Source organism: Malania oleifera, chromosome 1 (genome assembly GCF_029873635.1).
Source record: "Malania oleifera isolate guangnan ecotype guangnan chromosome 1, ASM2987363v1, whole genome shotgun sequence".
Classification (NCBI taxonomy): domain Eukaryota; kingdom Viridiplantae; phylum Streptophyta; class Magnoliopsida; order Santalales; family Ximeniaceae; genus Malania; species Malania oleifera.
In genome coordinates, this window is record NC_080417.1 from 5,616,963 (window position 1) to 5,680,561 (window position 63,599).

Here is a 63,599-nt window from a genome sequence, read left to right on the forward strand (position 1 = left end):
AGATCGTGTGGTTGCACTAACACCTTGCTAGCAACAGTACTGTGCTCCCAATCAAAAACAATCCATTAGGGTTCTCATTTCCACATTTCCATATTCACATTTCAAAGGCTTCTTTTTCTTGAGGTAATTTTGAAAAGGCGTGAGCATATATTCAAGTTTATATATATTGCTTGAAGGTCTCTACTTTTTATTCTTGTTGTTTTTCAAAGATTAAACTTCTCTTACTCTTCTTGAAAATCTTTTTGGAGAAAAATATTTTGGAGGTTTTATTTAGAAAGGCTTGAGCTTATATTCAAGTTTATATGTATAGCTTGATATCCTTTTTATTATCATATTCTTAAAAGATCAAATTTCTCCCATACCTTTTATTTGAAAATATTTTGGAGAAATTTATTTTGAAAGTGTCTTGAAGGCTTAAGCATATATTTAAACTCATACATATATTGTTAGAAAGCCTTATTGAATTGTTTTTATAAAGGTCAATCATTTTAAATGAAAACCCTAACTTCTCCTATTCATTTATTTGGAAATATTTTTATTGGAGAAAATCTATGAGTTAGTTCAAGAATGTTTTAAGCATATATATTAGTTGATATATATATATATATATATATATATATATATATATATATATATTGTGCTTCAAAAGCTTCTTGACAATGGCTTGAGCTAATATTCACTTTCATATATTTTTCTTGGAAGCCTTATTTAAATTAAATTTAAAAGGTCATTTTCGTAAAGAAAATCATTTTCTATACTCTCATTGGTTTACTTGAAAAATACTTTGAGAGGAATACCATACTCTACTAAGCTTCATTTTAATATCATATGAGAGGGTATTTTAGTTCTTCATTGAGTACATCTTTACTTAGTTTGAGAAACACTTATTTGTATGCAAACTTTTATTATTGTTGTTGTATTCCCAGCGTGTGGTTGGAAGAGGATTGCACTAGCCTTTAACATGCACCGGATTGGTTCAAACCTAGTTAGGAGAACTAGGAGTATCCTATAAGGTATAGTTATTGGTTATGGCTCAGCCCTGAAATTTGAGCTGGGGTTTATCTCGCCCTTTAAGGAGAGGTTGTAATGGTGTTGCTCCACCCGGTAAGTGAGCAAAGGTAGTGGAATCCTCTAAACTGGTTTAGCTTAAAGTGGGGACGTAGGCAAGATTGGTCAAACCTCAATAACAAATCTTGTGTGTATCTCTCTCTCTCTCTCTCTCTCATTTAAATTCCGCACTTTAATTTCTACAACCATAACTATTAGACGGAGATCCGAACCGGACGATCTGAGTGCCTGACGGGTTCGACTTCGAGCTCTACAAGCGGAATGACATGAATCAGATCCTCAGACCAAAGGCCTCCTACATCTCCTTCAAGGACTCCACTAGCCGCTGCTTCGGCTTCCTCGTTTCCAAGAAGAAGTACGTCTTCACCATCGACAACGATTGGTCCAATCGCTCGCATTTGCTTTTATCCGAGTTGAATCGATCATGCTTATAATGCCCCGACCCGCCACGTGAGGTGCAGGGTGCTACTTTAGTAACCTTTGTGTTCCTGATACCATATTCATTATATAAATGTAGTGGAAATAAATGATACATTCTCCAAAATACATTACCAAAGTTATAAACTACCTTTATACACAGAGGTCTCCAAATATCCATATTACAAACCATAATACACATCTAGGGACATCAAACATAATGGAAACACATTAGAGTTCTTGCAGACACTCACAAAAATTGAAACTAGCTATCACCCCACCCCGGAACTCACTAAGCTTAATCTCGAGATGGTTTTGAAAAGATGATTTGTATATTGGAGTGATACACTTCTCAGTAAGGCAAATTAAGTTAATATTAGTGTGTGGCCAACATGAGTTTTAGTGTATCCAGAAAACATTCCATTCTCCATTTAACCGAAAATAGTAGTTATACATTATACTCACACTGCATAGTTGAAAATACCCTTTTCATTTACACCGTATAAACCAATTCAATAAATAATAATACTATTTACATAAATTAATATATATATATATATATATATATGCGTAAAAGACACTCCCTGGGACTAACACACCATTTACTTCCCCCATGGTATGGGTTGTGCGACCCGAAGGCTGGACTTATGCCCTGAGGGATCAACCCAAACACAGTCAAAGTAACCATCTGCAAGTGCATCTGTAGGCATCCACAACCCAGTTGCAGGTCTGATTGCCTTACCACTTCCTAGTCCGGATCCTAGGGAAGGTACTTCATCCTTACGTAAGCCAATCAGCTAAAACCACCCTACTCCTCTCAGTACAGTGTGGGTGCACATGGCCAAATAGTAATTCCCTAGCAACGGTACCATGCTCACAATACAAATGGTCCTTAGGGTTCTTAAATCATATCATGCAATTTAAGTAATAAAAAATGTAATATAAACTCATTTCGTATAAAATCTGTCATTTAATAAAACTCAGCCCCCAACTATCAAATAAAATCCGGCTTACAATCGTTAAATAAAACTTGACTTATAGCCATTAAATAAAACCCAACCCTTAGCAGTCAAGTAAAACTCAACCCTCAGTCGTCATATCAAATCCCAGTATTTTGCAAAGGCAAATCCAAATTTTCACAAAAAAATTCAGTATTTTCACAACCAGTCTAAATCCCCATTCTAGGATATATTTTCACAAGCATACTCAGATTCGGTTATACAATAAACCATAAAAATTATTCACTTGCCACACGATTTCAGCATTTGAATATAATCCAATAAACAACCAAGGAGTACCTCGTAGTATATTAGTTTGTAAAGTAAAACCAAGCTTTTCACCGTTCAATTATTCAAAATACCGTATCATATATCTTATATTTGTAAAGTCCATTTTGAACGGTCAATTTTTGAAATAAATTTGAAACTATAAGTATACATACATATAACACCTTTTAATCGATTCAAATTCGATAAAAACCTGAATTAACTTAATCTCCTTACCTGTTTTGAAAAATAAACTGCTAACGCTCCGAAAATCCAAAACCCTAGCTTTTCGATCCGCTACCGAAAACAAACTGGCAAGCCAAAAGAGAAAGGAGAGATGACCGAAGAGCAAACATGGGCTCCGTGTGAGCCTACGAGAGAGAGAGAATCACGAGAGAGTGAGAGTAAAGAGAGAGAGTCCAAATAGCAACTTTAGAGAGAGAGAGAGAGAGAGAGAAAGATTTTTGAGTGATAAAAAAATAAGTATTGCTTAGCCCTTAAGTAAGCAGACCCGAAGGAAAACCGTCAACTGGAAGAATACTTGCGACATTTTGTTCACTCCAATTAGAAGAATTGGGTTACTTTACTAGACACGGCACAATTCTGTTTTAATTCTATGAAATCTTCTGCGACTAATAAAAGCCCTTTTGAGATTGTGACAGGTCAACAACCGACTCTCCCACACACTTTAAATGGTCCATACAAAGGAAATTGCCCAAAAGCATACCAATTCACGAAAAATTGGTTGCAAAACATCGAAGTCACCCGAGCTCAGTTAGAAAAAGCATCAAAGCGCATGAAGAAATGGGCTGACAAAGGGAGATGACCACAACAATTTGAAGCTGGAGATCTGATTCTTGTAAAAGTGCCACCGGAGACATTTCGCTTTCTTCGTGCACTAACGAAACCGTCAACGGTTTGGCAATTGACCCTCCCCTGTTGACTGAAACCGGCGACGATTTTTCCCAAGCTCTATAAAACCGTCGACGGTTTGGGTCCTACCAAACCAATTTCCTTCTTTTTTTCTTTCTTTTTCTTTATTTCTTTCTTCCTTATTTATTTTCTTTTATTTTCTAAGTTCGGGTTCCTACAATGCTGAATATGATTTCCCCCCATTTTCTGATTTTCTTCAACCTAAACTAATAAGGTCAGAAAATAATGATGATGGAAAACAATTTCCCCCTTCAAAGCCCTTTAAGTTGTTCAACCAGCCCTGTCAAGGTTGTCCATTTCTCCAATACACTAGCAAATGATACAAAAGCTATTTTAAAGGATTCAACATCATTCCAAACAACTGCAAAGTGGTCCTGAAGCATCTAGATTAACTAACTAATGATTCTGTGCAATTTCTGATTTTCTTCAACCTGAAGCACCTAGATTAAAAAACATATATTTAATTATTCATACTCGCTCACATGTTTTTTTTTTTTATCTGTTTTTGTAAATGTTAACTCTTTAAAAAAATTTAAAATAAATAAATTATATTTTTTAAACGGTGACTCGTGACCCACCTGTTTATTAAACGGGCGGGTTAGGGTTGGCATATATGTGACCTATTTAATATTGACCCATTTATGACCCGACTCATTTATGACCCAACCCGTTGGGGACCCGTCCTCCCGTTTTGCCACCCCTAACGTGATACAACACGTCCTTAGCCAAACAAAGACAAATGATTGCTCCCAATTCATTCCAAGTCATTGCATCCATGCTATCTGGTTAAATTTTGTATAAAAATTTCACCAAACCTTGTTGCACTAAGAGATCGTTCAATTCAGAGGCCATACAACACGCTCTGATACCAATTGTTGTGAAATAACGCCTCTTACAACATTGCACAGGCGGAATAACAATATTGTTGTAAAAAATCAAACAAGCACTTGCAATAATCTAAATTGTGATAAATAGAATATATCCACAATCACAAAAATATAAAGAAAAAAAATAATAAGAAGAATGACACCAAGAATAATGTGGTTCAGCAAAGTTGTAAGAACTCGAACTGTGATATAGGGAATTAATTAATTAAGAGAGGGTAAATTGGTAATTAAGCAAGCTTCGTCGACGAAGTCTTTGTAGTTCTAGGCGATGAAGTGCAGAGTCTCGTCAACAAGGAGTGGCCGGGTCAAAGGGTTATAAATAGATATTTTCATTACTTCTCAACTAAGAAAACTCAAATTCTCTCTCCATCTCTCTAGAAACTCAACCTACTCTCCATCTCTCTAGATTTTTTTGCCATATGTAGTGGGAATCGTAGATTCGACATTACCACGAGGATCAAGGAAGGATTCTCTACAAGTTCCATGGATTGGATTTTCGTTTCGGGCATTCTCGGGTTTTGGCCCAAAATAGAGGTAAGACTCGGTTTTCAGTTCTAATTCGGTAGTCTTGTAGGTAACAAAGTTGTGAGCGAGTTTTGTACTATGGGTTTTAGGTTTTGGAACTCGGTTCGCGGTTTAGGGGCCTTGGAGTTCGGGATTTGTCATTCGAAAAAAGGTAAGGGGATTCAGCATATGTCGGTTATTTTTGAAATCGGACTAGGTAGAACTATGGTTCACGATCCTGTGTGTATTTTAGTTACACATTAGGGGAAATCTAACGAGTAAAATTGTGGGTTCTTCATGTAACAGTTTTTGAAAAAAAAAAAAAAAAAGGTACTAGGCTACAATCCCTGATTTTGTTGGAAAACCTTTGGTATACTGTGTTATGTATTGTGTTAGGGATGGTCATGCCTTGACTTTATTAAACTGTATACATTTGAAAAATCATGATTTATAGATTACCAAATTGGTGTGGTTTGTTTGGTTATATGAGCATGCATGGTTGTGTTTTGATGAAATGCAATAGGAATTGGATTCCAAGTTGTTCTAGGTACTGAAAGAGTGTCCGGCTCTATATCTGAGGGCGTGTGTTTATCGCCTACCATGTTTTGCGAGAGTGTCCAGCTCTATATCCGAGGGCGTGAGCCTTACCAGCTGATCACCGAAGGGTTTGGATCCACCAGTTTGTACCGATATGATGCCATGGGAGCCTGGGGTTTGCCATGTGTCGAGGACGTCGTGTATTGTGGGCCGGCTACGAGCCGACGCCGGGTATTGCAGGCCGGTTATGGGCCAACCCCGGGTATCGCGGGCTGGCTTCGAGCTGAAGGGTGTGATGACACCGGGTTACTTGATCATGTGTATATGCATGTATGCACTGTTTTGAAACTGTTTTGTGAAAGTACTTGAACTGTATTTAACTGTGTATGTTTTGATATCATGATAACACTCAAATGTCACACACCGATATAACTTATATCTGCCTTACTGAGAGGTGTCTCACTCTTGCTATACGTACATATTTTTCAAGTCCTTTGGGTAACCGGAGCTAGCTACCTGGTGTAGGAGTGTAGTGTTGGTGTACTGTGGGAAGTACCTGGGTTAAGTCCTAAGCTTATGATGGGTGGTCTTTTGGGGGTTTGGACTGCCACCCGGATTTTTGTTGTATTTTGTGCAGTTGGAATCCTTTGTATAGACTCTGGTATGGTACTGTACATGTATAGAAAGACTTATCTTCCGCCGTCCTTCCGTGGTATATGTGAATGTGTATAGGGTGTCTGGGAACCCCACGGGGACGGACACTCATTCATTGTACTGTGTCATTGGTGATTTGTGATACAGGGACAAGATTAAGTTACTTATTCAACCTCGGGTCCCATTACTGGGTTCGGTGCGTGACAAAAGCTTACATCCACGAGAGCAATCGCTAAGAGATTTCACTATGAAAATCAAAGATACACACTCAATGATCTTCTCTCCTTCTCTCACACTATCTCATTATCTTACATATCAAAATATGCCCAGAAGAATATATATAACAAGCCCTTGGAGGCTTCCCTCCGAATCCCCAACCGTCACAGTGTTTACATTCAAAATTCAAATATTTTCACGCAACCCAGAAGCACTCGTCTACTAGTCTATCCATTCGTCGATGAGTCTTTGCTGCTGCCCTACACCAAGAACACATCTCTATGTTTTTCTCCCTTTATTTATAAACCCCCGAAATATAAGAGTCACACCATAAACAACAAGCCCAAAATAATACTGGCATCAGATCGGGACGAGTATATTTTCCTTCGCATAAACAAAGTTACTATATCATTAAAAGTGGCCTTTTTCAAATTTAAAAAAAAAAATATCACTCGAATTATCAGAAGTGAGAAGAATCAGAACTTCAAAACTGGAAGCAATTGGTAAATTTAAACTTGCTTTTTAACTTTGAAAGTGACTTAACAGCCTCAAGATCTTTTGTTTGACCATATAAATTGACCCCCATAAAATACAACACAGGCTCCGCGCCCAAATGAGTGATGTTGAGTGATCAAAAAAGCAAGGCAATGAGACCCTGGGAAAGCAAAGAAAAGCTTGAAAATCATTTTACATAAATATTTTTTTGTGGGTTTTTATTAACACAATCATTTGAAGCAAAAATGGGCCATATTTGCCATACATCTCTCACCCCCTCTGCCAATGGGGCACAGCACGTCGAAATCTTTAAACCATGTTGCCGGCCCCTCATTGCCTCCCAAAACAACATATCACCCTTCACGTTACATTTGGCCTGAAGAATGCAACGTGAAAATAATCTGAGTGATAACATTCAATTTCATCTTGTCCGATTCAGTATGGTTTCAATCTTGTAGTTAAGTTTTGGAATGTTGGACTAGGAGCAAATCCTTCTGTGTGAGAGAGAATTACAGTGTATGCTGTTGTTTACCGATGAAGTTAAATGAAACATTTTACCCAGTGACGATTCAAGCTAGTTTAAAGAATAAGAGAGCACTTTTCCTCATGGCAAAGAAGCACAGCTTCCTTTTGGCTGCCTATATGTGGCTGTTGATGCTATTCATACACAGCTTTATGCATTCTCAGTCAGAAGATGAGCTGCACAAATGATTAAACGAATGTATCATTACGGTCAAGACAAGGAGATAAACCACCAATTTTGAAATAGGCATGGGCTGCTTCTGCCTGTCTTACGAAACTGTCTTCCATTTTTCTGATATGTGTTTGTCCTGTCTTTCCACATCTGTACAACACTTTCAGGGAGTGCAGCTGAGCAAATGCCAGCCCTTCTCTACCAAAAATTGTAACGCTCTTCGCTTTTCCCTTGGCAAGTATTTGCTCATTCCTTAGCAGCATCATCAATCTTTATCCAGAAGAATACAAATTGTTGCCATAGGAAGTGTGTACCTGTACCAGTGGCTGAATTCATAATTTCTACATCAGAATTATGAGGCTGCAAACCCTACATCCATTGATCATGTGGTGAGACAGAACTTGCCAAGCCAAAACGTACAAGCATACCTAACGTCAATCCGAAAGCCAAATTTGGTTTTATGCTGAACTATTTTCTGAAGCTATAGGGTTGTAGTATTGTGCAGCTTATGTACTCCCTTCTAAATTAGCACCAAAGAACTTGAGACTAAAAAACGATGCTGTATGATGCATCCAGACTGGAAAATTCGGTGACAATGATAAGCACGTTGGAGGGTAGAATTCTGATGTTTGTTAAGGCACTCCCTTCCTTACACTAGCCTCCAAGCTGGTAAAAAAAAAAGAGGGAAAGGGGTGGGGGGGAGGAGAAAGAGGAGTATCTTTAAATCCATGATGCGGGTTGGGTCCTACATCACTGAAGGGAAGACAAATTTGAGCATTCACTTGAGTTGGCACAAACAGCAGCCTGGGGTGCAGTTATTTCTGATAAAAAGAAGAATAATTTTTTATTGCTGAATGTAGAGATTCCTCTTTGACATAAAAAATCAGCCAGGAGGCAAAAAATAAAATGTAAAAACACTAATGTTCCTTCTGTAAAATAAAATCTCCTGACTTGGCATGATTAATCAATCTTTTCATTTTCTTTCTTCTTCAATCTCTTTGGTAGCTGGTATAACGTTAAAGAGGAATAAGTAAGCAGCAGGAAAAACAACAAAAAGAGAGGGAAATTGATTCAATAAAAATATTCATCTATGGAGTCACTTGCGACAAGACTAGTGAAATTGACAATGGACTATCAATCTGATCAAGCAGTCAGAATCATTCAGATGCAATTCAACTACAGAAAAATCAGCAAAACAATTACTATTTGATTCCAAAAATGTTATCTTGGGGTTTCATGACCCCATACACAGTGCAAGCTAACAGTGAAATTGTGAAAGAGAAGCTTCCCACCTATCAAGAAGCAATCCCCAACATTCAAACAAATCCACTCACATTCACTTTTACATACTTTTTCACAGCCCAAATGCAACACAGATGCATTAAATCAAGCAAAAACAGCTCCTCAATCCTCATTGCTCATCCCTCATGACTTTCAGCCTTTTGAAGACATAGGAAGCACCCCAAGCCCCTCATCAAAAGGCAGGGCTGCAAGTGATGTATACATTTAATATTTCCTTAAAAAAAAGGAGGAAATAATTAAATAGAACAAAGGAAAAAGTGGGTTGGCAAATGCAGCATTCATGAAAAGCAAACACTCCTGAGAATAAGTAAAGACATACAGTTCTTAATGGCATTATGGACACTCCTTGGCCCTCACTTCCTTAATGCCTTCTGGACTTTAATCAGCTTCTCACTTCTCTTTGTAGGCTAAAGTCATCCTTTTTATTCATTTGCTTTCCCTTTTCTCCATCTGCTTGGGTGTGTCTGGCAGAGACTTTTCTTGGATATTGGAAAATGGAACCCCCAATCAAGTCCATATCATATGATGAAATAGTGGGTAACACTCACTCCTATCTAATAACAAGAATCAATTTCCTTTTCTTTTTTTTTTTCCTTTTTGGGGAGCAAAGAAAATCCTATAATCCAATCAAGAAACACTAATATTTGCAAAGAAGATCAAACTCCATTGCTAAAAAAATCAAATACCATCAACTATTTTTGAATGATTTTATGTAACCGACATTATCGTGGTTATTGAATGTGAGTTTTCTTTTAGCGCCCACAGTTGTGATGATGGAAGAGTTATCGTTATCACCAGCAGAGCTTGAATGTGTTGCCAACAACTTCGGTGAAATCACTGATTTGGGTGACTTAATTTTTGCCATCTCTATTTGCCGCATTAACTTATAACAAGAAAATATATGTTCCTGCAGAAGTACAGCACAGAATAGAGATCAGGACTAAACAATAACAAAACTGTGATACATTATTTTTGCTATTAATGTGGAAATCAATAGTAAAAAGGATAAGTTATTTAAAATACACACAATTTCTATCGACTCCCATGATGGGATCAAGCTTATCTTCAGCTCCACGGCTGTTCTAGATAATTGGGTATCAAATGTTGCTAAGACTGCGGCTGCAGCAATTACTAATGCTCGATTATCCATCAAATTGATATCTGGTTGACAGAAGTTAAGTTAATAAACTGAATAAATTCAGTAATTAATTTGAACTTAGCAGTCACTGTATTGATTTACCTTTAATTACAGTCATCATAAAATCCACAGCGGTAGGGACTAGATCTTTCAGATTAGATTCATCAACAAATTTTTTGATAAAGTAATGGATGTAAACAAAGGGAGTGATTGAAGCCATTCTCCATTCCAAGGCATTCAAGACTTGCAATTCCATTCTCTGAATCGCACTGCTTCCAAAACCGGATTCCGCTGGATATGCAGATAGTGCGGGTGCTGTACGCTCTTCCATCTTTGCCGCTAAAGACAAACACGCCACTGATAATAATCGAACAGCCCAAAATTTCCCATTCTGTTGACAGCAAACAACATCCACAAATCACCATCTAATCTAATAAGCAAACGGGCAAAAACCCATTTCTGCAGAAAAGGAGGATTGAGAGAGTGAAGGAGGGATAGAGATGCTTACAGCAATGGGTTTTCTTGAAAGGTACCGATCGAAGTAAATCACAGATACATAAGCTGTACGGAAATGGAACCCAAAGTGTGTTCGGGTCTGAATCGAAACACAAAAACTCTGAAGAACTCGCCCAAGCAAACTATACCATACACAGAAAGAAAGAAAGAGGGAAAGATTAACAAACCTTGAGAATCCATTCGATCTCATCCAATCTAGCGCATTTCAGCCATTCTTTGCCCAGGGACGATGAAGCGTCATCGGGGTATGATGGGCTTCTCGACCCAAGACAAGTGGGTTCTTCCCGAATCAACTTCTCGACATATTCGTCTTCCCCCTGCTCGGAAACAGAGCAGGGGTTCAAGCTATATGGATCATTATCGACGGCGGCGACCTGTTCGCTCAACGAAGATGAGTCTTCGTGGCAGAGAAGGCTGGAGAGGGAGAACTTGGCGTCGGAGAACCCCATTGGCGTTTCTCTGCATCTACGCAGGAAGAAAACCACAATAACGGAGTACGGAATTTAAAGATTCAAAGTTCTGAATCCACAGTGATAAGAATAAGAATCCGAATTGATTTGGTTTGCGGAAATCTATGAAGACGAGGAATCGGGTGGTGGTGGGTGGCTTTGGCTTCTCTCCGGGGACGGAAGATAGAGAATATGGGCTGCGGCTTTGGTGCCGCCAAATTTTGGGGATGAGATATAGGGAGCCGTTCTTCAGCGGTTATACAGCCCACTATACTATTACTACATTCCCTCCCCCAAAAAATTTCCAAAACTAGTCACGTGCCATGCTTGTGCTTGGTTTTCATTTTTTTTTTCTTTTTACTTCCTTTTTCTTGTAAGTTTTTGTTTCTGATATAAACTATTAAATTATATTAGCTATTTAATAATGTGAATTAAAAATTTATAATGTCTATTTTTGAAAACTATTATTCTCATATTTTCATTCCCTTATTTTTACAATATATTTAAATTTTGACCAAAGTCAAATTGCGGGTTTGTTACATTTGTAATTTTGAAAAATAATTTAAATTCTAAATTTTAAATTTTAAACCAGATCAAATTTCAGATTTGTCACATAAATAATTTTTAAAAATAATTTAAAATTTAAAAATATCTTTATATATAACTACTCATTATCTCGATATTTTTTTTCTTTAATATTAGAAAGTAAATTTTTCAAACTCGATCTAATTTTTTAAATACCTAAAATACCCTTTTACCTGTCCATAACTATGGTTCTCTTAAAATAATTTAGAGGTAAAATTTTTCAACATAGTAAATTTATGCGACACATTTTCGTGAAAATTTTCTCTCCTAAGTTTGTTCTTAATTAATTAAAGGTGCAAACAGCTGTGGGATGGTAAGTTTTGTCCCATACATCAGAGCCAGACGGACTGTCCCAATAGCAGCAGGGGGTCTGATGACCCTCTGTATTTGTATGGCACCCTGCCCAAATGCCAATTCCACAAGTTCTTATCATGTGTCCTACTCTGAACCACTATATGTAAAGTGCTTTATATGTGCCGAATATGATGAAAGCAATTTTTTTAGTTAACAATATTAGAGATGAACATTATTCAATTCGATATTTAAAAAAATATGGTTTTGTGAGTGTAAATTAATTCAAATCTTAGATTTGAATATGAGTGAATCTGAACAAATCCAAATTTATACAAATCTAAATTTAAATCATCTTCCATATAAGAAGACTCCTCAAATCAAGCTTCCAATCACAAGTCGCTAACATTATGTTTGTAATAAATATCAAATATTAATGTGAAGCTTAATTTTAGTTCTCTTGACCAGAATAAAGTTTGTGTACGTATATATATGCTAATACAATAAAGTGAAAAAGTATGGAAGATTTCTCCATTGACAATAACAAGAATCTTTGTTCATATTTCTCAAAACTTCATCATGTTATCAGTAGAGCCAACCTCCACCGAGCCTTCGATCCCTTCCTCTGACAATACCCATAACCCGATTGTAACCCCAGCATCTCCAACAGACATTCCCCTTATTGCTCTCAATATCACTGCTCAGGTCAACAAAAAACTCACTCCTTCCACCTTTCCTCAATGGCGTGCCCAGTTTGAAGCACTGCTCATTGGATATAATATCCTTGATTATGTTACGGCTGATAAGCGTTGCCCTAAACCCAATGATCCCTCCACTTCCGCTCATCAAAGAACACACAGGATGAGACAAGATAAGTTTATCCTCGGTGCCATTTTGGACTCCACTATTACACCCTTCATCTCCATTGCCAAAACCTCCCAAGAAGCATGGCAAAAATTACACATAATGTACGCAAGCAAGTCTCAGACTAGGGCAATGCAACTTAAGGAGGAACTTACTCTTATCAAAAAGGGAAATCAATCAATTCAAGAGTACCTCCACACAGTCAAGTCTCTCCCAGATGCAATCTCCCTCATCGATCATCCAATCTCTGACGATGATCTGACACTTTACATCCTCAACGGTCTGGGTGCTGATTTTCGCGAGATCGCGGCTCCTATTCGTGCCTGGGAACGCCCTCTCACCTTTGAGGAGTTACATGACCTTCTTGTAGGTCATGATGTGAACCTCCATCACCTCAAAGCCACATCCCAGCAGTTGGTGGTCTCTGCAAACTACTCTACACAGCAATCTGGCTCTGGTTCCTCTTTTGGAGGCCATTCTTCCACGGGCTTCTCAAAACCAAATGGTTCTGACCGCAGCAATAAAGCCCTACAAAACCACAACTCTCAGGCCCAATACCAAAAAACCAGCGGCCCACAATACAATAAGAAGCCTAGGTCTAATGGCAAGCGACGTTACACACCCAAATGCCAACTATGTTAACAATTAGGCCATACTGCTAAATATTGTGCTCGTGTCCAATTTCTTGCAGCAACGGCCAACTGTGCCTCCACTGTACCAGCCCCAAACACAAAGTGGCTTATAGACTTCGCAGCCTCCCACAATATCACTGGTGATTTGGCTAATTTATCTGTCCATACTGAATACGATGGCATTTACGAGGTTGTCATCGGTGATGGTTCAGGTTTGCATGTCTCTCACATTGGTTCATTGGTTCTTCACTCACCCACATGCTCTTTTCATTTAAATGATACCCTTTGTGTTCCCAATATTCGAAAAAATCTTATCTTTGTTCATCATTTTACCACTCACAATCATGTTTTTGTTGAGTTTTATCCCTCTTTTTTTCTTGTCAAGGATCAGACCACAGGGGTGGTTCTACTCAAAGGTGTGTGTGAAAATGGTGTTTACACTCTTCCGGAGTCAATGGTGAAGTCTTTTCCACCTATGGTTGCAAACGTCCATGAACGGACCTCCGTTGAAGGGTACTAGCACAAACGTCTTGGGCATCCATCTCATAAAATTGTCCTACACCTTGTCAACTTTTTTTCTCTTCCAATAAAAAGGGAAAAAAAAATTTCTCTCATCTTTGTACTTCTTGTTCCATTAATAAAGCTCACGAGCTCCCATTTTGGCAAAATTGTCTTCAAAGTCATGCCCCTCTTGACTTAATCTATACTGATGTTTGGGGACACTCCAATACTATTGGCATTGATGAATCCCGTTATTATCTCATTTTAGTTGATTATTTCACGAAATATATTTGGTTTTATCCTATGGAAACAAATCTAGTGTCAGCACAATATTTCCCCAATTTAAACATCTTGTTGAAACCAGATTTCAATCCAAAATCAAAACCATATATTCAGATAACGGTGGTGAGTTTACGACTTTAAAAAAATATTTTTCCATTCATGGATAAGCCACTTTACAACCACTGCTCGTACACTGCAACAAAATGGCGTTTTTAAGCGTCGTCACCGTCACTTAGTGGAAACGGACCTTACTCTATTACATGATGCTTCTCTACCCTTGACATATTGGCCCTATGCCTTTTCCACTGCGACATACCTTATTAACCGTCAACCAACCCCTCACCTTCAAAACATATCTCCATTTGAAGCATTATTTAAACAACCACCAAACTATTTGAAGCTAAAAAAATTTGGCTTTTTATGCTTTCCACTCACTCGGCCATATAACAAAAACAAAATGCAGCCCAAAGTAGTTCCCTGTCTCTTCGTGGGCTATTCCTTGACCCAAAATGCCTACAAATGTCTTGATCCATCTACCAACAAAATGTATCACTCCAGGCATGTTCTGTTTGATGAAACCCAAAATGGTCTCTCTGAAAAACCAGCATTATCGTTGTCCTCAGCCAGTGCTTCACCGCTTCCCAGCGTGCCTCCATTCATTTAGCAGCCTTCACCAATGACTTCGGCAAAAGCGAACACCTTCGCATCAATCCCAGGTACTGTCTCTCTCTCACTTCTTCTCTTTATTCCCGGCATCTTAACTTTGTTTTCTCATGCCCTAACTCCCTTGCATCGCATGACATTGCGACATCATCCTCACATTCGCATGAACCCATTGATTTAAACCTTGGTCACATACCAAATACCTGTGACTCGTCTGCACAATAGCCTACGCGAACCTACTGCATGACCACTCGGTGGATGAATAACATCCATAAACTCAAACAACTAAATTCCACAACCCAACATCCCATTCCCAGCACCATTGAACCAACTTGTGTGGGACACGCTCTTCTTGAACCACACTAGAGAACAGCCATGTCAGAAGAACTCACTGCCCTTATGCGCCATGGCACATGTCTTGGGAATTTAAAGTTGGAGAAACCATATAAAATGTTTTAGTAAAAACATCAATACGTGTCAATCAATTTAAAGTTGGAGAAATTACGCAAGGATCGACATTTCTACATCGTCGTGCACGTTGTCCCGAGAAGGTAAGTTTGTTCATCAACTTATGAGAATTTGCTATTTTTAATTTTTTATGTCTACGTGTGTGATGGTATTCTCTAAATTGAACAAAAGTCTTTTTTTGAATTGTTGAAATTGATTTTTTTTTTTTTCAAGAATGACTATAAATATTGAGTTTGAATGAATATCTATAAATAACATTGTCTTTCTTATTCTCATCCTCTTAATGTCCAATGTGATTTACATTTTGATTGAATTAGTATGAATAATTTAGAATTACCTTCTAGATTGCTATTAGCACTAACGAGTTTTTTTTCTTAGTGGATTATTTAAAAAGAATGTAATTATTTAAGTAAAAAATGAAGTCGACAATACTTAATTCCAAGTATCCTTTTAATATTTATTTATGTTGTTTTTAATTTTTTGGGGCATGGGCATCTTAATTAATAAGCAATTAAAAGTTCAATTGAAGATAAACTAAACTAGTTCAATTCATCATTGGAGATGTATTTCTTTATTTCCAATTAATTGATAAAATTAAAAGCTGAATATTATTGAGAGTGCTTGCTTAATTGGATTATGGATATGATTAATTAACAATTTCAAGTCCCTGGAAAAATTATTAATCAAGTTACCCTATTAATTAATGGATTACATATAACATCATGCATAAATGCATGCATGGTCCTCATCCAAATACACATGGAAGATCCCATGCATACATACATATAGGGGTGTCGTTGGTTCGGCCAAATTCGATTAATTAGCCAAAATTTTCGATTAACAATAATCTCTAACCGAAGCGATCAAACAAGGTGTTGTAATTGAATTGTACCCGACCGAACCAACTTTTCGAGTAGTTCGATTAACCGAATCTGACAGAAATAATTTAAAATTAATTATAAAAATAAAATATGATTACAAATTTTAAAATTATCTATAAAATTAATGTTTACCTTTTCTTTTAATTGTAAGAGTTGAATTAGGAGAATGACCTTGATTTAATAAATAAATTAAGAATATTAAATAATTATATAATATATAATATATCAGTTATATTTAATATTACTAATTTATATTTATTTTTTAATTAATTAGTAATTCGGTTAACTAAATTAAAATTTCCTATACTTTAACCAAAAATCAAATATCTGAAATTATCTAAATTTGTAACCAAATCGAACCGAACCGAATCTCTATCTTAATCGAATCAAACCACACGAATTTTATTGATTAATTCGGTTAAACCTGAATTATGCCCACCTGTGTGTGTGCGCGCGCGGGGGGTTGATGAAACAAAGGATAATTAAACGTAATAATATAAATTTGATAGTGGGGTCTAGCTAGGCAGCATTGATGATGTTATGCCAACACACGTGAACATAATTGCATGCAGGGGAGGAGCGTGGTCACGTGCGGCGGGCAGACCCATTGGCCAATATTGGATCATGAGGAGAGAGAGAGAGAGGGGGGGGGGGGAGAGAGAGTCCTCGTCTCATCAAATGAAAAGGGGGTCCCCAAGGATATATATATATATATATATATATATATATATATATATATTATATAATAAAAGTAAGATAAGTGAGAGGCATTTTGGGGGTGGCGGGGTTTAGGGTTTTGCAGTGGTGTATGTTACAGTATGTATGTATATGATATGATCTAATTTTGGGGACGAGAGCTGCGGCAGAGGAAGTAAGGAACCTTTGACCCATATATATAACTGGCCGGCCGGAAACCCAAGACGGTCAGCAGCTTTGACCGGTCGTGCTGACATACACCACTTGCACTGCCGCCTCCCAGGATTCTAATAATTTAATATTAGAAGCTGGGTTATATAGAAGCTAAGTCGTATTGTACGAATAGTAACGTTCGGCTGAATAAACGGTCGATTCGATCAAATTCGATTAATTAATTGAATTAATCAAAATTTTTGATTAATGAGAACTGTTAACTGAACCAACCTAATAGAGAGGTCTCACTGAGCCGAACCTGACCGAATTACCTTTTCAGGTAATTCGGTTAACCAAATTTAATCGAATTAATTTGAAATTAATTAATAAAAATATAATATAATTGTAGATTTTTTTTACCAAATTCTAATTAACATATTAACAAATTAACATATACAAATTAACATATTAACAAATTAACATATATATACTAATTAACATATTAACAAATTAACATATATACTAACTAACATATTAACAAATTAACATATACTAATTTATATTTAAATTTTAATTAATTATTAAATTGGTTATTTCGGTTACCCGAATTAACATTCCTTTTAACTGAACCGATTAACCAATTAACTGAACTTTGTAAAATCATTACCGAACCGACCGATCTTGTGTTCTTAACCGAATCGAATCGACCAATTTCGGTCGATCAATTCGATTAATTCAGGTTTCTTCGAATTATGCTCACCCCTACTAGACGTCATGAAAAGGTTCATGTTTTAGTGTCATTAGGTCCCTGATATTACTAAAATCACCCAATTTAATAGAAAATGAAGTTCTAATCTCTCAAATCCGAAAAAAAAAAAGCCCTAATCTCTCAAAGTTTCCATGTCTGGCCGACGCTCTCATCCCCTGCCTCGCCGAGTTGCCGCGTGCGTCATTGGGTCGCCACCACTGTCCCAAGTTGCTGCTGCCCTCATAGAGTCATAGGTCCTCACTATCTCCCTCACTGTTGCGGCCTCCCTCGCAGTTATCTCTTGCCTTGCCGAGTTACCATGTGTATCGTTGGGTCACTGCCGCCACCCTCGCGATCACCGCCCCCCTCGCCAAGTCTCTGCCCCCTTGCCTACTCATAAAAGTTATGGCCAAGTACCCCCACTAGGGGTGAGCAAAATTCGGTGAAAACCGAATTAATCGAATTAACCGGCCGAAATTGGTCGGTTCGGTTCGGGTAAAAATCCCGGTTCGGTCGGTTCGGTTATAATTCCACAAAATTTCGGTTAATCGGTTTCAGTTCGGTTAAGGGTAAAAAAATTTTGGTTAACCGAATTAACCGAATTACTAATTAATTAGATTTTAAATATAATTTATGAATATAAATTTTGCTTATGCAAGTGCATGAAGGAGTTTAATTAACATATTTCGATTCTTTGTTTTACGGTAAAATATTATTTTCATTAATAAAATTAATAAATAAGGTATTTAATTAAGTTAGATTTGGTTTTAAAAAAAATTTATAATTGTATTATATTTCTAACAATTAATTTTAAATGATTTCGGTTAAAATCGGTTAACCGAATTACCCGAATGGGCAATTCGGTCGGGGTCGGTTCGGTTTCCATCGTCAATTCGGTCGGTTCGGTTAATGGTTTTATTTAACCGAATTTTTCGGTTAATTCGGTTAATTACCCGAATTTAACCGAACCGACCGTTTGCTCACCCCTAACCCCCACCCCCCTGTCCCCTCCTACCTACTCACAACATTAAAGTTTTACTGGCGATTAGGGGTGTACAAAATTTACCGAAAAACCGAGAACCGGACCGAAACCAAACCGTTTGAAGCTTCGGTTCGGTTTTTCGGTTTCGGTAATCGGTTTCGGTTTTGAACATATAAAAAATAGATTTTCGGTTTCAGTTTCGGTTTCACTAAAAAACCGAACCGTAAAAAACCGAAAACTAACTATAATTTTAAAATAATTATATCCTGGGAACTTTGATTACAAGTGCATGTGGAAAAAATAATTATACCTACATTATTTTTTTAATTTAAATTATTGGCTTATACTTTCTCAAGGAGTGAGGAAGGATTTTATAAAAGAGGAATGAGAACCAAAACTTTCCATTTTGGCCATGTGGGATGAGTGCTATTGGGAAGAAGGACCGAACCAATAGCAGCCTGCAACGGTGCTACTACCAGTCTACCACAGCAGGCAAGGCATCATCTTCTCCATCTCACGCTCACACAGCAGGCAACGCACAGCAACTGCAACGCCCACATCTCCAGTAACGCCCAGTCGCCCACACTCATGTTCACACAGACACACACAGCAACGCCCACGCTCACGCTCACACAGACACACACAGCAACTGCAACGCCCACATCTCCAGTTCTCCACGCCCACGCTCACACTGTCAGTGTACACGGTTCGGTTATTGCCAAAATCGTCAACCGAACCGAACCTCTTGATTTTTAAAACTACTGAACCGCAACCGAACCATATACCGTCGGTTTAAAACCAAACCAAACCGTTTATTTTACGGTTTAGTTAAGTTATTTCGTTTTTACCAAATTTTAGACTAACAAAATAAAAACATAATTATATGAAGCCAGCCACAGCCAACTAGGCCACGGCTTTAGGGCTTTGACTGCAAAGCCCAGCACAAAAGAGATTCAGCAGATCCAACTTCAATAAATAGGGTGAGGAAAATTTTTTCTTCCCATTTCCAACCAATGGGGGATTGCCAAAGCAGTAGAGCACCAAGATAATGTCGGCGTCAGTCCGTGACCGTGAGCGACTGGCGTGGGTGACGGGCGTGAGCGTGGGCGTGACCGTGAGCAACTGGCGTTGCTGTGTGTGTCTGTGTGAGCATGAGCGTGGGCGTGACCATGAGCGACTGTCGTGGGCGACGGGCGTGAGCGTGGGCGTTGCTGTGTGCCTGTGTGTGACAGTGTGAGCGTGGCGTGGAGAACTGGAGATGTGGGCGTTGCAGTTGCTGTGTGTGTCTGTGTGAGCGTGAGCGTGGGCGTTGCTGTGTGTGTCTGTGTGAACGTGAGTGTGGGCGACTGGGCGTTACTGGAGATGTGGGCGTTGCAGTTGCTGTGCGTTGCCTGCTGTGTGTGTCTGTGTGAGCGTGAGATGGAGAAGATGATGCCTTGCCTGCTGTGGTAGACTGGTAGTAGCACTGTTGTAGGCTGCTATTGGTTCGGTCATTCTTCCCAATAGCATTCATCCCACATGGCCAAAATGGGAAGTTTTGGTTCTCATTCCTCTTTTATAAAATCCTTCCCCACTCCTTGAGAAAGTATAAGCCAATAATTTAAATTAAAAAAATAATGTAGGTATAATCATTTTTTCCACATGCACTTGTAATCAAAGTTCCCAGGATATAATTATTTTAAAATTATAGTCGGTTTTTGGTTTTTACGGTTCGGTTTTTTAGTGAAACCGAAACTGAAATCGAAAATCTATTTTTTATATGTTCAAAACCGAAACCGAAAAACCGAACCGAAGCTTCAAACGATTCGGTTTCGGTCCGATTCTCGATTTTTCGGTAAATTTTGTACACCCCTAACTGTCACACACAGGCACACAACAACGCCCACGCTCACGCCTGTCGCCCACGCCAGTTGCTCATGGTCACGCCCACGCTCACGCTCACACAGACACACACAGCAACGCCAGTCGCTCACAATCACGCCCATGCTCATGCCCGTCGCCCACGCTAATTGCTCACGGTCACGGACTCACGCCGACATTATCTTGGTGCTCTACTGCTTTGGCTGTCCCACATTAGTTGGAAATGGGAAGAAAAAATTTTCCTCACCCTATTTATTGAAGTTGGATCTGCTGAATCTCTTCCGTGCTGGACTTTACAATCAAAGCCCTAAAGCCGTGGCCCAGTTGGCTGTGGCTAGCTTCATATAATTATTTTTTTATTTTGTTAGTCTAAAATTTGGTAAAACTGAAATAACCGAACCGAACCGTAAAATAAACGGTTTGGTTTGGTTTTAAACCGAGGGTATACGGTTCGGTTGCGGTTCAGTAGTTTTAAAAATCGAGAGGTTCGGTTCAGTTGACGATTTTGGCAATAACCAAACCGAACCGAACCATGTACACCCCTGCTAGCAAATGCACTAATGCATACATTGGTTCAAGGATTGAGATATAATCCATAAAGAAAAGACTCATGTACCCCAAACTCATAACACCTACAACAGATGAAATAAACATGATGCTTCCTCATCACAGTGCTTTTAGAAGTGGATGTGCAAGTTAGGCCATATAGTATGTAGACTCTAAATTGGCAGTCATGATCTTTGAGTATTCTTCAATAATGTACTCGATAGTTGGTTTCTTGAAATTTATCACATCATTAAGACTCTAAAAATGATTCTTTCCAAATTTTTGATACAAATATCAGCAACTGGGAATGCATAGTTACTTATCACCTAGGGTAGACAAGAACAAAAATACATTAGAATTCATGTCTAACAATTAAAAAAATTAAGGTCATCTCATGGTGAAGATTTTCGTATCATCATTAATGATGTAAATAAATGATGATAAGTTGTTTGAAAGGGTTTAGGTTTTAGAAGCAACATGACAATAGTTAAAGATTAATCAAACTACTTGCACATAAGTTCGCTATAAAGTGTCATATCAGAAGTTTCATGCTCAACTTTAGAGTAGTAATGCAGAGTACGTGTAAAGTTGAGTTGTATTGAGTAGTGACACAAAACAACGGTGTACAAATTCCTTACGCTTTCCCCAAAGTTTCCTGTCCCAGACTTTGCCTCTACAGACAACGAAACACAATATATACTATAGATTAATCACAATATACTTAACTTCTCTCATGATAATATAATATTAAAAGTTTTATATGCAACGCCCCAAAAAATAATACGCACAAAAGTGAAAAAATTAAAAATTAAAAAATTAAAAAAAATAATTAATTAATTAAAATAATTAAATTATTATTAATTAAATAATATAATGTAATAATATATTAATATAATATTTTATATATATATATATATATATATATATATATATATATATATATATATAAGTTAACATCAAGCTTAAGGAATTTCAATCAATTTACAGAGAACACACACCCCCCCTTCTTCACGAATGCTCTCTCTCTCTCTCTCCCTCTCCTCAATTTTTTTGGCGAAACCTGCACCAATTAAAGAATGAAATATATATTTAGGTTCCAATTTCAGTCACCAACGTTTTAACCAGAGTGGATTCGTCGTTTGGACATCGTAGGCACCACTCTAGGGTTAAGGTAAGGGGAATAGATTATGTCAGGTTTATTTTAAAAATATTCCCGATTAAATTTGAGTACGTGAATTTATTTAGATTTATGTTAATTAAAATATGCCCGATTTAAATTGAGTATGTGAAATTAATTATATCTATGTTCAGATTTTATTTTAAAAATATGCTTGAATTAAATTAAACTGCGGGGATTTGGTTATATCAGATTTTTGAGAATATTTGGAAAATAAATTAATCTGTAGGAATTTGAGTATATCGGGTTTTCTTGGAATATAATGGAATTAAATTAACTAGGTGAAATTAATCATACCCTAGTTTTCAGCAAAATATATATTTTCCCCGAATAGTTTATTATAGTATGATTTATCAGTCAAATCTGGTAGTAATTATATTATGATTTATCAGTCAAATCGTGTGACATGAGAATAATTATTATTGTATGATTAAACATGATGGCTTTTATATAGTAATGAAATGACAGTTCAGACGACTTTATGACGAGTTCAAGCAGCTTATGCTGAGTTATGAAATGATAGTTTTTTTCAAAGTTATGATATGACAATTTTATACAGAGATACATAGTTATATATAGACAGAGATGTACAATTTTATATAGAAATATACAGTTTTATACAGAATTATAGTATGACGGTTTTATACCGAATTGTGAAAATGAGATCATGTTACTGTATTATTTATATAAATTGCATTATATGATTTAAGAACCCTAATGGACCAAAGATTTACAGATTGCTCGGTACCGTAGCTACAGTGATATAGTAGTGCAACCACGCTATTGTGTGATCCGAAGAGGGGGTGAATTGGGTTTTAAAAACTTTTTGACTAAATTTAAACATATTGCCGATTCACCACAAATCATATCTCATTCACAATGCAAACGTGTATATAAAATAATTGAACTGTGAGTGCAAGCATACACATGTGCAGCATATCTCATTTAAAATAAAGGTATGTATGCAAATAATATAATAGTAAATAAATAGGCATACACATACTGAATTTAAAGTACAGAAATTTAAAGGAGATAGGGAGAGAGCGACACAAGATATTTGTTATCGAGGTTCGGCCAAATCGGCCTATGTGGGGCCTTGGGCATACCCCCCAACGATTACACTATCCCTACTCACTTAAATGGGCGAAACAGAAGCCGTTTACATCCTTTCCTCACGGAGCGAGGAAAACCTCAATTCAATTTTCAGGCTGAATCGAATTGTTCTCACTTACGAGACTGAGATTCCTCAGTTCAATTTTTGGGTTGAATCAAACTGATCTCACTTACAGGGCTGAGACTCCCCAGTTCAATTCCGGGTTGAACCCAACCGATACATTAAAATCATTTTTGTAGAAAATAATGCTTATGAAAATACAAACTAAGATGTACACATTTAAACTCAAACAAATGCACTATCTAATGATATGAGTTATGCTTAGTAGAGTAAGAGTGCTTAAAATATTTAAACCCTAATTAAAAAATTTCTCCAAAAATATATTTCAATAATAATATAGGAGAACCTAGGGTTTTGCTCTTCCAATAATTTTTGCACAAATAATATATATATATATATATATATATGAATATATATATATATATATATATATATATATAAATGAGAAATATGTTCTACAACAAAGATTTTTGTAAATAAAAGTGTTTGGAGAATCTGAGATTTTAAGCTCAAGAGTATATGTGCAATAAATACAATTAAAAGCCCAAACAAAATACTCTCTTTAAAAAAAATATATATTTCAAAAAATATAACAAAGAGAGTTGGAGAGTATGAAAAATTTAACCCCAAAATGATTTTTGAAATAAAACAGTATGTGGGGAACTTTGATTAAGTGAAAATTTTGAGAGAAAATATTTGTTAATCAAAGTTCCTAATTTGGAGTAGTGAGGGGGTATTTATAGATTTTTTAAAAATTATGACCGTTGGGGACACGCTCAATATTTTGGAAAACTTTAATTAAAAATTAATGATGTTTTAGTCCTTAAAAAAAATTTCCCAACTCGAGAGGTTCGGTCGACCATATAGAGAGTTCGGTTGACCATATTGACAAGTTCGATCGACCAAGGAACTTTTGAACTACAAGTTTGGTCGACCGTCTTAAGGTGATTTTGAACCCTTCGAGGTTCAGTCGACCAACTCAAGTTCGGTTGACCAATTTCATAAGTTCGGTCAACCAGGTCATTTTATAACTAGGAGTTCGGTCGACCGGAGCATTAGGAATTTCCCACGTGGTAGTTCGGTCGACCAGAGCGTTGAAGTTCATTTCACATTTAGTTGACCAAATGGTCAACTGTTGACCCTAGGGAGGTTCAGTCGACCGAAGGTCTATGTGTGTTCAGGTTCGGTCGACCGAACACAGTAAAGTTGTGCAATTAAGTCCTATTTTTGAAAATAAATTTCCCCTGATAGCATATATGAAAATGGGGACTTTCCTAAGTACAAGTGCAGAGATCTAGGGTCTCTCTAAGGTCTAGGCATTTTAATTTACTATAAAAAATCTGGCGTTGGTCGACCTTTGGTTGACCGAAGTCAACCCTAAGGTCTGTCTATGGTTTCTGTCTGAGCATAAAGACATATCATGCAGGGTGTATGCAGTTATTACAGACCAACATATAAAAACTTAAATGCATTATACAAATAAAATCAAAATGTCTTATTCTTAATCTTCTTTACTCTTTAACCTTCATGGAAAACGCTAGGAGAGTGTGAGCTTTATGTTCTAGTTGGCATCCATTTTTCGGTATCTTATGTTCATGCTGAAATGAAAACTTGTTCACACACTAAATACACACATAAGATACTGGTGGTTATTCAGCATCAAAACAGGGATCGAACTCAAAAAGCCAACATAATCGGAACAAATTTGTGTTTTGGGGTTCCTAGACACTACTCCAAAGTTGAGGTAAGAGTGAAAAATGTGTTAACTGCTTAGAATTTAACTGATTAAATGGAGTATATGGGCCTATGGATGTTTAAATGATTATAATGCAGGAGTTGAGTTAATTGAATTAGGGAAAAATGTGATTTCAAGGTTTTGAGTTCCGAATGTCGCGGGCGTGGATTTAGGGATTTTAGCAAGCCTCTCAGTAAACAGGTAAGGGGAATAAATTATAATAGTTATTTTTGGAAATTACCCGTTAAATAAATATGTGAAAAAGAGATTATGATATTTTGCTTGATATTATTATGATACGAATATCAAATAAAATTGTGTGACATATGATTTATACTAGAAATGTGTTTGAAACTGGGTTATGTGATTTGCACTAAGAATAAAGAGACTATGATATATATGTTGAAATGTTTTATGCATAAATGAAGATAATGGAAACCAATTATGTTTTATATACTGAATGGTGATGATATGAGATTTGAAATATGAGCAATGATGAAAAGTGGAATACATAATTGTTTTATTGAGAACGATGAATTGTGATATACTAATGTGTATTTTATTGGAAAATGATGGAATAGGATATTTATATGTATGTATAGAAATATTTTCTATGATAAATGAGGACATAAGAAATATCGATATGCTTTATTAAGAAATGTTGAAATACGTGAAATGAGATATATATTATTATGAGATGGAATGTGTATTGATATGGTGGGAATGAAACAAAAAATGGTGAGAATATTTCTAATATGATGAAATGTACTAACACACTGAAATGTGAATATTGAAATGTGAATACTGAAATGTGAATACTAAAATGCAAATACTGAAATGTGGAAATGAGAACCCTAATGGACTAGAGTTGGATAGAGAGCACGATACTGTTGCCAGCAAGGTGTTAGTGCAACCACACGGCCTCATGGAGAGTGTGACGTGACATTCGATTGAGCTAGTAAGAAGGGTAATTTTTTCACCTGGAGTCCGGACCAGGAGTGGGCAGGCCAATTGTACTACAGACAGACAATTTCCTTATTTTGATCTAAACGGGTAGGTCAACCGTGATTAGGTCCAGCCTTCGGGCCGCACAACCCGGTCATGGGGGGAAGCATGATGACGTGAATATCCTTAGGATAGCCATGAGTTACAGACATAATGTGTATTTGTTACTAGTGGACACTCATAAGTTAGTTTGTGAAATAAAATGATAAATGAAAGAGTGTGAGTTTAATTGCATAAATAGTTAGGGCAAAGTAAAACTCTCCACCTAAGGGCTTACTAAGTAAGGTAAGTGCCCTGATAAGTATCAATTGTAGTTGCACCTGAGTTAATCGGGCAAAGTTACAAACGATATCAGAGAAGAGGGGCGCTACATGTATGGATGTGTAATCTCCCCTATCCTTAGGAACTTTCGCTGATAAATATTAGTTGTATATGTATAAGTATAAGAAATGGTAACATGGCTTATGAAATTATATTTATTATTTATATGATTATGAGTACATATCGGTATATTTTCACAGATGATGTAATCACTTAAATGAGTATATTATGATATAACTAATGTAATGCCCCAACCTGGGTCTGTTAGGGAGTACTGCGTCTCTCCTCCTCCACCTGGACCAGACAATAGGGGGCAGGCCTTATTAGACTAATGATTGGCCCCACAAACCAACACGTGTCATTTTCAGTGTGTTTTGTCCTCACTCACACACTTCCTGAGAAAACTTCCCAGGTGGTCACCCATCCGAAGATTGCTCTAAGCCAAGCACGCTTAACTATGGAGTTCTTATGGGAAAGCTTCCGAAAAGAAAGGTGCACCTTGTGGATATGGGTAGTAACATCTAATCTTTTAAGTCTTTCATCTATGGGGTATCACATTCTTCCCCACTTATAGAATGCAACATCCTCGTTGCGAACCCACATTTCCAAACTCAGGCGATGTGAATCTCATCACACTTCCGGCTGGGTGTTGGCTCGAATACCATTTGTAATGCCCCAACCTGGGTCTGCCAGGGAGCACTGCATCTCTCCTCCTCCACCTGGACCAGACAATAGGGGGCGGGCCTTATCAGAGTAACGACTAGCCCCACAAACCAACACATGTCCTTTTCAGTGTGTTTTGTCCTCACTCACACACTTCCTGAGAAAACTTCCCGGGTAGTCACCCATCCCAAGATTGCTCTAAGCCAAGCAAGCTTAACTATGGAGTTCTTATGGGAAAGCTCCCGAAAAGAAATGTGCACCTTATTGATATGGGTAGTAACATCTAATCTTTTAAGTCTTTCATCCATGGCATATCACAACTAACTCATACTGCCACACACTGTGAAAATTTTATTCCGTCTTACTGAGAGGTGTCTCATCCAAATATCTAAACTTTTTAGGGAATCATGACAGACTAGTAGATAGAGCTCCAAGACAGAAGGGGAGTTGGTACCCTAATAGACAAGGTAAGTGTTTGAGTTGGAAAATGAGTTTTATGAAATCTACTGGGATATTTTGTGGGGTTGTAGAGATGTATATGTGTATGATAGATATATAGTACTCTGGTATCTGTATTCAGAATGGTATGTAAATATTGACTTCAGCAGTTAGGTATGGTTGTATGAAGTAGACTGAATACCCGGTACCTCACTTCGGGTTGAGTTATGTTAATGTGGTATCAGAGTTTGTGATGTGGCAGATGATGGTTTATTATTGTTTATTGTGAAAAAAAAATGATATGAAAAAAAAAATCAGGGTGTCATAGTAGGCGCGACTCTAGGGTTAAGATAAGAGGAATAAATTATATCAGGTTTATTTTAAAATATTCTCGATTAAATTTGAGTACGTGAATTTAATTAGATTAATGCTAATTAAAATATGTCCGATTTAAATTAAGTATGTGAAATTAATTATATCTATGTTTAGATTTTACTTTAAATATATGCCTGAGTTAAATTAAACAGCAGGGATTTAGTTATATCAGATTTTTGAGAATATTTTGAAATTAAATCAAACTGCAAAGATTTGATTATATAAGATTTTTTGGAATATAATGGAATTAAATTAAATAGGTGAAATTGATCATACCCGCGTTTTAATTTAAATTTACTGAATATATGTTTGTGAAAATTTCTCGGGTACTTATGAAATTATAATTATTATATAAATTGTGTGGTATGAGAATGATTTATTTGTTTTTATTATATAATTAAACCTATTAGAATTTTTTATGGTATTATATGACAAGAGTTGTGGTATTATACTAATTTTTGAAATTTTTGGGAATAATGTGGATCTTGTGGATTTGACGGTTTAATTCGATCACGTGGACGGTTGGAAAATTCTAGAAAGATTATTGTAAATTATATGTTGAGAATTATGATCATGCTATCGGTTTTATTATGAAATTGCAATATATGGTTTAAACACCCTAAAGGACCAGTGTATGGAAAGCTTGGTACCGTAGCTAGTGAATGAGTTAGTGCAACCACACAATTTTGATAGTGTTCGTGTATGGATAGTCGATTTGGCCTGAGAAGGGTAGTGCCCACCTGTTTCCTGACCAGGATGGGGAGGCAAATTGTACTTACAAGTGCGTTAATTTGATTTAGCATTGGTGGTAAGCCAGTTAAGGCTAAGTCCAATCTTCGGACTGCACAACCTGATCATGGGGGTTATACATGATGTTAGTCCATTCAAAGGGGGTGTTTCTACGCATATATGTGGATTTATGTAACAGAGCTATTGAGCCAAATTATGTTCTAAAAAGAAATATATATTTTAAAATAAATAGGCAAAGGAGGACGACGATACGTAACGCCCCAATCTTCAGGACTTAAGCCTGAGGGCTCGCTGAATTGGAGGGCGACGATATGTAACGCCTCAATCTCAGCAAGTGCTTGATATGTACGGATCACCAAAATTGTTACGGCGATGTACGAATCATGAACTTTGTAGATTTATATAAATGGGGCCAAGTATGGGTTGATTTTTTTTTTTTTTAATAAATGGAAAGGAAAATATGTATTTTTATCAAATAAATAAGTGCGAGTACAATTTTATATGTTATCTCAGTTAAAGTTTAATTAATGGATATATTTGCCTACATAAAAACTCATTTGCCACACACTGATAATAATCTATTTTGTCTTACTAAGAAGTGTCTCACCCCAATAATTTTATCACATTTCTAGAAATACAGGGAGCCGAGCTTAGTGAGCTTCGGGAGGGGGTTTAGTTGTTATAGCTTAGAATAAGTGCTTGTGAGACGCGGATATGTATATAGATATGTTTTTGTCTATTTAGGATGTAGTATGAATGCTTGGAGGTACATGTGTAATTATGGTGGTATTAGAACTCTGGTATTGAGGTTTAAAATATTTTTCACTGCATGATTTTAAATTGAGTTATGGACAGGTGTATCTGGTGTTAGTTTTGGTACAATCCCAAGAGGGGGTGTGAATTGGTATTTAAAAATTCTATCTCCTAGTTCAATTCACTAACATCAGTATTACATAAGCCTAGGGTCAATCTATGCAATTAATAAATAAACATACATGTGCAGTAATAGTAAAGTGCGGAAAGGTAAACAGTACACGCGATATGTTAACGAGGTTCGGCCAAATTGCCTACGTCCCCACCTTGGCTAACAAGCACTAGAATTACCACTATAAGCTCACTTAACGGGTGGAGTGGCACCTAAACAACCAGGTCAATTAGCACAGGGTTGACCTCAACCTTTACAACCAGGTCAATTAACACGAGGCTGACCTCAACCTACACAATCCTTACCGGGCTGGATTACTGCTCCCTCAGGCCACGCTTGGAAATACAACAATATTCACTTAATCAAATGGTACAGTGATTGTGCTTTCATGTAAAGCAGATATGTACCCAAATAGACTCAATATAATCAATGCACCTCAATGATGTATGAACTATAAGCTCGGTGCTCTACATGTGCAATCAACACTCAGAATAATGACTTTATCTAATCAAGCACAAGAGTGTATATCAAACAAGCTATTCTTTGAAAACCAGATAAACTATATCTCAATCTCAGATTAGGGTTTCAAAGATGTTAGCAATAATATTCAAACAAACTCAAAAATATTTTTTTCAATGTAGCAAGCACAAGAATTGTTTGAAAACAAACTTTGAAAATGATTTTTGCACACAAAAGTATAAGCTTAGGTTACTTGCAATGACAATGCAAGAACCACAACCTTTAAAGTCTTCCCACACAAAATTTATCAAGTTAAATCAGTGGAAGAACTTGATGCTTCTACTCTCAATAAAATCAAACAATCAATATAATGTAATGAGAGTATTAGCAAGTATGAATGAAGCACAAGCACACAAAATATACTCATAACACTTGCAATATCAAGAAGGATGATGTGTATGAGTGTTTTTGGAGTAGTATAGGTTGAAATAGGGTTTTGGATTTTGAGAGAATTTTTTCCTAATCAAATTTGCTAATCCTTGCTAATTATGACAAATGAATGAGTATATATAGGTAAGAAGGATTTTTTGACCGTTGGGGACACAGTGGGCATAATTAAAATTGTTTAAAAATCCATTAAGAATATTAACCCAATTTACCCCATTTAAAAATTCAGTAAAAATTATTTTAACCTGCGAGGTTCAGGTACCCGGCTAGAGGTTCAGGTGCCCGAACAGACACAGTCAAAAATTCGACTTTTAGAGGTTCGGGTGTTTGAAGGGTGAGTCGGTCGGCTGAAACAAAGTCAGTAGCATTTGTTTGATAGTTCGGGTGCCCGACTCATAATTTCGTTAAATGAACTAAGCACTTTGGTCACCTGAGCCCAATTTAAACGCAATTCTTCGGTCGCTCGGGTAGTTGAAAAGTGGTTTGACATAAGTTCGGGTGCCCGGGGAAGACACGTTCAAATCAGGTTCAGGTTCCCGAACACTTAAGTCAACATGTTGGCTAGTTCGGTTGCCTGAGCCATTTTACACGGCCAAGGTTCGGTCGCCCGAGCCATTTTACACGGCCTAGGTTCGATCGCCCGAACCCTCTTAATGTTTTCTATTAAGTTCAATTTTAACTTGACTTGATTCTCCTGATGTAGTAAGTGATGTTGGGGACTTTTTTATGTGCAAGTTCTGGGACCTAGGGTCTTTTCTAAGGCCTTTTTAAGTACGCCAAAAAAAACCTAGCATCGGTCAACCGAAGGTTGACCGAAGGGTGTTCCCTAAGGTCTCTATGGTCTTTGAGCTTTAGTTCCTACATTACTATTACAGACCCAAATTATACAAAATATAAATTACAATGAATCTTTAGGGTCTTTAGACTTTGAGTCTTCATGTGCCATTAGTTGATCTACTAATTATATACTTGCACACAAACTCGAAAGTCATCAAATACCAAGAGTATTTGTCATTATCAAAACCGGGTGACCTATCAGGTCAACACCTGGTACCCCACTTTGGGTTCGGGTCGTTATATTATGGCATCAGAGATTGTGAAATGGATTTATTTATGGATTAGTAGCACTCTAGGCCCCACTGGGTTCGGGGCGCTACACCTCTGCTCTTAGACTTTTCACCAGCATGTAGACATAAGCCTCCATGGTGTTCCCCAACAAATCTTTGAATATTTTGTTTGCAAACCTATGGTAAGTCACTTTTGTGTTTTTTAATCCAAAAGGCATTACTCTATAGTAATAGAGCCCCTTTTCAGTGATAAATGAAGTCTTCTCTTCATCACGTGGATGCATATAAATTTGGTTGTAACCTAAGTACGCATCCATGAAGCTCAAGAGCTCATGTCCAGATTTAGAGTCCACCGGTTGGTCAATCTACGGGAGCAAAAAACTGTATTTGGGGCATTCCTTGTACAAGTCTGTAAAATCGATGTAGGTCTGCCATTTCCCATTTGAATTTTTCACTAGAACCACGCTGCTGAGCCGCTCTGGATAATTGACCTCCCTAATAAAATTAGCATTTAAAATCTCATTTACCTCTTCGTCAATTATCTTGACTCATTCTAAAGCGAAACTTCTCTTCTTTTGCTTCATGGGGCGATGGTTCGGATCCACCTGTAACCTATGCTCAGTGATTGCAAGGTCGATTCCTGACATGTCATCAGCAAACCAGGCGAAGATGTCTACATATTCATCCAATAACCTTACCAACTCCTCCTTTAGTGACTCCGACAATTGGCTCTCAATTTGAACGCACCTCTCCCGATTGCCTTTATCGAAACATTGATTATATCCTCATCTAGTGTACTAATCTACGAGTACTCTCCTCTTACCTTCAGATCTTCAATTGCTAAGGTCTCTTGTCCTTCTGTCTTTCCCTTCAGCGCCATCACATAACAGTTGTGTGCTGCTATCTGATCTCCTTTCACTACTCCGATCCTATTTGGGGTAGGAAATTTTACCTTCAAGTGATAAGTGGAGGTCACGACTCGGGCTACATAAAGGAAATTTGTCATGAATGTAACTTGCTACGGAGGTGTCCCCATTGCCAAATGGAGTGTAATCGTGGCCAAAGGATGGACTACATACCCCCCCTGAATCCCACAAAGGGTGTGGAAATTGGTTTCATACGCTCCCTTATAATCTTCATCTCCTATAGTACCAACCAAAAGATTGTATCGACTAAACTCCCGTTATCAATTAGCACTCTTCTAACCCGATATTTGGCAATGAGTAATGACACTGCCAAGGCGTGATCGTGAGGCTGCTGCACACCTTCTTCATCTTCCCTGGTGAAGGTAATGGTATTATCATGCTTCTACTTTTTATGATTCTACTCTTGTCCTTCCATCAAGAGCACCTATTTTGCATACCTTTTTCGGGAACTCCCTCTATCTCCTCCACAAACTGGTCCCCCAAAGATCACAATAATCTCCCCTACAATCTATTCTCCATTATGTTCATCCTCAGGTTTCTGGCGGTCACCTCCTTTCACAAACCTCGATAAGTATCCCCTCCTTATCAGGGCCTCAATTTCGTTCTTTAAGTGGTAGCATTCTTCCATGTCATGCCCATGATCCACGTGGAACTTGCAAAATTTGGAGGTGTTTCGTTTATATGATGGTGCATGCATAGGCTCCAGCCACGAAACATATCCTCTTTCTTTAATGTGCACCATGACATTTGCTCGGGAGACATTCAAAGGAGTGTAGGACTAGAATTTAGTTGCAAGTTCTAACTCCTTTGAACTGCTTGACAGTTTGTTATTCTCTTGCCTCTTCATTGCTTTGATTGTTTCTTCGATATCTTTCAAGCCTTTCCTTTTCAGGTCGATTCGACTTCTCCTTGTGTCCATCATCTCTTCTTGGTTAATGTACTTATGAGCTCGTGCCATCAACTCTCCCATGTTGACTAAGGGTTTCTTTCCCAGTGAGTTCAAGAAATCTCCTAACTGGAGAGCCGTTGTAAAGGCTACCATTACTACTCCATGATCCAGGTTTTGAATCTCTAGAGTTGTATTGACAAAACGGTGCATGAACTTCTTTAATGTTTCTTTTTCTCCTTGAACAAGGCTTATCAGGTGAGTCGAAGTTTTTGCTATCATCTAGGTGCTGATAAAATGTCTAGTGAATTGCTGCTCCTTATCATAAAAAGAACTGATAGAGCCAGGCTTCAAGGTCTGATACCATGTCTTGACGTTCCCTTTTAAAGTGGCTGTAAATGTTTAACACATGATTGCATTTGGTGCACCTTGTAGTTACGTCAACACTTTAAAGGTATCCAAATGATCAATAGGATCAGACAAGCCTTCGTACCCTTCCACACTCGGCATTTTAAACTTGTCAGACAGGGGATCATTCATTACCTCTCTAGTGAAAGGTGGATCTAAATATTTGAGTGAGGACTCCCCGAAGGACAACTAGTTGCAAGCTTCCTTCATCATTTTATCCAACTAATCAATTCTTTTGAATTTTTCCTCTTATTCACGTGATCGTTGTTCATTGATTCTCACACTGGTCGCATCTTCCACCTTATTCGCTGGGTCAACCTTATCATTGATCGCCAATGGGACTGCAACCTTCCTATGTGACCCAAGATCTACTTGGTCAGGGTGGGGAACATGTTCCTTATGATCCTTTTTATTTATTTATTGCAGGATCATGCTAAACATGTCCTCCATCCTTTTCTGAAATGCAAGGAACTCACCTTTTGTTATGTCGGAATTGTCACTTGGTGCGGAATGTATGAATTGGGATGATTGGTTAGTCATAGCAAACTCCGACTTCGAATTATTTGATGTAGTCATGATCAAGGATTGAAAAAGAAAACCTCTCAAGAAGTTCCCATAGACAGCACCAACTGTTGCTAAATGAAATCGAACGATCTTTGGAGATGTTCCTTGGTCACAACCACCTAAAAGAGAGGAGGTAAGGATAACTTGGAGGACTTGGGGTGTACTTCGGGGATCACTCCGATGCCTAAGTGAGAGACTTATTGAGAGACTAATTGCAACAGTAGAAAGAATGAGTATGAATGGGATATCTTAACTCTTTCTTCAAGCCCCTTTTTATAGTGGTAGAGGTTGACGATCAAGTATTTAATGAGCCCATTATTGTGCTTGTGGGAGTTACATAAATATTATGGGTATTGATGTGGGGGTTTTGAAAATGATTTCGTAATCGTCCCTCTTATCAATGTGTGTAATTTAATTTACCCGTCGGTTATGGAAGGTGGTTTAATTGTAGAATCGAAACCATTTCTTCTTTTAAAAGAGAATATTTTAGTATATATAAGGGATTTAAAAAAAAAAAATTATGAGTAATTATAGGGGCATCTTAGGAATGTTAAAAATCAGACCAAGAAGAGAAAATCTCGTAATGTTAAAATCACACCAAAAAAGGAAAATCTTTTTCTAGTAGTAAAGATAAAAAATAATATAAGTACATCAGCTTTCATTTCATATCTTTTTTTTATCTCTTCTACTTTTTTTTTTCTTATTCTTTTTTAATTTTTTTGATGATTTGAAACTTATGGACAAGTCCTTTGAATACCCACGCATTACCTACTAGAATATACTCAAGAGCTCAACAAAAACATAGTAATAGCATATGTATATTTATTTATTTTCACCAAGACATGATAATATAACTCCTCTCTCATTTCTAATCTTTGTGTTTGGAAGGATGAATATTAGATATTGAATTTGAATTTAAATAGATTTAGATAAATTTTAATATAATTTTGTATTACATCTTATTCAAATACAATACAAATTTAAATTGAAGTCTCCAAGACACTAGCCCCCATTTGACTTGAAGAATCATACCTTGAATAGAATAAAATCTCAATAATGAAATTGTATTCCTAAGTTTGGTTTATAAAATTAAAGACGGAATCATATTCCAGCCGAAATATGATTTCTGTGAATGGGGTAATCAAGATTCCAGTCCAGATAGGTTGGAATCAATTTCATTATATGAAATCAAATTCTTTTATAACAAAATTTTTTTGAAAGTAACAACAAATGCTAATAATACTAATAGTTATTGCTTTTATAATAAAAATAATAACAACTAATGATAATTGCAATACTAATAAATATATTTATTGTTTTATTTAATAAAAAATGTTAAAATAATAATTATTTTAAGGATAATAATAATTATAAAAATAATAAAAAATAATAACTTCAATAGAAATAATATTTATTATTGTAAAATAATAATAACAACATAAGCGATAATAATAAATAAAAGGGCAATAATAATAATAATAATTATGATTTTAAAAATAATAATAATATGCATTGTTTATGAAAATAATAATAAAAAATCAAACAATGACAACAAATAATAATAATAATAGTAATAATAATAATAATAATGATAAAAATAAAATTGTTGTTGGTGGCTGGAGTTCTTATGTAATCCAAAAAAATAAAAAACAATAATAACAACTAATAACAATATTTTTTACTATTAAAATAATAATTAATGATAATAATAATAATGACAAGAACAATATTAATAATAAAAAAGCCAAACTAGTAATATTTATTTTTTATTTTAAGGATAATAATTATGGTAAAAATAATAAAAATAATGATAGTTAGTAATAACTACAATGAGAATAATATTTATTATTGTAAAATAATAATAACAGCAAGAGCAATAATAATAAATAAAGGCTAAAATAATAAAAATTATTATTTTAAGGATAATAGTTATAAAAATAATAAAAAATAGATATAACAACAATAAAAATAATAATTACACTAATAACAATCACTATAATGAAAATAATAAAAAATAATAAAATAAAAACAACAACAAATAATAATAATTCTAATTGTTTGTTATAAACTAATAATTACAATAGCAATTTATTTCTATCAAAATAATAATAACAACAATATTATCAAGAATAAAAAATAATACTAAAATTAATCACTATTAATAAAAAAAATTAAATAATTATGTATTAAATTTTTTTAGTAAAAATAATTATTTTTCATTTTTATTATAGAGTTCATGGAAGAATATTAAAAGTTGAAAAGAAATTAAAATTAAATTTTTACAATTATTTTATATTACTAATCAAATGCAGGAATTATATTCCAAAAATAAATTTATTTTTACCTAAATTCCATTACTTGTTTAAAACGGGATAAGACCCAAAAAGAAGCCCCCGCAATACAGAAACTCGGCGCCAAACTACTCATTTCAAATTCTAAACGTTCACAGACAAAACCAAATTCGTTTTCATAAAATAACAGACCAATCGTGATAGGGTCCGGATTGCATCCACGTCTCTAATTTGCCCGTCATTTAAAAACATCAACTGCGCGTTATATATATGTTCTCCTTCATACAGTTTCTGAAACAACGGTCTCTCTCTTTCTCTCTCTCTCTCTCTCATGGAGAAGAGGCTTCGCTCATCTCTCGAGAGCTCAGCCGAAGAGTTCCTTGCCTCTGTTACGAAACTAGGGTTTAAGTCTGCAAAATGCTCTCTCAAAACCCTAATTTCGACTACAAATCCATCCTCGGAACTCTCTTCTTCTCTCTCCATCGCTGTGCACAACTTCGTTTCGCGTTCGGTCCAATCCTTCCGGAAGCTTCTTGATCCAAAAGCCCATGGACGCACCCTCTCCCCCCCCTCGCCACCCTCAAAGCGTCTTCGAAGATCTTCGAGGCACTCGAAGACTAGAGTCGAATCGGATGCTGAGAATCATGAATCAAAGGCCAATCAAGATAAGCAGCGTGTGCTCCAAGATCTGCAGGTTCTCGCTTACATTGCTAACCTGTGTGTTGCGCATCCCAAAAATCTGTTCTCGCCTTCGGATTTGTTACCTGCTGTTCAAGCATTGCACAATAATCTGATTTTATTCGACTCCGATTCCGTTTTGTCATCGGAGATTGCGAACTTATGTGAGGAGTGGTGGAAGAAAGAGCTGCCAGGCAGAGAAACCCTAATTTCGCAATCGCTTCCTTTTTTGCTTTCGAGGTCGCTGACATTGCGTAAGAAGGTTGACGTGCACAGAGTGTACACGCTTCGCGAGGCATTTGTATTGTTTGATTTTGAGGATGAGAGTATTGAGGATTTGAAGCTTTTGCTTATCCGTTGTCTGATCACACCGCTGTATTTGAAGACTGAGGACGGGAGGCGGTTTCTGGCATTTATGTTCGGGCTCAGCGGGCAGCTTCTGAAGGAAGCATTGGCAATGATTCGGTCACAGATTCCATTTGGGAGGAAGTCGATGTTGGAGGCATACGCAGACATAGTTTTCCGGGCATGGAAGGTAGCAGAAGGAGCCGTCCGAGATGAAATTGAGAATGGGTTTTTGCAGGATATGATTGAAGGTGCAATTCATTCAAGTTCGGATTCTCTGGCTGCCTTTATCAGGAGGGTACTGGGTGGATTCATCAACAAGAGAACGACTGATGGTGTTGAGCAACTTCTTTTTCGAGTAGCTGAACCAGTTATATTCCGGTCACTGCAGGTAATTTGTTTTTCTTTATGTTCTCGTACTTTTTGGATATATTATATTTGAGTTATTTTGCTTGAGTTAGTATTTTATTTCGCTCCAGAGTATACTACTGTCCTCTTCCTTGTTCAATACTTGATGCCTTGTTCCTTACTATTAAGGCATAATAATGCAAGATCTGTAATTAAAAGATGTAATACATCAATGACAAGTATGTGCTATTAAACATTACCATTATGCAATTAATATAAATGAAATTCATAAATGAATTGAACATTGATTCTATTGGAATAAACTAATTTAGACATAAAAGGTAAAACATTCTAGCTAATATCTAAATTCAATTTTCCAAAAAATTTAAAATTATTAAAATTTTCATTCATGTTCTTCTTGTACTACTTTTTATTTTCAATAAAAAGAAGATTAATTAAGATATATATTTCAGGTTAGGATTTTGAAGATCAAAGAAGATTTGTTCTATGGTCAAAATTTCAACTTAATTTGTTAAAAATTTGAGGTTCCAATAGATTTTGAATGATCTGTAGAACTGTAAGATGGAAATTGACCATCATTTTGATTTTAATGGTGGTAGAAAGTGGAAATTTTGACAGTTCTGTGGAAATCTAAGACCATGAGCATGAGCACCTGTATTGGAAGGACATAATGGATCATATGTATGGGAGGCCTCAGTTCATAAATTCTTCATGTCATATTTATTTTTACAATTGGCTGTACACTTGCTTGGGTTTGAGTATGTAAATGCTGCTATAGACTGGTCACTGGAATATTAAACAGAATTCATGTTATTCATTGGAGTGGAATGACACTAAAAGTTTGCCATTCTCTGTCTTGTTCGATGTCACCTTTATCGGCTCTGAAGTCTGCAGTATGCTTTAAAACAGAAGCTTCAGTAGCTTAGAAGTTCAAGATTTTGTACCTTGATGCATCAAATGTAAGGGATTCTTGATTTTGAGAAGTTCGATGAAGCTGATACCCAATATGGTTGTGTAAAATGTTTTGCAGGTTGCAAGCTCAAACGTTCGTCTAAATGCATTGCATTTGCTTTTAGACCTGTTCCCCTTTGAAGACCCTGATGCCACAAAAGAGGTCAAAGATTCATTGCTTGACAAACAGTTCTTCTTGTTGGAGAGATTGCTTATGGATGACTGTCCAGATGTAAGAGTTGTTGCAGTGGAAGGTTCTTGTCGCATCCTTCATTTATTTTGGGAAATCATTCCATCTTCATCCATTACAAAGATGCTTACTAAAATATTTGATGACATGTCACATGATATATGCAATGAGGTTAGGCTTTCCACATTGAATGGCATTATATACCTGCTAGGCAATCCCCTGTCACATGAAATCCTTAAGGTGCTTCTACCAAGATTGGGGCATTTGATATTAGATTCTATTATTTCCATACGAGTTGCTGTGGCAGATCTCCTCCTCCTTTTGAGAGACATTCGATCTTTCCAGTTCCATAAGGTACAAATTACTTTCTAAAATTTAATTTTGTGCCTGCAGTGGTTGCTTACAATCTTAAATTTTACCATGCACCAGGTTTAGTTATTTTTTAAGACTTCCTTTTTCTTGGTTGAATGATTTTCATTTATTTCTTTTATAGGTTGTGGGTTTGGATGCATTATTGCACACACTTGCAAGTGATCAACCACCTGTGGTGCAGAAGATCACAAGACTTCTTATACCATCGTACTTTCCCTCAAAAGTAGCCATAGAAGAAGCATGTGATCGGTGCATCACACTTATAAAAAGGTCTCCTATGGCTGGTGCAAAGTTCTGTGAATTTGCTTCATCAGAAGGAGCATCATTGAAATCTCTCATGGAACTTGTCAGAGTTCTCATAAATTTGGTTCTGTCACATAATAAACTGGACGCAGATCAGATTAAGGGCTTACTTGTTGCTGCTTCCTACCTTTGCGACAGCCTAGTAAGCGAGGCAATATATAAGGCAGCTCTCAATGAGTTGTTTCCAGTGGGAAAACTGAAGTGCTTGTTGGCTGCTGCAGCCCCTGCAGATGCTCAATCTTCTGTATTGAACATAGTTTTCAAAATCTCCCCAGATGATGGAGGTGGGCTTGTTGATGTGTGCATGGGTCTGGTCACAAATTGTGGCTCTTTATTTGAGGATGTTGAAAAGCAAGCGAAAATAAGATCTGCCCATAAGTTGGTGCTATCTTGTGGCTTGTTTGATAGCATGTTTGAAGCTTTAACCAGGCTTCTGCAAAAAACTTCTTTTGGTTGCCATGTCAAATTTGGCGTGGAAATACCAAAGCAGAATACTCCCCCTGCAAAATTGAAGAAAACTAGCAAGTCATCTCTCAAATTTTCAGCAAAGTGGAAACATTACAGCGGGAAAAAGTCATCAAAGGTAGCCATTTCCAATTTTGAGGAGGACTATTCCATTGCAGTAGGAATAGCGTGGCAAATTAAAGAATTGCTCATATCTGAAAATTCTCGGAAAGCTATGTTGTGCTCTCAAATTTTAGGACCTGCATTCTATGCTTTAAAGGCCATTGTTGAGGCCAGCATTGTGCAATGTATTAGTTGTGATTATATGGATATATATCCAGTGTTGGCATATATGGCTCTTGCTCTGCAGATCACTGTTCAAAGTGTCAGCATGGAGGGTGCAGACATTTTGGGTGCTAAGAAGAATGATGGGCTTGAATCTGCACGATCATCTATGGAGGCAAGTAAAATTTTCATTTTATAGTATTTTGTACTGAATCCTTAGCAGGAGTTCATTCACTTGAGGTATTTCTAATCATGCATTATTATTATTTTTCATTTCATACATAGTATGGATATATATTGTGAATTATGTTCTTCTTGCTGATTTAACAATTGTTTTCATTTGGAGTTCTGTGCTGCTTTTCTTGTCAATGTTAATTATATGTTTTACTTTTAGCTTTGTTTTCAATTTCTATGTATATTTGTGGGTTGTTTGATATCACTATAAAAAATTATAAAAACAAAAACTAAAATTGAAGACTGGAAACAGAAACAAAAAAACTAGAAACCGGCAACTTCTTTGATTAAAATTTCTAAAGCTAAAACAAAAAACTTGATTAAGCAAATGCTCATTTTGGTCGTTAAATCAAATAATTTAAAAAATATGATTAAAAAAATAAGAAGTACAAAATAATATAAATTAAAAATACAAAAATAAAAAAAATATTATAATATTTTACTTAATTATTATATTTCAAATTTCACTTTTGAAGAACAATCTTATTGTATATAACAATTGAAAAGTAAAAATATTTTGTAAATGACTTTTGTTATTTTTTATTTTTTGTATAATTTTTACTTTCAACTAACTAATTAAGAATGAGATCTATAACTAGTGCTGCATGGGCATAGATGTTAAGTGTTTGGCCCATGACAGTAGGTGTTTAGGTAAGACACAATGCACCATAACGTTACCACCATATTTTGTTTTTTAATTATTTTTTGGTAAGAACAAGGCATTATAGTAAGGCCTCGTTAAGTTCGCCGGAATGAAACAATTGAAATGGAAATGAAGGAATGAGTGTGAATATTAAGGAATGAAGAGTAGGTTACAATAACTACCTTTGGCATTTAAAGGAATCAAAATAGTACTTGGAGACTAGAAATGTAAAAGACACTCCAATAGGCATTTTTTATCTTTTTCTTTTGTGTAAAATTGCAAATCCTTTTCACTGATTTGAGGAATTTTCGTGGTAATTTTTTTGTCTTTTTCTTTTTGAATTTTTTATTTGAATATTTTCAAGAAAAAAATTTTAAGCTTGGAAATTTCCTCCGTAGGCATAATTTTTATTTTTAGTGCACGTTGGCTTGCTGTGATGTGGAGAGTGAGGCCATAAGAGACACCTCAAAGCTGTGAGCGTGTTTGCCAAGCCTCCCTTTGTTCCGGCCTGAGAGTTCATAGGAGTTTGGTGCAAGCTGCAACGATCAATAAGTAGAGAACTAGAAAGATTGGTGCAGTGATGAAACTTAGAATTTTGGACACGGGGGTAAATGGGGAAGGCCATTCATATATCAGAAAATATTTAAATAAAAAGGGAGACCTGTTGCCAAGTCTGTTCTTCCTGCTGAGAAAGGTGGTGTTTGTGCAAACTGTTTCGGGGAGTTGTGCTGTGCATGTGTTCAAGCTGCATAACTCCCATTTCCGTTTATATCACCTACTTAATGGTAATGGAAATTTGGTAATAGCTAGTTTTTTATTCCTGGTCATTCCTTATGCATACTCTGTTGTGACCAAAAACGAGTATGGGATTATACAGCGGAAATATAAAACGCAGCAAGCAAATGAAGCACAACACGCAGTATATCTAAAAATAATAAGAAACAACACAACGATTTACGTGGTTCGACAAAACCTACATCCACGGGAGCAATCCGACAAAAGATTTCATTATGAAAATGAATGTATACAATACAATGGTTACAATGATTTCTCTACTCACACAATATGCCCCGAAAGACATATTTATCAACCCTTTGGAGGCTTCCCTCCAAATACCCAACCTTTCCAATGTTCCAATTCAAAATTTAAAATTTTTCTTGCAACCCCAAGAGCACGTTGACTAGAGGGGTCCACTCGTCGACTAGAGAGGTCCACTCGTCGACAAGTGAGCCCTTCTCGTCGACGAGTCCTTTTTCTACTCTTGGCATCTGTAGATGTCTGAACTTTTCTGGCGCTTGATATCTACTCATCGACGAATGAGGCACACTCATCGACGAGTCTCTCGTTGCACAGCACAAAGAGTCATATGTTTTTCTTCCTTTTGTTTATGAACTCCATTAAGTATAAGAGTCACACAAATACAACAATCTCTACCTTGGCGATTATACGCCTCTTAGGAGAACCTGAAAACATATTTGATTGCTCCACCTTGACCTTAGAACGTTCGGTTGGGTTTGTTTCCCTTCTAGCACTTGGAGATATGGAGTAAGTTCAAGCAATGCTTGAACTCAATAGTGACCGGTTTTGTCAAAATATTCGCTGCATTTTCAGATGTATAAACCTTTTCCAATATAAGTTAACCTGAAGTAATCAACTCCCGAACCTTGTGGAACCTCACATCAATATGCTTAGTTCTAGCATGGTACATTTGATTCTTCGCTAAGTAAATAGCACTTTGATTGTCACAATGCAGCACAACCCCATCTTGCTGTAAGCCTTCTTTAACCAAATCGATAAGTCATAAGACTTCCTTTGTAGCTTCGGCAACTTGCCATAAATTCCGCTTCAGTTATGGACAATGCTACCAGAGATTGTACCATGGATCTCCAACATATAGGTCCTCCTAAAAGGGTAAAGACATAACCTATTGTAGACTTTTTGTCATCCATATCCCCTGCATAATCGGCATCTACAAACCCCACAACTAAAGGACTGCTTTGTTGCTTGCTGAACATGATGCCATAACCCGATGTACCCCGTAAGTACCTGAATATCCATTTGATGACTTCCCAATGTTGTCTTCTCGGATTACAGAGAAACTTACTCACCACACTTAAGCATGTACTAAGTCTAGTCTTGTACACATCATGATATACGTTAAACTCTCCACGGCGTTAGCATAGGGGACCTTTGACATGTCCCGGATATCATCATCCGTAGTTGAGCAATTTGCAGTAGACAATTTAAAATGACTCGCTAGAGGTGTACATACCGATTTTGCATCAGCCATGTTAAACTTAACCAACGCCGTCTCCACATAATCGCCCTGAGATAATCATAACCTCCCTGCAGTTTTGTCACGGCGAATCTCCATCCCAATTATCTTCTTTGTTGAACTAAGATCTTTCATGTCAAATTCTTTATGCAACAATTCCTCTGATTGATTTACCTCAGTTAAATCTTTAGCAGCTATCAACATGTCATTGACATACAATAACAAGAAAATAAGAGAACCATCATCAAGTTTGTTCACATACATGCAACAGTTATACTCACATTTTTTGTAGCCAATCTTGATCATATAGGAATCAAATTTTTGTACCATTGCCTTGGAGACTGTTTCAACCCATAAAGAGATTTCTTCCACTTGCAAACTAAATTTTCTTTTCCTAGTTCACTGAATCCCCTCTGGTTGTACTATATAAATCTATTCCTCCAAGTCATCGTGAAGAAATGCTGTCTTCACATCCATTTGTTCCAAATGTAGATCATAGTGAGCTATCAACCCCAACACTATCTTGATAGAAGTGTGTCGGACCACAGGTGAAAATATTTCATCATAGTCTATTCCCTTTTTTTGTGAGCACCCTTTTGTCACTAATCTTGCCTTGAATTTTTCTCCTTCATTTTTTGAAATTGCTTCCTTCTTCCTATACACCCATTTGTAGCCTATAGCCCTCTTCCCATCTGGAAGCTCCACCAATTCCCAAGTTTGGTTCTTATGCAGCAATTCTATTTTCTCAATCATTGCACCCATGCACCTACTTTTCTCCTGGCCGTGCACTGCCTCTTGAAATGTAGTTGGATCTTTGTAACTAGTAAGGAAAGCATAAGACACTAACTCATACCTTGGCGGAGGTTTGATAGTGCGTTTGGATTTCTGTATAGGAAGATTATTGACTTGCTGGTTTTTCGAGCTATGCCTCTCTGCAACCAAAGGACCATGATCATTGCGTTGCCCTGAGCTTTTAACTCCACCTGCACAACATCTTTGTCTCTACCCTAGTTTTCTGGCTCCTGTTTCTATTCATCACAATCTTGAGTACGCTTCATTATAGCCTTTTCGTCAAAGACTACATCTCTACTAATCACCACATTTTTTTCCATTAGATCTCACAGCTTGAACTCCTTCACACCCTTTTGATATCCTAAAAATATGCAACGTTTGGACTTGGCGTTAAACTTCGATCTCTCCTCACTAAACGCGTGAACATAGGCTGGACAACCGAATACCTTCAATTCGGAGTAGTCTACTGCATTTCCCGTCCATACATCTTTTGCCACTTTCCCCTCTAGTGATGCCCTTGGTGATCTATTTATCAAGAAACAAGCCATACTAACTGTCTTGACCTAGAAGTTCTTCGGTAGCCCCGCATTAAGCCTGAGATACCAAGCTCTTTCAGCTAGAGTTCGGTTCATCCTTTTAGCGACACCATTTTGCTGAGGTGTACGGCGTATAGTAAAGTGTCCCTTAATGCCCTGTTTGTCACAAAACTCCATGAACCTAGAATCAATATACTTGGTCCCATTGTTTGACCTTAGACATTTGATTCTCCTTTCCGTCTAGTTTATCAGACTTGTACCGCATGACGTATACCCAAACTTTCCGTGAGTAGTCGTCAACAAAACTCACATAGTAAACATGTCCACCTCTTAATGCTACTCTAACTGGGCCCCAAACATCGGAAGATACATAATTAAGAATGCCTTCTATCTTGTGTATAGCTGATTTGAACTTTGCCTTGTTTTGTTTTCCAAGAACACAAATCTTGTAAAAATCCAGCTTATATGTTTTCATATCTTTCAAGAGTCTTCTCCTGTGAAGTTCCTTCATACCATGTTCCCCCATATGCCCAAGACGCATATGCCACAAGATGGTTTCATCAGATTCAGCATCTACGGCTGCAGCTCCACCTACAACAGTAGTTCCCTGTAGTGTGTAGATATTCCTATCTAGCTTTTGCCCTTTCATCACTGTTAGATTACCTTTCCATTCTTTCATAATCCCACCTCCGGACTTGTAATTGAAACCATTACAATCAAAGGTGCCAAGTGAAATAAGACTCCTCCTTAACTCCGGTATGCATCTTACATTACTCAAGGTTCTCACAGCACCATCAAACATTTTAATTTTAACATTTTCAATGCCAATGATCTTACAAGAAACATCATTGCCCATAAGAACTAAACCTGAATTTACCAACCTGTAAGTGCTGAACCACTTTTTGTTTGGAGTCATATGGTAAGAACATGCCGAGTCAAGTATCCTTGAGTCCGTAAGGTAATCTGACCCCGACGAAACTGAAGGTACATCACCATCACTGCAAACTGAATTTTCTTCTTGAACCACATTCGCTGATTTTGAAGTCCTTTCATGCTTTTCAGCATTACCTTTCTTCCAATTCGGACATTCCGGTTTAACATGCCCCTTTTTATCGCACTTGTTACACTAGATATCCTTTTTCTTCTTGGACTGAGTACGGGATTTTTTGACTCGATCCACTTTTGAACTTTCCTTTCCCCCGCTCATTGTTACTTTTCACCATAAGTCCTTCTCCATGTGAGTTTTCATCACAAATTTTCAGCCTTTGATGAAAATTCAACAAAGCACTTGTCACCTATTTTAAATTAAGAGTCTCTTTTCCTCATGTAGGTGTGGTAACTAAATTTTCATAAGTATGAGTCGCTGGCAAGGAGCAAACTTAACATCAACACGCATTAAATCACTAATAATTTGATTAAATGCATTGATGTGTTGATTTAAGTTCGAACCATTAACCATCTTGAGCCAATAAAGACGCTGCTTAAGAAATAACTTATTAGAAAGTGTTTGGACATGTACCGACTTTCTAACTTTTGCCACACAGCCGCTAGAGAATCCTCCTCCATCATATGATGGAGTACTTCGTCAGCCAAACACAAACGTATTGTGGAAACGGCTTTTGCCTCCAATTCTCTCTAAGTTACTTCATCCACACCGACCTGTTGAATGCCATACAAAGCCTTCACCATCCCTTGCTGCACAAGTACATCCTTTACTCTCCTCTGCCACAAACCGAAGTTTCCGGTTCCATTGAATTTGACAGCGTCAAATCTTGATGAGTGAGGCCTTCTCGTTGAGGAGTCCTTTTTTTGCTCTCGGTATCTACTCGTTGACGAATGAGGCACACTTGTCGACGAGTCCCCTGCTGCACAGCCCAAAGACTTCATTCATATGTTTTTCTTCCTTTTATTTATGAACTCCATTAAGTATAAGAGCCACACAAATACAACATATTCCCATTCCAAGTGACCAAATATCTAAGTCTATGGGAATGAAGACCTCATTCTCATTCCAAGTCTCTCATACCCATTAACCAAACAAGGCCTAAGAGAATTAGTGTTGGGGATAGGAGTAGGATGGGGTCTTAAGTTTTGAGCCTTGAAAGGAGAAAAAAGTAAGTTGAGTTTCTGCCACCACCGTCTGAAATACAGTGTTGTGCTATTGAAGTGGCTGTTAATTTACTTATGTATGTGTGAAACATAATGTGTATATAACATACATGTAAATATATATTAAGAATTTAAGATATTATAGCATTTAATATAACAAAACATATAATATAGTATAGAAAATAAAAGCATTATATACATATTCTGGGTGTGCTCTCAGTCCTATGGGTTTTTTATGCTCTGTCTTGCTCCTGCTCTGCCTCCTACTTTCGCTTAGGGAATCAGTTAGCTAGGCTCGCTACATTGCATTGTGTAGCATTCTATTGTCCATCTTGCTTTAGATTGAATTTCTTTTAATATTAACCTACTGTTTGATTTGTTCAATGAAATTGAAGTAGGAAAGGAATCAAAGGGAGGAGTAATAGAATTAAGGTAGGGATGAAATTACTTCTGGATTCTGGAATGTAATTACTGTATTTGTTTAGTAACATGAAATGATTGTATGAATCCAGACATTTGGAATTCTTTAATGACTTCTGTAATGGAATGAAAAATAAGTCATTCTTTTATTAAAAATCCTTAATACATAATTATTTAAAATTTTATGATTATTTTTAATTTATAATAGTGATTTTTGTTAGTTTTAATATTATTTTTTATTGTTGTTATTATTTTTTTATTTTGACACTAATTATTATCCTTAAAATTCCTTTTTATTATTATTGTTCCTTTTATTATTATTATTATTATTATTATTATAGTAATAAGTATTATTGTCATTGTAATTATTATTAGTTGTTATTATTATTTTTATTATATTTTTAATAATTTTTGCCCTTAAAATAGTAATGATTATTATTATTTTTGCACTTTTTATTATTTTTCCTTGTTATTACTATTTTATAGTAATAAATATTATTTGGTTTTTTTTTATTATTGTTACTGTAATTATTATTAATTGTTATTGTTTTTATAATAATAATAACAATTAGTATTATTATTGTTGTTGTTTTTGTTTGATTATTTTTATTATTTTATTATAGTATTATTAATAGTGTAATTATTATTTTTATCGTTATTATTACTATTTTTTATTTTTATAATAATTATTACCTTTAAAATAATAATTATTTTTTCCTTTATTATTATTATTATTATTGTTCTTATTGTTATTTTTCAATAATAATTATTGTTTTTATCATAGTTATTATTAGTTGTTATTATTTTATTATTTTTATAATAATTATTATCCTTAAAATTATAGTAATAATTATTTTTGGCCTTTTTATTATTTATAATGTTTTTGTTATTATTATTTTGATTATTATTTTAATAGTAATAAATATTACTTAGTTGTTATTGTAATTATTATTAGTTATTGTTTTTATAACAATAATAACAATTAGTATTATTATTATTTATTGTTGTTTTTGCTTGATTATTATCATTTTCTTATTTTTCATAATAGTGATTATTATTTGTGTAATTTTTATTGTTAATTATTATTACTATTTTTTTTTTTATGATAATTATATTTCTTCAAATAATAATTATTTTTTTTCTATTTTTTTTATTATTACTCTTGCTGTTCTTATTATTTTACAATAATAAATATTATTTTTATTGTAGTTATTATTAGTTGTTTTTATTTTTTATTATTTTATACTAATTATTATCCTTAGAATAATTGTTATTATTATTTTGGTCTTTTTTGTTGTTAATATTGTTGTTATTAGTATTTCATAATAATAAATATCATTTATTTTTATTTCAATTATCATTAGTTATTGGTTATATTATAATAATAATTAGTATTATTAGCATTTGTTGTTATTTTTAGAATTTTTTTATTATAAAATGAGTATGATTCTATGGAGTGAAGATCGATTCCAGCCTAGTTGGACTGGAATCGTAATTCCTCCACTCGTTGGAATTATATTTTTGTCGGAATATAATTCAATTTTTAATTCCGCAAACCAAACATAGGAATACATTCCATTCTTGATATTTGATTCCATTCCAGATCTGATTCCACAAATCAAATGGGGATAATAATGATTGGCATTACAGTGTTGTTTCCTTTTCTATCACCACTTACATTAATCCATTAAGGTTGTGTTGGGACTTCGGAGCATGGATTCATGCTTGGATGAAAAAATGAATACAATTTTATATTGAATTTTGTTCAAATCTATACAAAGGTCCGACCTCCAAGCTCTCAAAGATAGGTTAAATCTTATGCCTTAACTTGGTTGAAATCCAAATTTCAATTTAGCAAGTGATATTTTCTATAATGTTTTCTTTATTATGAGTTGGGTGAATAACAACTTGTAAGGGGCGTGTCTTTGAAAGTGCATTTTTTCATTGAGCAATGCCATACTGCCAAATCAGGTAGCCAAATTTTTGTGGCTCCAGGATTTTGATCGTACACTCAAATGTGTTTAGGCGTTTAGCTATCTAGTTTGGCAATAAAACATTTTTTTCTTATTCTTTTATAACTTTTCTTTAGCTTTATTTATACCCTAACTTTGCTATCTTTTAATTAAATTCCAGGGTACAGTATTGGACCAGACACTGGATCATCTACTCGACTGTACAGACAAACTAGTTCAAGCAAGTGACTCTGTTAACTTCGGCAACTTGCACTCAAAACTTAAGCAAGATAGCAACAAAGTAGCTCATCATTCAAAACAAAAGCACAAAGAATCTCAAACAGATGACTGTAGCCCAATTGATGGACCTGATGGGGGTAAGTAATAGTGAATATAGAGGAAGTGTGCAAAGATCACACACAGATGCATTTGTGCTCCCCCACACTAACACAGATGCCAATTCATCATCTCATCTAACATGGTGAAACTACTTTTGACCTGTAAATGATAAATGTAAATGTTTGAGCTGGGAAAAAAAAATCTGTTACATCTTTCGTTGTGGTTAGTGCTTGATTTATGCTGATGGACCAAGAAGAAATAATTTGGCTGTTACTTGTTAGTAACTTGAGAATTGTCATTTTAGTTTGCCCTGCACCTTCACATGCACATTAGCATGTGTAGAGTCAATTTGCTCCAATACTTATATTAATGAAATAGGCAGATTGACCTGGTCAACCCAAACTCCCATTTAAATGCTATGGTGATTGTTACCTGTTCATCCCTACAGTTCAACTTTCCAAAGTCCTAAACCGCCAATTATAAAAATGGCAAGTGCTACAGAAGTTATTTCTGATTTTTAACGGCCTGCATGTGCTTCTGTTGCATTAGATGCGGTTCCACCCTTGTATTTGTTCATTTTGATAATGTTTTACGAGCCTTGGTGCTTGAATTTTATGCTATTCTCTTCTTGAATGAAATGTAGGTCCCATTTCTACTACACAAAAAGGAATAATAAATGCACTGAAGATGCTCACTGCAGTGCTCAAGTTCATTGTTGATGCTGCTTCTGTGGGTCTTATTTTGCACAAGCAAGAAAAGTGCTTTATGTTCACGTCAGCATATATGCAATATATTGCATCAGCATTTGGGCAACATTTCCTTGGTGAGCTGCAGAACAAGGAGGATATGGAAGAAACATTTCTGTGTCTGAAGAGCTCCTTCACTTATGCAGCCAAGTTTCTCAATCTAGTCCTCACAAGTGCCTGCGAAGCTTTGCCACCTGCATTACACGCTTACAATCTTGCCAACAATCTCCTTGACCTAATTACATTTATTGAATTGTACTTGGGCTCTGGGTACGTAGCACGCATTGTTGCTGCAGCGAAGCCATGGCTTCCCGATATAGTGTTGGCATTAGGAGCTGCACATATACTGAAACAGGTTCCAGAAGAAAGTGCATGCTTCACAGCAACTGATTGCAGTGAGCTCCATTTACCATTGTGGCCCTCAGTTTTGGCAAATATAGAGATCTGTGAACTAATTGGAGCAAGCCAGGATGAGCATGAGAGAGCTTTTAAGTCAAAGGGGTTTTCCACATTCAAGAAATTCATAGGGAGGATATTGCAACTATTGAGAGGAAATATGAATGTATTAGATGCAGTTGGCATGATTTTATTGAATCTTTTAGCAGTTGGGCTGGAGAAAAAGGAATTTGGGTTGGTGTTGGGACTTGCTCATTTTGTCTGTGTGAAGTTAGTCAGGAATGAGCTTGGAGAGTGGGGAGAACTTAATATGATGCTAGCTTTTCTGCAAAGCATCTACCCTAAAATAGAAAGAGAAACTGAGGACCTCAGCAAGGATGATGATGAAAGGCAGAAGTTATTGAGTTCTAAGGCATTGCTTGAACCTGTTTGGATGTCTTATATCTATAAAACAGGGATGAATCCTGTAATGGAAGAATAGATGAGGCCTTTGTTACCTTACTACAAGATAGCAAAGGTTAATTTAGACAAATGATAGTGTAGTATGGTACATAAATTAGAGTTTAGTATGCTTCTGTAATGGTTATTCCATGTAAGAGCACAATGGAATAAAGAACAAAATGTTCACATGTCAAACACAATAAGTTGAATCAAAGATAAGGAAACAGCCTTGCAGGCATCCCGACTACATGAATTTAATTTAAAAGATTGATATTTGGTTGCTGGTAGGGGAAATCTTTGGCCATAGATTGTTGGTCTCCAAAATAACAGCATGAATTTTCATTTACAATGCCTATTCTTATAGAAAAAGTGGGAAAAAAATAAAAAAATAATTTAAAAAAATAAAGGCAGGGAAAATGAAAATTTAAGATCTTGCAAAAACCATTCAACTCCTATTGTAGAATTTGAAAATCTTTTCAACTTCTAAAGAACTAGCAAACTACATTACTTTCCTGTCAAAATATCCATAAATAATCTACATTAGCAAGAAAAAATTCTGAGGCCTTGCTTTAGATGAAGGGTCCTCCAACATGTGATTCAAAACCAGCATCCCCATTTCAGGCAGTTCACACAGGGATCATCTTTAAGGCGGCAGAAACTGGCATGCCTAAGAATCCAATGAAAATGCTAAGGAACCACTGCGAAAAAGTCAATGGCGCCGTGTTTGCAAATGTACCCAGGTACTCAACAATTATGATTTGGAAGATAACAGTGCAACTGAGAACAGCCACAAAAACATTATTCTTCATTATGCCTTCAAAAACATCTATTTTCTCCATCTCTCGAGAACTTATCTCATTGAAAACCTGCAAGATTTAAATCAGGAACTATTAGTAACTCAAGTATTGACCTATGCTACCTTATCAGAATAAAGTTTGCAAGTTGTGATTTGCACAAGCCATTATACATGATCCACATGGAGCCAAAATCTAGAATTTTAAACTGGGACTAGGCATACCATAGGCATCGAGTTTGACCACGTACACCCCACTGGCTGAGCTCATATTACTAAGAGTCTAAGCATGGAACTCTTCATTATTTCTCAGAGCATGGTAATCACTCATCTACACGTGTAGGTACAACAGGATCGGGGTATTTGAAAACATCACTTGGAGAATCCATGGGGCCATTTGGAAGTTATAAAGGGTGCTACCAATACTTGGTTTTTTAGTATCCATGGTAACACTAGTTACATAATAGTGAGGGTGATCCTTTTCAGTTCCTTCTGTTTAAAAGAAAGTCGAACTCCAAAAATTAAAATTGGAAACGTAACTATGAACTTCATTATTTTTTGGTGGCAGAATCTATTCACACAAGTAGCCATTCCAATAATTTGTTTCAGCAAGGTGGGTTTACTTGTGAAGCACAGAGCATGCTATCACATAATTCTATTTTAGATACACTGCAGGGACAAAATGACCAGTAATGTCCTCAGTTGGTGAAAACTTGTATTGCAAACATTTTCCACATTATTGGCAACTAAAAACAACCTTTTGCCCCGGTTAAAAAGGATACTAGTGCAGGAAAATCATTTGCACCATAGGTGTATTAAAATGAACTCTCATGTCATATCCTATGTGTATTTTGATATTTCCAAACATCTAAAGTTTAAAGAAGCAAACCTAATTGTCAATTATCTATGATTCTTAACACAGAATAATTGCAAAAAGGAGCGTCCAAGTGGTTTTCCTAAGAATTTACCTGACAGAAGACAAATGAGTTGAAAATAAGTGTGTTCAGGATCAGGTCAGAATCAGGGCCATTGAGATGGAATAGTGCTTTTCCTTTTCCCTGAAGATGCCATATTACCATAAACTGATACAAGGATTGCCCCAAGATATTTCTCCACATGACATTAGTGATAAAATTCCCTCTCCTTCCAACTGGTGATCGCTTCATTAAGTCATCATTAGGAGGCTCAGTTGCTAGTGCAAGTGCTCCCAGTGTATCCATGATCATGTTGACCCACAACAGCTGGACGGCTGTTAGGGGAGCATTTCCTGAGGCATAGTTTGAAGCGAAAAAGTGAGAGGAAACCAAATCATAGTCTCCAATTTTCTATTTCAACAGATACAGTTTTCAGGGTCAGTTTAAATTTGAAATTAGAATGAGCATGCAGACTTCTTACCTGTCAAGCATGCAGAAGAGAAGTTAACAATCAATGCAACCACATTGACGGTCAGTTGGAACTGTACAAACTTCTGAATGTTTATGTAAACTGAACGTCCCCATTTGGCCACGGTCGCAATAGTGGAGAAATTATCATCCAAAATTATGACATCAGCGCTCTCTTTAGCCACCTAGAAATGGGAAATTTTGAAAATTTGGTGATTTTCTTACTATAGTTTCTAACAAAATAATGTACTAATGTTGATAACATACTGAAGTTGATACAATGACAAACACAATCACATATCCTTTTTATTTAAAAAAAAAAAAAAAAAAAAAAATCTATCATGCTTTTACACCAACTTTCCCTCTTCTTAACCTCAATTAATACTGGACCAACTTAAATAATGCGTCCTTTTCTAATTCCATATTTTCTTATTAGTTACAAATAAGTGCGAATTTTCTTCTTCATTTACACTTGCTTTTACAGATGTTTTGCTTTCCTGATATTGACTACAGAGCAGTCTAATAGAAGTCAATAATTACCAGGGTATGATCCATATCCTACGACTCCAAAGAACCTGTCAAACCATGTCTCCCTCCTCTAATCCTATAACCATGCTTTCTTCCTTCTTTAACCATCATTGGGCTAAGATATTAAATTTGTTCATAGTTGGCCATAAACCAACTATAGCCATCTATTGACTGCATCTATTTTGTGTTAGTAACTGCGTATATTCAGTCCTAGGCTTCATTGCATTTAAATATTTTGAATCCACATTAGCCTCCATATTTCAAACTTGGCATTTCCCTCACTTTATCCCCTTGCTACTAAAAGTATGCTTTTAGGAAACACATACAGAAAAGCAATTGGCTGAAGTAGCAATGTAGAGCAAATAAACAATGCAAAATGATATGCATTACAAGTTTTGCAGTTCAACCAACACTCAAATTAAGTATAGAATATTGAAAAGGCTAAGGTGACAGTATGAACTCCGGAAATATAATTTGAAAACAAACGTTCCAGGCATCTTGAGGAGCTTAGTTCTGCCTCACACATCTGTTATACAGCAAATCAAAAAATTAAAGACTATGAACTTGATATAACAATTAAGCACCAGCCATTTGAATAAAAGAAATAACTGGGTGACAAATATCAGAGCATATTCCTAAACCAAGGTGTAGTTATTTGAAAATAGCCAGATTCTTATTTCTTCCACAGTGAATCCAAATATTTTGATTCCTGATTCAATTATTAGTTTCTTCTGTTCAGTGCTTTGTTTTACAACATAAATGTAGCTCTAGTCTACTGAATCCACTGATCCATGCATGGAATTAAAAAGAACCAGTGATTTGGTAAAGAATACTGCATTGAGCCTGAAGATATTTTGGTCACCGCAAATAAAAAATTGAACTCATAATTTTGACTGCTTGATTCAAAAGCAAGCAAGAAAATCAGCTTCATTTTGTAAGATATACGAAAAAAAAAATCAGAATATATATATATATACACACACACACACACACACACACACACACACACACATATACAAGAAGAAATTATATATAGTAAATAAAGTCTGGTGGTTCTTAAACAAATATGGAGAGGTAAATAAATTGAATCAATATGCAATTATTCATCTCTTTCTTCCTTTTTTCTTTTCTTTTCTTAAGCATGTAGACCAGACTTTTTCAATTTCAGTTAGTATTGCAATTACTGTTGACAGCAGAAATATTTCATTGCACTCACCTCAGTTCCAGCAATGCCCATGGCTAGTCCAATATCTGCTTCATGGAGTGCTGGGGCATCATTTGTTCCATCACCTGTCACTGCAACAACTTCATCAAATGTAGTTCTTAAGTGCTTCACCAGTGTATGCTTGTCTAAAGGTGAAGATCGGGCCATCACCTGCAAAAGAAGTAATAATTAATAAGTGAAAATTGTGTTGTAGGAAAGAATCATCAGATATCTTTTCTTCATTACTGTGCGATTTAATTGTTGCAAAGAGGCTTGGTAAATAAAATTCAGGAAGTACCTGAATTTTTGGAATTAATTCAAGCAATTCCTCCTGACTTTTTTCTCGAAAATCTGGACCTTCAATGGCTATGCCGCCATCAGTAAGAATTCCGCATTCCCTGGCAATCGCCTTTGCAGTATTTATGTTGTCTCCTGTAACCATCCGAACAGAAATACCAGCTGAATGACAAATTGCAACTGACTCCTTGACACCAGGGCGAACAGGATCTTTGATACCCACAATTCCAATACAAGTATATCCTGAAACTGGAATGGGACTGTCAGCAGAGAACCCATTTTCCAGTTCCATATAGGCAAGACAAAGAGTTCGAAGAGCCTCACTAGCAAACTGATCGATAGTAACCTTAAGATAGTCAGTAGATGCTTCATCAAGCAGGACAACCTCACCATTTGCATTAATGACCTTATTACAAGTAGCCAAAACTATTTCTGAAGCACCTTTGGTGTGGGCTCGCATACCTCCTTCAGGAAGCTCCACCACTACTCCCATTCGCTTCTTCTCGGAATTGAATGGCTCAACTTTAACAAGCTTGGAACCTTGTTGCTCTGCATGAAAATCTCCACCAAGTGACAAGCCAAACTCCAGCAAAGCAGACTCAGTGGGTGTTCCCAATATCTCAAGTTTGCCACCTTTATTAATTACAACTTCTCCTCCAGTGTTATTAAATATGGATTGTAGCAGAAGTTTTACAGCAGAGTCCGGGATTTCAGAGCACAAACTAGAAGCTTGGTTGGGTTTACTTACTTCTCTAACATTCATACAAATGCATGATTTCACAACGGTCATGTGGTTGGTAGTTAGTGTCCCAGTCTTGTCACTACAAATACTTGTGGCAGAGCCCATAGTCTCACAAGCCGCCAAATGGCGAACTAGTGCCTTATCATTCATCATTTTCTTCATGGCAAATGCAAGGCTCAATGTCACCGCCAAAGGCAGCCCCTCAGGAACAGCAACAACGACAATTGTGACTGCAACAGCAAAGTATTCCAAAATTGCTAAGGCATCATCTCCAGACCACCTCAAGTATGTTCCCTCTTGCCATTTACGGCTAAATAGGCCTTGTACCAACACAGCAAAAGTCACAACAGCAAAGTAAAGGCCAATCTTCCCAATAAAGGTTGCCACTCCATTCAGTTTAACCTGCAATGGAGTCTCATCATCTCCCCCTTCACTAAGAGTTGCCATCAATTTACCCCATTGGGTTCGCATCCCAACAGTTGTAACCATCATTTTGCATGATCCATTTTTCACCTTAGTTCCAGATAGCAGGAAGGGAGTTTCAGTGTTCACCATTACTGGCTCACTCTCCCCAGTTAAACTTGATTCATCTATTGACACGGAAAATCCTGAAACAAAAAGTCCATCTGTAGGGACCTGGTCTCCAATGTTAAGATGCACAATATCACCTGGAAGTAAATCATATATCGACATTTTCTGCCTATAACCATCTCTCAGTACCTGAATGGATATCTTCTTCTTTTCCTTGTCCAAATCCCTAAACTGTAAAGATTGCCGATAATCACTAGTTGCTGTGACAAACACAACCAACAAGATACTTGCAACTATACCAAGGCCATCATGAGCTCCCTGTGGCCATCCTTCCATTATTATGCCAACAAGCAAAGACATAACTGCACACGCAGCAAGGATCATGAGGGTCATGTCTTGAAGGGCTTCCCAAACAAATACCCAGAAACTCCGAGCTTCACTCTCCGTGAATTTATTGATTCCATAAACATCTTGTCTACGGCTCAGCAAGTCACCATCTGTAGTGAGACCACGGGTGGTTGATGTGGAAAGTTTTTCTGCAATACCGTCTACCCCACCATGCTCTTTCAGCTTCTTCACATCATGGCCTTCAACAATGCATCCCAACTCATCAGCACAAATCTGAAAACCTGCTGCTTTGACGTTCTCAGGTACAGTATATTCACTTGGTTGTGCCCCTGCACACATTTCATAAGAATCAATCAGAAGAATTTTTTTTTTAATATTTTAAAAAAATAAATAAATTTTGGCAAGGTTCCAAAACCTCACCTTGGATAAACTGAAAAACTGCTTTGGAAACCAAAACTGCAACCCTCAACTTCTCCTGCAAGATTCAAGAAGAAAAATGTTAGCCATGTGATCTAATAATATTTTGAAAAGATTCCAGCAATTTAGCACATAAAACAAGAAAATGAGGAACAAAGAACTGAAGGAGAAGTTTAAGATAGAATTTTAGTAGTGAATGGGACAAGGAAAAAGGACTAAATTAGGGTAAGTGTGGCATGTTACGAAAAAATAAATGATGTATGCATATCCACTATAATCATGAATAATCAGTAAAAAACTATTCTATGAATTAAATTCAACTAAACAAAATCCAATCCCAACTATTTGGGACAAGCTACATCCAGCATTTACCACCATTCTGCTCCATCTAGAGCTGTATTCCCCATTGAAGCACAGATCCATGTTTGTTCACTACTCAAACCAATGCGCCCCTTTCCGTTTCCCTTCTCAAAAACCTTCACCTCAACCATATTCCTCCTATTGCTGCCCTGTAATGGGTATTACTTATCATTTGTTTATCTCTCTACAACCACAATCATCTTGCTGTAATTTCTGAACAACGACATTCCTTCAATCACACGCTCCTTCCGGTAATTGAATTGTAAACTTTAAGAAACTCAACTCACTCTTGGGCATCATTTTGGCATCTGTCCTAGCCCCCTCACCAACTCCAATTTTGACTTAAGTACCCCAAAACATATATTAGGCATTCAATCCAAATAGTGCTCTGCTCTTAAAAGGAAGCATATTAATGTGCAAGAACTAAGAATACTGACAGTGCAATGCACTCTATAATAACAAGTTTTTATTGGGTTTTCTAACAACTTTATGTAAACTATATTTCTTTTTGTTCATGATAGTGTAATTAAGCTATAAACTACCATGGTTCCTACACAGCAGAACTCACATTCATTGTAACATGGATCCTTTTATAAAAGACCAGTGCAGTATTACATACATGTCAAAGTTTGTCACAACAATGTCTCTCATACACTACCCCTACATTTTTATAATTAATAAATGGTATGGTGTAAATATGCTATGGCTAATCATGAGAGGAATGCTATATTTAAGGATTTGTTTGTTAATAACTATCATAAACAGGGCGTAAACCTATAATATGCGCGTGTATTATTTGTTGTCCTTTTGTGTTGTGTCCTAAATAAAATTTATTTTGCTCCCCCATCTGCGTCAGTCAAACTTGTGTTCCTGCGTGACCTGGTCCATGTCTGTGCAGATGTTCTATTCTCCTTTCAACAAAAAATGGCTATTTGTGATTACCCATGGGAATTTGACTAAGTTTTTGTGTTGCAGGTTCATGCACAGGTTAAAGTTAGATGCTGACAAAAATAAACAAGCTCATTCCAGTCTCAGGGGAAACACACCATTGCTGATTGTTGCTAAACCTGTTTATTCCTGTCAGATTATAGATCAGCAAGCTTTACAAATTTGAGGTCATCTTCTATCTAGGTAATTGGTCTGGCAATTACTAAACCCATGAGTCAGGATTAATCACAAAAAAATAACATACAGGAATTGAATTGCAGCTACAAAGAAGGCCAACAAAATTTTAAAAGCCAATACTTGATTCAAGATGAGAGAAGAAAATCTGACAACCCATTTGGAGGGAATGGCATTTTTCAGAGCAGAAATCCAAACACACGCAGACCTGATTGTTCCGACGCATGGCAGCGGCTTCGTGACGCTTGGAGAGATTGGCAATGAAGCGAAATCTTCTCCTGGGGTTCTTGACGACCCCAACGAGGTTTCTCCATCGCTCCAGCGCCTCCTCCGAGGAGTGCTTCGGCTTCACTCCTCCAAAATTATCATTCAGATAGCTTTCCATGACTACCCAGCTAACAACAACCTTTCCTCGATTCAACCCTCTTCCTTACTCCAACGCTGCCTCGCCTCTCTTCAAATACAACTCAAAACCGAGGGAAAACCGCGGAAGAAGGGGCGGAAAAAGAAAAGGAAGTCGCGAAAAAAGTCTCCGTTCCAACCCCACACACAAGTATCAACAAAGGCAGCCGCGCAATAAAGAAATTTCAACGCCCTTCCCCCTGAAGTTGCTGCTGCTACTGCGAAAATGGGTGAGATTCAAACTCAATCAGAAGAATGCTGCATCTTTTATCTCCTGTAAATTTTCCCGGAAACTGCCTGTGAAGCTGGGATTGGGGATTTAGCAAGAAAATCGAGAATGAGTGAGGATCCGAGAATGGCGAGGGAGGGGGAATTTCTGGTCCTTAAAGACCCTGCTTTTTGGCAGGTAGAGCGAAATGGGTGGAGTCAAACTCACATGAAATTTTCATTGGATCAGTTGATGTCTTCTTCGTGCATTTAATCTGAGCGTATCTTTTTTTATTGCCTCTTGTCATTATGAACAACCATGAGTCTATGAATCTTAAAACGCGTAAAGGGAACGATTGTTGTCGCAGTGTTTGCGCGTTTCAAGTAGGTGGCTTTTGTTTATTTTATTTTTATTTTATTTTTATTACTACCTCGCCTTCCTCTCATCCCTATCGCCGCTAGCGGACATGGGCGCACAACGTACTTTTGTTTTACTTTACGACATTCTTTGTTTTATGAAAATGATTTTGTTTAGTTTGTATTATAAAATTTTTAAAAACATATTTAACATTTTAAGAAGATTATATTTATTGCATTAGCAATAGATGAAATTAATTATATTTTTAACTGAAAAATTACTAAGAATGCTGCACATAAATCCATGCCCTAAATCTAGCTAATTTTGAATTAAAAATTAAAACATTGTAAGAAATAATTAAAATTTTGTGTATGATTTAAATAAATACATATTTATTATAATGACCATTTAATCTAAGTCATATTTTTTTTTTAAAAAAAAGATAAAATATTTTATTAAAGTAGTGTTTTGGAGGATGGATTTCTGTTGACTTTACAAGGTTTAAAATCTTATTTTGATGATAACAAATAAGAGGAACTTAACATGTTTCGTTAAGTGATGATATTTCAAGATTTAAGTATGTGAATATAAGGTCAAATGTTCAAAAGGATCATTCAAAGTTTATATTTCAAAGAAAAATGAACAAATGAAGTTTAAAGAATTAAAACATGGATTCAAAGATGATTTAATAAAATGTGAAGATTATGAGAGCATGAATGTTAAAGAGGATTTGCTAAAAGCTTAAAGAATATTGAAGTTTGAAAACAAGATGGAGTCAAAGAAAGACAAAACAAGAGAGCTAAAAGAAAAGCATGAATACTTAAGTGCTTTGAATGTCAAAAGTCATAAGAAGTCTTTATGTAAGTACTTCGTATTTAAATATCTTATGAAATATGTTGAAAGTTCCTCTAAGGTTAATTATGTATTTAGATACCTTATTATAAATTCCGGAAAATGTTTTGTAAGAAATCAAAGAAAGAGAGCAAAAAAGATTTTTGAAAACAAAAATGAAAAATATGAATTTGGTCCGCCAAGACGACTGAGGAGCATCCTCAGAAGACTAAAGAATTATTTCAGAAGATTGAAGAATAAGTTAAGTCTATTAAGGAAATTTCTGGAGAAATCTTGAACAAACGGTACACCCTTAGAAGACTGAACCCTCAGTTCAATCGTCTGAGCTGGGACTTCAGAAGTCTGAACTTATAGTTTAGTCGTCTGACTCTGTGTCTAGTTTAAATTTTTCAGTATATTAAGGAACATCAGAAGACTGAACCTGATACTTCAGTCATTTGAACACTGTTAACGGCGACTAAATTTTTAAATATTTTTAAATTCAAATATTAGTTTCTTACGCTCCAAATTTTCTAAAAACTTGGAAGACACTCAAAGTAATCTTGGGCAACACGAAATCACTTTTAGAAGCCTATAAATACATGATTTTGCAAATCAAATCAAACCAAGAATTGAAAAATCTGTTAAGAGCCATCTTGCTATCAAAACTCTCTCTTACTCAAATCTTTACTCAACTAATGTGCTGAGAGTCATCTTGCTAAGAGTCATCACACTACTAAGTTCTGAGTTGCTAATTCTCATTTAGAAAGAACTTGGTGAATTCTTACTTAAGCTTCAATTGTATTTCAATCTGATATTTAGATATTGAAGTATCTAGTGCTTGAATTTGTACTAATCAGATCTGCTCTGTGTGAGAGTGTCTTTGTACACAATCTTGTTTCTTGTTGTTTATTGATGATTCCAGGTTATTGGATCATTGACTGAGTTGGGGTATCGCTTGGAGAGGCACAACTCTAGCCTATTAAAGGGGTGACCGAGTGTGGGGTATTAGTTGGAGAGACGTTACTCTAGCCTACTTAAGAAGTGTTTAAGCGTGGGGTATCGCTTGTAAAAGATTTGTTCTGCCTGAAAAGGAACGGTATAGTGAAATCCTTTGGTGGTATTAGTCAAAGGCGAGGACTTAGGCTAGGGATAAGCCGAATCTCGTAAAAAACATGGTGTCACTCTTTTTCCTTATTCTTTTTAATTTCTAGAAAATATTAACTGTGTAAGAACCCGAACTGTGATAATGGGTTTATATATAAAGAGAAGGACATTTTGGTAAAAGAGCAGATTCAATGACGAAGTCGGATTTCATCGATGAAGCCTATGTTCTTCTCGTTGATGAAATTCAAATTTTCATCGACGAGGAGAAGTTGAGGGGTCTCAGAAAAATTGGCAATCTCAGATTCGTCGACGAGGCCACCGATTCGTCAACGAAGCTAGTGAAAGATTCGTCGACGAAGGCAGCATTTCGTCGACGAATTCCCTCGGGTCAAGGGGCTATAAAAGGAAATTCTCTTTTCTTCTTTATTAAGTTTCTCAAATATCTCTCTCTCTCTCTCTCTCTCTCTAAACCTCTCCCTACTCTCTCTCTCTCTAGATTTCTTCGCCAATCGTTGCTAGAATCGGGAAACGGAAGTTACCACAAGGATCGTGGAAGGATTCTCTACAACTTCTACGGATCGGAATCTCATTTCGGAGGTTTTCGGGTTTTGGCAAAAAATCGAGATAAGGTTCGATTTTCATTTCTGATTTGGTAGTTTTGTAGAGAATGGTCTTATGAGTATATTCTGTACTGTGATTTGTAGGTTTTTGAACTCGGTTTGCTGTTTAGGAGCCTTGGAGTTTGGGTTTTGTTATATGAGGTTAAGGTAAGGGGAACTATGTTTATATTGGTTCTTTTAGAAATCGGACTTGGTGGAACTGTGGTCTACGGTCCTGTTTGTGTTTTGGCTACTCATTTGGGGGGATCTAACGGGGAAAACTATGGATTTTTCATTATTGCAGTTTTGGGGAAAAGGGAGCGACAGGCTGAATCCCGGGTTTTGTTGAAAATCGAGTATATGTGTGATTTATACTGTGATATTGGGATAGTCGTGCCTTGACTTTGTTTATATTTGTTTGGAAAACCATGATTTAGATTACCAAATGAGTGTGGTTTGTCTGGTTATATGAGTATGCATGTGTGTGGGATATGCAGAATTGTTGATAGGATCACGATTTCAAAATGATTCCAGGGACTGAGAGTGACCAGCTCTATATCCGAGGGCATGTGTTTATTGCTTGCCACATAGGCAAGAGTGGCCGGCTCTATATTCGAGGGTGTGAGCCTATTTTGGCAGATCAAGTCGAAGGGTGTGGATCCACTAGTTAGCGCTGGTACGATGCCATGGGAGTCGAGGACTAGCCATGTGTC

At 36.4% G+C, this 63,599-nt stretch overlaps 3 protein-coding genes across 4 annotated transcripts; 1 reads left to right on the forward strand and 2 right to left on the reverse strand.

Annotated features, from left to right (window-relative positions):
* Positions 1–8,847: 8,847 nt before the first annotated feature.
* Positions 8,848–11,326, reverse strand: LOC131150714 (cyclin-D5-1-like). 2 transcript variants are annotated; one of them, XR_009135593.1, is made up of 6 exons: positions 10,794–11,326; positions 10,619–10,705; positions 10,213–10,501; positions 10,000–10,133; positions 9,292–9,879; positions 8,848–9,157 (listed from the first exon to the last, which is right to left on the reverse strand). XR_009135593.1 is itself a non-coding variant. In XM_058101607.1 (5 exons), exons 1-5 carry the CDS (start codon positions 11,073–11,075, stop codon positions 9,661–9,663), a joined length of 1,011 nt encoding a protein of 336 aa, XP_057957590.1. In that variant the 5' UTR covers positions 11,076–11,326; the 3' UTR covers positions 8,848–9,660. The 2 variants fall into 2 exon arrangements, 1 of the variants encoding a protein (XP_057957590.1); XM_058101607.1 differs by having other exon boundaries at positions 8,848–9,879.
* Positions 11,327–37,137: 25,811 nt separating this feature from the next.
* LOC131150725 (uncharacterized) lies at positions 37,138–51,853 on the forward strand. The gene is made up of 5 exons (XM_058101623.1): positions 37,138–38,252; positions 39,261–39,725; positions 39,865–40,950; positions 49,918–50,113; positions 50,719–51,853. The coding sequence occupies exons 1-5, from the start codon at positions 37,170–37,172 to the stop codon at positions 51,696–51,698; spliced, it is 3,810 nt and encodes a 1,269-aa protein (XP_057957606.1). The 5' UTR covers positions 37,138–37,169; the 3' UTR covers positions 51,699–51,853.
* A 237-nt stretch (positions 51,854–52,090) lies between these two features.
* Positions 52,091–60,403, reverse strand: LOC131150726 (calcium-transporting ATPase 2, plasma membrane-type). Its single transcript, XM_058101638.1, has 7 exons — positions 59,591–60,403; positions 57,904–57,958; positions 55,864–57,812; positions 55,578–55,736; positions 53,847–54,018; positions 53,420–53,718; positions 52,091–52,524 (listed from the first exon to the last, which is right to left on the reverse strand). Exons 1-7 carry the CDS (start codon positions 59,765–59,767, stop codon positions 52,285–52,287), a joined length of 3,051 nt encoding a protein of 1,016 aa, XP_057957621.1. The 5' UTR covers positions 59,768–60,403; the 3' UTR covers positions 52,091–52,284.
* Positions 60,404–63,599: the final 3,196 nt, after the last annotated feature.

What these genes read in the sequence shown, in the direction of transcription:
- LOC131150714 (XM_058101607.1), bottom strand. Translation starts at nt 11,075, where the DNA reads ATGGGGTTCTCCGACGCCAAGTTCTCCCTCTCCAGCCTTCTCTGCCAC. An exon ending in TATGATGACTGTAATTAAAG is followed by an intron (nt 10,134 to 10,212) that starts GTAAATCAATAC and finishes TCTGTCAACCAG; the next exon opens with ATATCAATTTGATGGATAAT. An exon ending in CATGGGAGTCGATAGAAATT is followed by an intron (nt 9,880 to 9,999) that starts GTGTGTATTTTA and finishes GTACTTCTGCAG; the next exon opens with GAACATATATTTTCTTGTTA.
- LOC131150725 (XM_058101623.1), top strand. Translation starts at nt 37,170, where the DNA reads ATGGAGAAGAGGCTTCGCTCATCTCTCGAGAGCTCAGCCGAAGAGTTC. An exon ending in TTATATTCCGGTCACTGCAG is followed by an intron (nt 38,253 to 39,260) that starts GTAATTTGTTTT and finishes AATGTTTTGCAG; the next exon opens with GTTGCAAGCTCAAACGTTCG. An exon ending in AATTGATGGACCTGATGGGG is followed by an intron (nt 50,114 to 50,718) that starts GTAAGTAATAGT and finishes AATGAAATGTAG; the next exon opens with GTCCCATTTCTACTACACAA.
- LOC131150726 (XM_058101638.1), bottom strand. Translation starts at nt 59,767, where the DNA reads ATGGAAAGCTATCTGAATGATAATTTTGGAGGAGTGAAGCCGAAGCAC. An exon ending in CCATGCGTCGGAACAATCAG is followed by an intron (nt 57,959 to 59,590) that starts GTCTGCGTGTGT and finishes TGAATCTTGCAG; the next exon opens with GAGAAGTTGAGGGTTGCAGT. An exon ending in AGTTTTTCAGTTTATCCAAG is followed by an intron (nt 57,813 to 57,903) that starts GTGAGGTTTTGG and finishes AAATGTGTGCAG; the next exon opens with GGGCACAACCAAGTGAATAT.